The sequence below is a fragment of the Pistacia vera genome, unplaced genomic scaffold (genome assembly GCF_008641045.1).
Source record: "Pistacia vera cultivar Batoury unplaced genomic scaffold, PisVer_v2 Contig501, whole genome shotgun sequence".
NCBI classification, from domain to species: Eukaryota; Viridiplantae; Streptophyta; class Magnoliopsida; order Sapindales; family Anacardiaceae; genus Pistacia; species Pistacia vera.
In genome coordinates this window covers 480,712-552,040 of record NW_022196337.1, presented here as the reverse complement: position 1 = coordinate 552,040, position 71,329 = coordinate 480,712, and the positions used below count along the sequence as shown (strand labels likewise).

The 71,329-nt window shown below is 36.2% G+C and overlaps 5 protein-coding genes across 11 annotated transcripts in view; 4 read left to right on the top strand and 1 right to left on the bottom strand.

The window, feature by feature from the left end:
• Positions 1-18,116: 18,116 nt before the first annotated feature.
• Positions 18,117-49,666, top strand: LOC116105619 (E3 ubiquitin-protein ligase HOS1). 2 transcript variants are annotated; one of them, XM_031392028.1, is made up of 11 exons: positions 18,117-18,314; positions 19,257-19,647; positions 19,981-20,115; positions 20,231-20,406; positions 20,916-21,323; positions 21,441-21,599; positions 22,630-23,044; positions 46,883-46,965; positions 47,550-47,687; positions 48,183-48,904; positions 49,132-49,666. In XM_031392028.1, the coding sequence occupies exons 1-11, from the start codon at positions 18,207-18,209 to the stop codon at positions 49,304-49,306; spliced, it is 2,910 nt and encodes a 969-aa protein (XP_031247888.1). In that variant the 5' UTR covers positions 18,117-18,206; the 3' UTR covers positions 49,307-49,666. The 2 variants fall into 2 exon arrangements, with proteins under 2 accessions (XP_031247888.1, XP_031247889.1); XM_031392029.1 differs by lacking the exons at positions 18,117-18,314; positions 19,257-19,647; positions 19,981-20,115; ... (2 more) ...; positions 21,441-21,599; positions 22,630-23,044 and adding exons at positions 42,026-42,152; positions 43,095-43,485; positions 43,819-43,953; ... (1 more) ...; positions 44,754-45,161; positions 45,279-45,437 and having other exon boundaries at positions 46,468-46,965.
• Positions 49,667-54,824: 5,158 nt separating this feature from the next.
• On the top strand, positions 54,825-58,435 carry LOC116105632 (2-oxoglutarate-Fe(II) type oxidoreductase hxnY). 6 transcript variants are annotated; one of them, XM_031392042.1, is made up of 11 exons: positions 54,825-54,919; positions 55,013-55,205; positions 55,329-55,403; positions 55,631-55,682; positions 56,157-56,278; positions 56,436-56,536; positions 56,629-56,690; positions 57,085-57,141; positions 57,314-57,359; positions 58,106-58,226; positions 58,346-58,427. In XM_031392042.1, exons 1-10 carry the CDS (start codon positions 54,842-54,844, stop codon positions 58,187-58,189), a joined length of 870 nt encoding a protein of 289 aa, XP_031247902.1. In that variant the 5' UTR covers positions 54,825-54,841; the 3' UTR covers positions 58,190-58,226; positions 58,346-58,427. The 6 variants fall into 6 exon arrangements, 4 of the variants coding, with proteins under 4 accessions (XP_031247902.1, XP_031247903.1, XP_031247904.1 ...); XR_004124099.1 differs by lacking the exon at positions 58,346-58,427 and having other exon boundaries at positions 56,632-56,661; positions 58,106-58,185; XR_004124098.1 differs by lacking the exon at positions 58,346-58,427 and having other exon boundaries at positions 56,629-56,661; positions 58,106-58,185.
• A 1,794-nt stretch (positions 58,436-60,229) lies between these two features.
• LOC116105631 (transcription factor KUA1) lies at positions 60,230-62,894 on the top strand. The gene is made up of 3 exons (XM_031392041.1): positions 60,230-60,644; positions 61,390-61,598; positions 62,151-62,894. The coding sequence occupies exons 1-3, from the start codon at positions 60,365-60,367 to the stop codon at positions 62,658-62,660; spliced, it is 999 nt and encodes a 332-aa protein (XP_031247901.1). The 5' UTR covers positions 60,230-60,364; the 3' UTR covers positions 62,661-62,894.
• A 710-nt stretch (positions 62,895-63,604) lies between these two features.
• Positions 63,605-67,491, top strand: LOC116105634 (O-fucosyltransferase 30). The gene is made up of 2 exons (XM_031392046.1): positions 63,605-64,282; positions 65,821-67,491. The coding sequence occupies exons 1-2, from the start codon at positions 63,828-63,830 to the stop codon at positions 66,881-66,883; spliced, it is 1,518 nt and encodes a 505-aa protein (XP_031247906.1). The 5' UTR covers positions 63,605-63,827; the 3' UTR covers positions 66,884-67,491.
• Positions 67,492-70,417: 2,926 nt separating this feature from the next.
• The window catches only part of LOC116105617 (protein WVD2-like 6), a 7,805-nt gene continuing 6,893 nt past the window's right edge, over positions 70,418-71,329 (bottom strand). The window contains exon 2 of the mRNA XM_031392027.1: positions 70,418-71,328. Coding sequence (XP_031247887.1) covers positions 70,880-71,328 — 449 coding nt within the window. The 3' untranslated portion in view covers positions 70,418-70,879. The remainder of the gene's footprint in view (position 71,329) is intronic.

Genomic DNA, 71,329 nt, shown 5'->3' with positions numbered 1-71,329 from the left:
TCGATCAATATGTCTGGAACTTGTCATCATGAACTTGCTTTCGTATGACTAATAATAGACTATGGCCAGAGATTCTGATTTCTGACATTTATTGATGTTCATCTAGGAACTCGAATCCAGATGGAGTCAGCGGTACTCCTGATCCTATATTTTTGAGCCAATGGATCCCTTCCTGACCATCGTTCGTTTCCGCGTATGAATAATGCATGACCAAATAGGGTTTATCATACAAAACATGAATAGTCTCATACTTATACACCTGTATAAGCCATACGCATCTATATCGGATCCGATCACAATGTCTCAGGTCTAAGGACTACATCGTGCACTGATATAACCAAACGATAAATCATTAACTGCATGCTTTTCCAAGTGATTTGTCGTTATTCGGTCACATTCGAAAAACGGTTCACCAACCACTAATCCAAACTAAAGCCCTAGTGACATGACTATCATCGTCATCCGTACTTATATTAACTCATAATATCTTTCGGAAGCATCCAGTATGCCTGATATGCAATATAGTTGCCCAAATTATTGCTTCCGTAGGGAACCTTTTGATAAATTCATTTATCAATTAAATGAATCATCTGGAAAATTCATATAGATATTTTATTTTAAATGCATGACTGAATAAAGGAAACAAATTATATTTATGAATTGAAAAACTCTTTCTTAAATTATTTATGATATATTGATACAAGACAAAATGCTCTGAAACCGACAACATGAATGGTTTCTAGGGCATACACTAACTTGCACTAACACAACATCCTATTCTTGAATGCCTTAAGGGAGATGGAGATTGATGAGTCCAATATCAACTGGTGGTCTACCATCCTCATTGGATTTAATGGCAAGTAGAAATACACCATCGCAGAGATAGTTTTACCAGTCTACGCTAGAGTAGTCAACCTTAACACGATATTCATGGTCCTTGATAGTACTTCTTCCTAAAATGTCATCCTTGGGCAACTGTGGATCCATAACATGAGGACTGTCCCATATACCTTCCATCAGGTTGTCAGGTTCCCTACCAAGTAAGGAGTTAAAGAGATAACAAGTAAGCAAAGAACGTCTCGTGACTACTACCAGAGTACTTTGAAGGCAAAGGCCACCACTTTGTAGCAATTACAATAAGAAGAACAATCAAAGTAGATCCGGACCAACCAACTATGGAAGAGCTAGATGAGGTACAAATTCATTCAGACCAACCAACTATGAAAAAGCTCGCAAAGCCTAGATTAGGGTTCGGTTAAGACCAGACATCTTGGAAAAAACTCATCAACCTCCTTAAGTACCATCACGACTTACGTAGTCGTAGGCAAACATGGCAGGGATCGACCCCGAGGTCATGGTCCATCGACTCCAAGTGGACCTCTAATGCACTTTCATTGACAAAGGGGCTGCTTGCCTTTTAAGCTTGGGAATTTGAAGTGCCTCCTTTAATTTTGGTTTAGGCACTATTCCTACAAATACAGTCAAGTTTTAGCACAAAGAATATAAAGTCAGCTAATCCACCATGAGAAATAAAGACTTACGTGGACTTGAGGAAGTTTGAGAAGTAAAGGCTTCTAAGCTCGCTTGCTCGCTGAATAGTTTGTACTTTATTAGATTCTCAGTCGTAATGAGCTCCCTCTCATTGCAAAACTATGAAGGAAGCTTACAAACTCCTCCACTCGAGATCGCTCCACTAACAAGAATGGTTTCAACGAGTGGTTAATTGCATAGAAAGCAAAGAGTTAGGAACCAAAGTTAGAAAACAAGAGAAAATGAAGATGAGAAGGGACCTACCTACTCGCTTCTTTAAACGAGCAAACATCTTTGCATTTGAAGAAGAAATACTTGGACTCTGAGTCCCCGACAATAATGGGAGTGTCAACTATCCCCCAAAAGTCTTCGTTGTGCACTTAGAAAGGTAATACGTGAGTTTATCCTTACTTTGCTTCAAGAAGTAAACGAGCTTGCCCAAATCGCACTCTTGAAACACGATATACATCCTGATCACGCATCGATATGAGTACGAGCTTAGCTAGAATGGAGTTATCCTGAAATAGTTGAGCATCTGGCGAATGAACAGATGCAAAGGAATGGTCACTTCACACTTAAGGATAGCCTCCAAGATCACAGCCTGCCTAGGTAGAGGCTACGGAGCCAAATATTTCTGCAAATTGCTTAAAGGCGTAGAGATCATGTATTGATTTATGATGCGATTCAACTCTGCTCGAGTGATTATAGTATAATTGAAGGAACCTTGCTCAGGAGGACCGACACCTCATACAAAAGGATTCTTAGAGATCAGGGACATGCTCACTTCATTCTCTTGGCCTATATCTTCATTACTAGGAGACTCTCTCAATAAAGCTTCAGCAGTCTACAATGGAGGAATTGAGTAAACAGACTCTTAAAGATACGCCTTCTGTGTACTTGCGTACCCCATTAGAAGAATTTCTATCCTTAGACATCTAAAAACAACGAAAACAGGTATCAAAGATAGCCCAAGGGTTGCACTCTTCAACTATGAATAAAATGCCCTAGTTACTTGCTTTCAACCGCACTTGCCTTTGACTTCAAACGGTGGAAACCTAACTCTACAGGCCATCTAATAGCTAGTTCGAAAGGACCTAAACTAATTTTATCCTAAGAATGACCTAGAAGTTCTACAAACAACAATGAGAGATATAAGCAATAGCAAAAATGAAAGCAGTAAGTCGCAAAAGGAAAGAAATAATACCTTGAATAAGATTGTCAAAAGGTCACCAAGAAAATTGTGAAGGAGTCGAGAAAAGTTGAGAAACCAAGAAATGTTTGCTACTTTTGGAAGTGAAAAAGAAAAATAAGGCAAATGATAATTCAGTTTCAACTTATAGCAGAATTATTCCAAGTAGGAATCAACCCCAGTCGTTCAAACACTTCCACGTGGCATAAATCAAAGGAGAGTATGTAACCGTCAAAAAAGAAATGTGGGCAATTGCACTCGTCAGTGTCAACATTTAATATGCCAAAAATGAATGTCATTTCAACACGCATGTATTAAATATGCAAAAAGACAAGCAGTTGGGGAGAGAAAATCATTCTTGCATGACAAGTTTCCAGAAGCAAATCGCAACACTATGCCTTTATCCAACATTCTGTTACTCATGCTTGCTATACATTAGTTTGCATCACTATCATCACATGAGATTGGAATTATTGCTCACCTTAGAAGGTTTCAGTTCCTAATCGCAACCTATGGTGCGATTGTGTCCCAGGCAGAATGCTTAAGCGTTCAAAGTCCAATTTCTAACTCCACCTTGCATACTTGACACGACGTGCATCCAGACACCACGCTCGATAAAACCTAATGAGCCTAGTTGTCCAAAATTCAAAGCTCGCCAAGTTGCTCGCTTCCATACTCCATTCAAGAGAACTTCTAACATTTGGAAAAAGACGAGGATTGATGATCCAAGTTTTGTGTTTCATCCTCATAACATAACTTAGCCCGCACTAAATTCATATACCAAGTCAAGGCACACAACCTCAGTCGGTTTGACGTATTTGTCTTCCTCGAGCCTACTTGAGGCAAGAAATTTCTCTCCCATTCGATACCAATGTCGAATAATTATTCATGACGACGGTGTAACATTTCAAACAATGTTCCATTCGACCTTTCAACTTTTAGACATCGACTTGTTCAGTTCGTATTCACATTCGACTCAATCTACTCTCTAAGCCAAGAACCCTTAACTTAGAGAATAGGAGACAAACTGTACAGGCAAAAAATCGTATTGGACTTCTAACAAACCAATAACATTTTACTCCACTTAGGAGACTATCAATATACAATCCAACGCCTCGGCCCAACTCTAGTTGGTCCAATATAATATTTACAGCTTTGTGTCATGACCTAACTCTGGTTGATCGCTTTACAGACCTTATCATGTAGAATATCTACTTTACGAGTTAGTCCAATCAATATGCTAGTTCACTCTACGAGTTGATTGCTTCGCAAGCTAGTTACTCTACGGGTCATGCCACTTTACGATCTAGGCCACTTTACGAGTCAGGTTGTAGACAATAAAATCTACCTGAAAATATCACAGGGATGTTGAGCCGCTAACAATCACAAATTCCTATAAAGAGACACAAAAACGAACATGAAATGCTTAGAGACACTGTTGTGGTGTTTGTCGTAGACATTCTTATACTCAAGTCAGTAAGTTTGTGACAAAAAACTGAGCAAAAGTAAGGGTAAAGATGAATAAAGTGTTTCGGGGCTAGGTAAAATATTTTCAATATAGAGAAGTAAAAACTCGATTCTATAGGATAAGACAACTAAAGGTGGGGAATTGTATTAGGCTTGCGCTAGAATGCTTGGATTCTAGACTAACGGCTGAATGAGCATAGATGGATCATCCATATGAATCGAGAAAGAAGTCCTTCTGTTTTTATAGCAATCCATGAAGGTTTCAATCTCAATAAAACTAGGAGTTTTATGGCTTATCTGTTTAGGAATTCTAGTTTATCTGAAGCCAGAATGCTTGAGGAAGAAAGTTATTGTAAGACTCAAAAACCACCAAGATCTATGAGAATCCTAATAGGACTTGGAGTTCGTGGACGTTAGAGTTTGCTCGTAGCATATGAGAATAGTGCTTACTCTCCTGAAAGCTTAGTAAGGAAATTCACCCTTTGCCATGTATTGCAATTTCTCTTTTGATCTTAGTTACCGCCCCGTGGGTCCTTCAAAGCAGGCTATCTCCAATAAATCCGATCCGATGATCCCAAATCACACAAGGTGTGAAGCCTTGACTAATTCTGTAACATTGGGGCGTAGTGGATTTACTATTGGGATAACTTTCAGGGCTAAGACGATTACAAAGGGTTACTACAAAAAGGTAAAGGCGCCTCGGCATCCTGGAACTGGAAGTCAGCCTCAAGAAGAGGAAGGCCTATCAGAGTTAGCTTAAATAGCTAGTCGGCTCGTATGCCCTTGTCTTTCTTGTCTTCCCTTCTGCAATGTAAAGAGTAGTCAACCGCCTAAGGAATAGTTTGAGACTACAACAACATCTAAAGGTTGACTTTGTTAACGCTACTCAGGACCGAGGCGAGTGGAATTCAGTAGAGGCTCGAAGAGGGGCTTACTAAGCGAAGGGCCGAAGGCAGCTTTGCTCATGAGTTAGCGATCAAGTGGAAAAAGACCTGTCGACTTCTTGTCGATACTACGCTGCAGGATCTGATCCCTACCTAATTCGTATTAATATAGTTAACCCTATGCTTCGGGCACTCCGAATCATCATGATCACCCAGTCCAAACCACTGGCACATCAACAGGGCTGGTGGCTTATCGGGACAGTCTTTCTAAAATGTCCCCATCGTTTGCATTGCAAGCACTGAACGATCGGACGACCCTACTCTTTTGGACTTTTTAAGTATGTGAGATCATCTAAGACTAGGAGTCTTAGGTTGCTAGAATCTTTGCAAAATTAGGAATCTACAACGAGCTAGTATTCGCATGGAACTTAAAACTCTTAAGGTGTCAAGATCCTTTGTTGAGTTTGAAGTTAGAAGAGCTTGGGACCTTTGGCCAGGTTGCCTTACATCTTAGCCCAACTCATCAAAAAGATCTAGCTCGCTGGGCGACCTAGATTGTAAAGTGGCTTCATAAAGTAGCACAACTCGTGGAGCATCGACAAGCTCATAGAAGGGACTGACTTCGAGATTCAATCAACTTGTGAAGAGAACTTTCTTAGAAAAGACTATATTGCAAGACCAACTAGATTTGGGTCGCAATTGTTTCAAATGAGCAATCGACGTTGAACCAAGGCTCTAGGCTGTAATGGTGATGTGGGCTAATCAGAGTTAGGTCTAGAACTAGCAAAACGGGTGGGTCGGCCGAGTATGGGTCAGGACCAAATGGGTATGGGTCTAAAATATTGGACCTGGACCCTACTCTATGTGGGTATGGTTGGACCCACAGATACCCGTTACCGTCCATTTTAAAAATACCTAAATTTCTCTCTTCTTCTCTTTTGCCGTAATTTCTCTCTTTTTCTTCTTTTCTCTCATTCTCTTTCCATTTTCCTTAATCTAGTCAGCACATGCCATTTTGTTTGGTTTGATTTGAATTTTTGTTGGCTATTTAAGTTTGTGTGGGTGAACTAAGATGGGATTAGGACGGAATAGTGGCCATGAATTACTTTTAACGACACTGCACTATGGCCTTAATGGCTAACAAAATCTTGGCGACTCATGGTCTGGTGGCTTGCCTCATTCAGTCTTCGTGGCTGCTACGTAGAGGTATGAAAAGATAACAAAAATTTGGTAATTAAGGAAAATAATAATAAAATTTATTTTGTGTGGAGACTCGTGAAAGAAGTAATGGGGAAAAAATATGAGTGGATGATAATAAGAAAGATAGCAAAAGTTTGGATGGAGCTGTGGAGGAAAAAGATCGCAAGTGAAAAGTAAATTATTTTGTGCGGCTACTCGTTTTCTATTCTTCTTCACAGTGGGTCTTAGTCCAAGTTTCTTAACAAAAGCTTCAATCTTTGACTCTTTGTCTCATAAACTACCATTGTTTATTTTGTTTAACTCTCTCTTTTCCTTTACATTCTTCATAAAACTCCAAAGCTTCTAACTTATTTTATTGTTTTAAACCTTTTGTTAACTGAAACATTTAATTGAGTTGAGAGATCACCATGCATATTACCATGATATTCGTCATGGTGAGTAAGAATAGAAAGAACATAAAGAAAAGAAAGAAAGAGTAGAAAGAATAGGAAGAATTAGAAAGAAAAGAAAAAGAACAGAAAGAATGAAGAAGAGTAAGGTTAGAGTAAGGAAAGAACCAAGAATAAGTTGCGGGGTTAAGTAGTAGAGGATTTACTTACTGAGCCTTTTTGTGCTCACCCCGTTGTTTTTCCATGTTTTGCAGGAAATAGGTAAGCGGTGGTCGGATGGACGTCATGGAGCAGAGAGAAAAGGCACCATTGTCCCTTGTGTATAAGTTTTGTGTAGACTACTTTTGTATATGTAAGGAAATATTGTGTTTATAAATAAAAGAAAAATTTTGGGCCCGACCATATTTCATATACTATGTATGTATGTGTTTGAGTATATTAGTAAGTAAAAGAAGGTGTTACAAGGTCATAGTTCAATAAGACCATAACATTTCTAGTAGCTCGTCTGCTCATGCTCCTTGCACTTTCTTGAGTCATTTCTTTAAAGTACTAATGATTATTTTATTCGAGGACTCAACTTGTCCATGGGCTTGGGAATAACACGGGGTGGAGAAACTTAGCTTTATTCCCTATCTTTGCAAAAATCTTGGAAGTTAAAACTGATGAACTGATATTCATTGTCAGTAACAATCTTACTTGGTATTCCAAACCGACAAATTACATTTTTCTAGATTAATTTCTTACTTCACGATTGTGAACTTAGGAGAAAACTTCAACCTCGATTCACTTTGTGAAGTAGTTAGTTACTGCAAGCATATAAACTCGCTATCCAAGAGCCGTTGGTAGCTTTCCCACAATATCCATCCTCCATTTCATAAAGGACCATGAAGTGAGGATGAAGTTTAGACGTTCTGGCGGATGATGGGATACTTGAGCAAATCTCTTACTACAATCACATTGTCTAGTGAAGTTCGTTGAGTCAGTTCACATAGTAGGTCAATAGTAACCTATTGTGAGAGCTCGATTGGCAAGGCTACGTTCTCCAATGTGGTTGCCACATTCTCTTTCATACAGCTCGGTAAGGACATATTTGGCTTCCTATAGGGTGATGCACTTCATATATGGGTTGAAAAAGGAATTTTCCAATAGTTGGTCGTCAAATATTGTAAAGTGGGTTACTTTAGCTTTGATTTTTCATGCTTCATTTCTGTCAGCTGGGAGCTTGTTGTCTACCAGGTAGAAAATTATTGAAGTCATCCATGAATTACTTGTGGTGGTGGTAGATACCTTACACGTTGGTAGGGGTGGGTAAAAGTTTAGGGTAGAACCGGAACTGACGGTTACTCGGGCGTCAGTTTCGATTCCTACCCGCAACCAGTCATAACATGGTCAATTTCGGTTCTTAAAAATTGGAATTAACATTGTGTGGTTCTGATCCTGGTTCCGATTTCGATTCTAATTTCGATTTTGGTTTTGGTTCTGTTTCCAAATCAAAGGAACGGAAAACGAGAACCAGGATTAAATTGAGATAACATTAAAATAATGATGGTTTTTTTTTTTTTTTGATATTTTGCAAGTCCTATAAATATATAAGAAAATTTAGGATTTGGGGAAAAATTTTCGACAATCTCCAGTAATCCAGTGTGCCTATTGATCTCTGATCTCTCTCAGTTCAAATCGTCGAACTTGAATATTCGAGGCTGCCAATTCAAATCGTTAAAAGCCATCTCACTGTCTCAACTCTCACGTTCACAAGATTGTTTTCATTATCTCCGATTAGGTATTTTCAAAATCCCCAATTTCTGTTATTTAGGGTTTTCAATTTGAATTTCTATCTGCATCTTTACTTTTAGAAACAGGTCCTTCCTTGCTTGATTTTGAGGTACTGCATATGTTTTCAATCATCCCAAGTAATATTTGTTTTAGTTTTAATTATCGTCATCATCATTATTTTTTTTGCAGTTGCTAATTAAGTTTAACTTCTATAAGTCAAAATTGTTTGTGTTGTGAAGTCAAACAACAATTTTTTTATTAATGTATAATGGAGGAAGCTTGAGTTTATTTTCTTAATTTCTCATTTTGATTTATATGAAATCATGTTTTGTTTTCATCAAATCATTGGTGTTTGTTTAGCCATTCATTGGAAGTTCCAAACATTTATGTGATTGATAAAGAACTCTTGGAGAAAAAAGCATCGAGTTAAATGGTTTGGTCATTGTGAGATCACTGTAAGCAAGGTTCAATTTTATGACACAAACAGACTATATTCATAGTATGAAAAAAGGTTAGAGAAAGAAGGATGTTAAGTCTTTCAGAGACAGCCAAAAAGGAAGAATGACAATCAAGCCATGAAGAAACATTATAAAGTAACAATAAATATCCGAGTTCACCTTCTTAGTGTTGTTTCTTATTGAGACGTGAATTGGGATTGTAGATAACAAGAAATCCATTAAGTTGTGTATCTTAATTTCTTCTTCTTCTTTCTATTTTTTTTATTTTTTATTTTAGAAAATAGCACTTAAAACTAACAAGAGAATAAAATATAATAAAGCTAACTAATTTCTATCTGTATCTTTTACATCCTTCACATTGAACATAAATTACTATATTTTCATGACATGACTAATTAACGATTATGGGTTGACTTGACTAATTAAATTGATTAAAGATTATGGGTAGAACAATACATATTTTCATTGTATGCTGATTGCTTAAATGTTTGCAGGAACAATGTCATCAATTAGAGAAAACATTGACATTGACATTGAGGATATGCCTAATATTGGAGAGTCGATATCAAATAGAAACATGCATGGATGGGCTAAGCAATTCGGTGTGTGGGAACATTTTGAGAAGATTATTAATGAGAGAACCAACAAAGTAGAATAGACAAAGTTTTTTCTATTTTGAGAAGTTGTTGATGTACAGTGTGACTAATGGAACTTCCTCTATGCACAAGCATTCATCAAGTTGTAAGAAATACCCTCACAATGTAGATAAAAGCTAGGAAATTCTCTCATCTTTTTGAAGCACAAAGAAAGAAGATAACAAGGAATGTAGTACGGTTACCACTTGGAGATTTAGTCAATAGGTCTATAGCCAATTGCTTGCTGAGATGATAATTGTTGATGAATAACAGTTTACAAAGGTGGAGCGGCCAGGTTTTGGGAAATATGTAAGTTCATTGCAACCTTTATGGAAGCATATTTCTCGTTATACAGTGGCTAGGGATTGTTTGAAGATTACAATTGTCAGAAGATCTCATTGAAAAAACAGTTGAGCTCTCTGAAGTCTAGGATTGCTCTAACAATTGATATATGGACTTCCATTTAGAATTTTAGCTATTTATGCCTCATTGCTCACTTTATTGATGAGAACTGGGAGTTACATAAGAGGATTCTGAGTTTTGCGACCATTAGTTGTCACAGGGGTAAGGAGATAGGGAAATGGTAGAGAAATGCATTCTTGAATAGGGTATTGAAGATCATGTGTCCACTTTAACGGTGGATAATGCTAGTGCTAATGATGTGGCAATCAATTACTTGAAGGATAGATTGGTAAATACAAATGCCTTAGTTATGGATGGTCAGTATTTTCATATGAGATGCATTGCTCATATTATCAATTTGGTTTTGAAGGATGGTTTTAGTGAGGTAAATGATATATCAGCCATATCTGTAGTTCGGTTAAGTATGTGAGGAGTTCTCCTGGTAGAGCCCTAGCATTTGAAAGATGTGTGAAAGTAGGAAAGAATAACTTATAAAGGTGGTTTGAGTCTGGATGTGGCCACTAGATGGAACTCCATTTATCTCATGTTATATGCTGCAGTAAAATTCAGTAAAGCTTTTAAGAGGTTGGAAGATGAGGACCCCCACTTTTCTACTGATTTGTCACATGAAACTCTTTCAGCTAATGATTGGGAAAAAACAATTGTGTTTGCCAAATTCTTGGAAACGTTTTACAAAGCTACTAAAAGGATGTCTGGGACGAAATATGTGACTTCTAACAATTATTTTGATGAGATAGTTTCCATTGTCTTTTCTTTGAATGATTGGGAGAATGACCCTAATCCTTGTCTTCATAGCATGTCTGAGAAAATGAGAGAGAAGTTTGACAAGTATTATGGGAGTCTTGACAAAGCCAATGTGATAGTTCTGATTGTAACAGTATTAGATCCTCGGTATAAGATGAAATATGTGAGCTGGTGCTATAAAAAGATTTATGCCAATGACTCGGGAAAAGTTGAAATGATGACTACAATCTTGAGAGATGTGTTAGAACGACTTTTGGATTTTATGACTGACTTGTCTCAAGTGTAGAAAAGGTCAAGCTTCCAATTCCTTTCCACCAATGAGGACTAATCAATCTTCAGATGGTGTTGTTGGTTCTAATGCTACTATTAAGTATCACCCCATCAAGGATGCATATTTGGAGGAGATGGAGGAAGTGGTACTTGATGTTAACAAATCAGAGTTATAGCTGTACCCTGAGAAGAAATGTGAAGCCTTGAAGTGTGAGTTGAGTTCTTGGATTGGTGGAAAGTAAATAAAGGAAAGTATAAGGTTCTCTCGCATATGTCAAGAGATGTCTTTGCAATTCTGATGTCTACAGTTGCTTCTAAGTCAGCTTTCAGTATATCGAGTCGTGTACTTGATCAATTTTGGAGTTCTTTATCTTCGGGTGTTGTAGAAATGTTAATTTGTGCACAAGATTGGTTAAGTTGTGCACCCACACCTACTCCTTCTGAAGATTACTTGGTGGATGCAGAGACTTATGATATAGGTAACTTATTAATATCAATGTCTTATATTTTCATTTAGTTAATGTAGTTTTATTCAATTTTTTAACATACTAAATTACTAATTGAGTAATTGAATTTTTTTTTTTTTGTAGTACTGAAAGCAATTGATGAAGAAACTATTACCACTGCAAAATTTTGGGATAAAACTTGATATGTTATTATGTTGTTGTACTTGTGTTATTTAAAATGTTATATAATTTTAGTTTTGGAGTATGAAACTTGATATGCTATTAACTTAATTATGTTATGTTATTGTGTTATTTAATGTGTTATGTAATTTTAATTTGGGGAGGATGAAACTTGATAGTTTATATGTTATTATGTTGTTGTGCTTGTGTTATTTAAAGTTTTAAAGTGTTATGTAATTTTAATTTTGGGAGGTTGAAATGGATATTGGAATAGTTGTAATTTTTGTAAAGTCTGCAGGGTGTATTTGTCATTTTAGAAAATTGTTAGGGGTGTAATGTGATTTTATAAAGGTTTATTTGTCATTTTCAATATGGGGTAATTGATATTTGTCTGGGTACCTTGAACTGCAACCTGTAATAGGTTCCGGTTCTAGGTTTTTAGGAACCGAAACCAACACCGACAATTTTGATGCCGATTCCAAATCAAAGAACTGGCTGATTTCGGTTCCGGTTTCTATTCCTTCAAAAAAGGGTGGGTACCCGGACTTGTTGACCCCTAGATGCTGGGTCATTCCAAACTTTTGGCCACTGGAGGTAGACAAGTGGAATGGTTTGCAAGGTCATGGTTGGATGGATGACCCAAGACTGGCTAAAGCATCAACATGGTTGTTCTCCGTTCGTGGGATTTGTGTGATCGTGAATTCCTCGAAGGTGGATTAGAGTTCTTTCACATGAGAGAGGTTAGTTGCCATTTTGGAGTCTCGAGCTTGATAACTGCCTTGGAGCTAGTTAATGATGAGATGGGAGTCTAAGCGAATGTCTATCTTACGTGCGTCAAGTTCCTTGGCAAGTGAGAGGCCAAAGATTAGTGTTTCTTATTCGACCTTGTTGTTGGTTGCTTTGAAACCATAATGGATAGCTTGCTAAATCAGGTTATCTTTTGGTGAGGTGAGTATGAATCCTACTATAATTCTTTTTCGGCTTGGATGTGGACGTTAGGTGTGTAGTCGACAAGAAAGTTCGCTCACGCCTAGGACTTGATGGCAGTTTGTGATTGTAAGTGATATCAATCTCGCTAAGCTTTACAGTCCATTGAGTTAGTCAGCCAGATAGCTCCGGTTTATGTAATACTCTCTTTAGCAAAAAGGTTGTGAGAACGGTAATCGGATGACATCGGAAGTATGCTAGAGCTTGCGTGCTACGGTGACTAAGATTAGTGCAATCTTTTCAAGCGAGTTGTAACGCGTTTTTGTGTTGAGCAGTGACTTGCTAACATAATAAATTGAAAGATGTTTCCCTTCCTTTTTACGAATGAGCACAATTGAGGTTGCAGCCTCGGAAAAGGTAAGGTAGATAAAGAGTCGCTCCCTGTCTTTAAGTTTGGAAATGAGGGGGGCAACGTGAGGTACTTCTTAAATTGATATAATGCCTCTTCGCAAACCAGAGTCCCTTCGAACATTTTTTATTTTCTGAGAGCAACGAAAAAGGCATAGCATTTATCTGACGATTCAGAGATGAATCGGTTCTAAGTGGCTACCCTTCCGGCAAGTCGTTGGATGTCTTTGATATAGGTAGGTGATGGAATGTTCATTATTGAGTTGATTTGGTCAGGATTTGCTTCGATACCTTGCTGTGTGACTACATAGCCTAAGAATTTTCCCAAGGAAAGTCCAAACAAATACTTGGCTAGATCAAGCTTCATGTTGTACTTTCTTAAGACGTCAAAAGTTTGTTAAACATGCTTGAGGTGTTGTTCTGCGACGAGTGATTTAACCAACATGTCGTCAATATAAACTTCCACGGTGTCCCCCACATCTGGTGAACATTATATAAACGAGGCGTTGGTAGGTCGCACCAGCATTCTTCAGTGCGAAGGGTATGACTTTGTAGCAAAAGATGCCCCTTTTTGTGATGAATGTTGTTTTCTCTTGGTTGCATGATGTATCAAGATTTTATTGTACCTTGAGAATGTATCCATAAAACTGAGGAACTTGTGGCTGGCGGTTGCCTCTACTAGCATGTCGATGTGAGGCAATGGAAATGAATCATTTGGATATGCCTTGTTGAGGTCTGTAAAATCAATGTAAACTCGCTACTTTCCATTTTTCTTTCTTACCACAACGACATTGGCGAGTTAGTCAGGATAATGAACAAAAAAAAAAAAAAAAATGATAATTTAAAGGAGCATTCATTATCGGGCCACCACTTGAATAAAAAATAATTTATTTTATTTTTCTAATAAAAAATTTCTCTCTCGTAAATAAAAATATTTTTGTTTCAAATTAAGATTTTTTTATACAAAATTATAAACAGATACTAACAATTGATATATTTAAGATTTTGATACGAACAAAATAAATGATAATTTAAAGGAGCATTTTTTGTTGTGGAAATGATAAATTTCATGTTTTTCATTCTTTTCTTTATTTTTCAGATAAAAATACTGAATGTGTTTTTATTTTTCGCGTTTTCAAATACCATTTTCAAACAAATATATCAAACACATTTACTTTTAGCTTTTTCTAATCATTTTGAATATTTATTAAAAAAAAAAAAAAAAAAGGAAAATGAAAACACAATATCTATCATAAATGCGCTAATATGGATTCTGGCATTTGGGTAACCTCTTAGTGTGTTTGGTTGGAACCATATGGGATTACTGAGATAATGTCATCTTATATTACTTGATTATCACTTTTGGTTGTTAAGTAATATAAGATTCCGGTAATCTTCCGATACCAATAAGGGTTGGATCAGGGGTATATAAAATAACGAGGGCAATCTTCATTTATTTTGCAAGATTCTTGTGTTTGGTTTGCTAGTAATAAAATTTTACGATAATCTTTTATTGTAAATAGTGTTTACTGTTGGTAATGTAGAGGGTAATCTTATTACCTTGTTAGGGGTGTTATTAAAATATTACCGGGGTAATCTGATTTTTCTATCCATTTTGCCCTTAATTAAAAACCATTTTGGACACAATTACCCTCAAATGTCTACCAAATAACAATTACTCAACCCCCTACATTTGAGAAATTACCTAAAACACCCCGCCACAAAAAAAGTTTAAAAGTTAACAAAATACCCCCAGCCACCTAAGACCACTGCCGGCCGTGACTCACCACCACCAGCCGTCAGTGTCAGTCGCTGTAATGGTGCACAACTGGCGGGATTTGGCTAGTCATGTGTTGGTGAGGCCTTTTTCGGCCATGGATCTGTTGGAAATGGCTAGACCTGACGTTTCTATGACCGTTTCACGGTCAAAGATGTGGCCATGAAACGCCCACAGATCTGGGTGTGAAATGGCCATAGATTTGGGTGTGAAATGGCATGGCCAAAGATCTGACCTTTTAACAGCCAGATTTGTGGCCATTTCACGACCAAAGATACGACATCTTTGGCCATGAAATGGCCATAGATCTGGTCGTTTTCCTTCCATGGATTTGTGATCCATGGCCATTTCAGGCTTTGTTGGCGCACAGTCAGCCAGATACGGTCAGTCGTGCGCCATTTCGTTGACTGTCGGCGGTGGTGGCTAGATGGCTACCGACAGTGGCTTGGGGTGGGTGGGGGTGATTTTTCTATAAATTAAAGTTTTACATAACTGGGGTGTTTTAGCAAAATTTTAAATGTAGGGGGTTAAAAGTGGTTCAAAAAATAATAACAAAAAATACTATTATGTTAATATTTAAAGGGAGGGCAATTGAGTAATCTATATAACATATCCACCCATTTATCCTTCCAACCAAACATATTATTCACCAATTTATTCGACCAACAAAACACATTTTCTAAACATTCTCAGTAATCTTCAATGTGATATTTCTTTCCGTTAATATAATATACCGCTATAATAAAACATTATATGATCCAAACGCCCACATAGTAGTTACTGTTGGTAATATAAGAGGTAATCTGATTACCTCTATTTTCTTAGGTATTTCAAGATTACTTGGTAATCTTATTTTTGTTACAATTTTACCCTTTATTAATAAAATTTTAGGACAATGCCCTTATTTCAAAATCAATTTACAAAAATATCAATTGACTATTTTATCCTTACCTATAAAGTTTTTAGGACATAAATACCCCTGAAATTTAAAAAAATTACCCAAGGGTGCCACCGCCAGCTGCCGACAACCACCGTCAGCGGTCGGCGATGATAACAGAATGGCACACGACCGACCATATCTAGCTGGTCGTGCGCCAGATCTATGGCCGAAAACAACCAGATATTTGGCCGTGAAATGACGACAGTTTCATGGCCAAATATCTGGCCTTTCACGGCCAGGTCTCCACTTTCACAGCCAGCAGTGGCTTAGGGTGGGTGGGGGTGTTTTTGTTACATTTTCATTTTTTTTTTTTTTTGCTGGGGTGTTTTAGCTAAATCTGAAATGTAGAGGGTTAAAAAAACCATTCAAAAAATAATAATAAAAATAATATTATATTAATATTTTAAAAAGAGGGCAATTTAGTGAATTATACAACATACCTATCAATTTATTTTTCTCAACCAAACATATTAATATAACATACCCATCAATTTATTCCATCCAACTAAATGCATTTCCCTAAACATTGAGGGGGCGTTTGGTTCAGGGAATGTTGGATTACTGGGAATATTGGATTACTGGAAATATAGATTACTGAGAATCTTTAGGAAAATGTGTTTGGTTAATTGGTGGGTATGTTATATTAATATGCTTAGTTGGGAGGAATAAATTGGTGGGTATATTATTTAAATTACTGAATTGTCCTCTAATTAAATATTATTATTATTATATTATTTTTTAATATTATTATTATTATTATTATTTGGATTGCTGTAACCCCCTTACATTTAAAAACTTAGCAAAAACAACCCCATAATAAAAGTTTGGAAAATTAACAAAACACCTCCCCACCAACCGAGCCACTGTCGGTCGCTGACAACCACCACAGGCCGTCGACACGAATATCGATGCATGACGACCATTTTCAACTTTTCGTGCGCCGTTCCGTCGACGGTGGTGGTTACCGACGGCAGGTGGCTGGGGGTGGTGGCTTGGGTGGGTTGTAATTTGTTTTGAATTCAAAGGTAATTTTGTCCAAAAAATTAATTAATTGGGGGTGAAAAGTAAAAGTCATATTCATATAAATAAATTTAAAAATAATGGCATTATTGTCTTAAAATTTTATTAATAAGAGATAGAATTGTAACAAAAAAAGATAACCCTGGTAATTTTAGAATACCTAAGAAAATAGAGGTAATCAGATTACCTCAAATATTACCAATAATAACTACTATTGGTATTTGAAGATTACCAGTATCTTATATTACTTGACAAGTAAATATGGTAATCAAGTAATATAAGATGACTTAACCTCAGTAATCTCAAATACCGCCTAACCAAACGCCCTTTCATAGTAATCTTGAATTTCTAATAATCTTCAAGGGGGCGTTTGGTTGGGGGTTAAGTGGGATTACTGGGGTAATGTCATCTTATATTACTTGATTACTATGTTTGGTTGTCAAGTAATATAAGATACCGGTAATCTTCAAATACCAATAGTAGTTGCTATTGGTAATATTTGAGGTAATCTGATTACCTCCATTTTCTTAGGTATTATGAGATTACCAAGATTATCTTTTTTTTGTTACAATTTTATCCCTTATTAATAAAAGTTTTGGACAATAATACCCCTACTTTAAAACAAATTTACATTAATATCCTATTTCAATTTTACCCTTGTTTAATTAAAATTTTGGACAATAATGCCCTTATATTTAAAATTATTTACAGATCACCACTGCCACCCAACCACCACCACCACCACTGCCACCCAGCCACCATCGCCGACAGTGGGCCAACCACCACGGACCACTACCGGAAAATCGCCAGAGTCCCTAAAAAAGAAGAAAATTATGTGGGAGGCTTCGCTATGGCCGTTTCCGGCCATATTGATGGCCGAAAGCGGCCATATTAGGCCAGATTTGGCGGCTAACGACTAGATCCCTGGTCGTTTTTCCGACGGTGGTTCGCGGTGGCGGCAAGAGGTGGGGGTGATTTCGTTATAAATTAAAGTTTTATATAAGCGGGGGTGTTTTAGCTAAATCTGAAATATTGGGGGTTAAAAGAAATTATTCAAAAATTAATAATAAAAATAATATTATATTAATATTTAAAAGGAGGACAATTTAGTAATTTAAATAACATACCCACTAATTTATTTCCCATAACCAAACATATTAATATAACATACCCACCAACTAACCAAACATATTTTCTTAAAGATTCCCAGTAATCTTCTAAGGTAATCTATCTTTCCAGTAATCCAACATTGCTAGTAATCTAACATTTCTGAACCAAACGCCCCCAAGAGTAATACAACATTCCTTAAACCAAACACACTATTACAATCATGGGTGGTATACACTGGGGCTGGGTAAAACCATCTGCCCGACCCGACCGGAAAACGACAGTCGGATCAAATGATTGATCTCAAAATTCCAATTTGAATTCTCAGGATCGCCCTCTTAAAGTTCGTTTGTTTCAAGCCCTAAATACAACACTCCCTCTAGTAACTTAACATCACCATTTGCTTCTTTAGTAACGAATATTCAACGAAGCTCCACATATGGATAAAACTGAAATCAACGGTCCCAATTCACGGTTCATCTCCGCCGACTGCGGCAGCACCGTTAGATCGCCCCCGCAACATAACTACAGTAGCCGCGCCGTTCAGGTACACAGCACACGCTTCTCCGTACAAGCAGTAAATGTACATAATATGCTTATGCTCATTTGTACGTAAAACCCTAGATGTTATTTTAGGGTTTTAGGTTTCAATTAAATTTTCGTAAGGGTTATAGAGCAGGGAAGGCGTTATGTCGATAGATGTTTAGTTCTTAAGGTTTACGTTGGTTATATTATTTGCTTAGTGCCTTCAAAGTGTTATGTTGAATTGTGATGAGAATGTGGAAACTGGAAATGTGGTAGAAAAGATTTTGGCATTTTTTAAGCTGTCTACTGTAGGGGTTTAGAATCTGAGAAGTATGTAAAAGATGTTTGTTTTCTTGTACTTACACTGTGAAGAGAGCTTGTACAAGTAAGATATCGTGTTTTAATTGTTTTTTAGGTTAGAGTGGAGGAATATAGAAATGAGAATATGTTTATGGTTTTCGATTGAAGTAAATATGTGTTTTATGAGTTATTTTGATTTGGGTTGATTATAATGTAACCAGTGACGGTATTGCATAAGTAAGGGGTTTTATTGTACATGGTATTCTAACTTCATCTTTTTGTTGTCTCCTGTTTTATTGCATTTAGGATAATGTGTTTAAATCAACAGTGTTGTATTAGGTGGCAATCCAATCATAGAATTGGAAATAGTTGGAAATGGTGGTTGCCTTATTCAGAAACATTAGACATTGACATCCTGCTAATCCAGAGATTTGGTTACATAGTTCCAAGCACGGTGTTAGTTCAAAAATTGAAGCTGTGAATGCTTCTTGTTGTCGTGTTTCTGTTTTGTTATTATTTTTGAATGATGAGAATAAAATTGTGTAAAAGTTGTCTTGGACGTTAAAGATAAAAATGCCTTTACTATATAATGTGCTATTCAGCTTCTGCTAACAATGATTAGTTTTATCAGGAGTTTATATTTTCCTATTAATTTCAATTTCAGGAAACTTTGGAACACTTGGCATCTATTGATCTCAGTGAGTTGTGCAATGAAGCCAAAATTGAGCGTTGTCGGGCAACTAGAGACTTGAGAAGCTGTGGGCGTTATGTACAGTGTGTGTTGAACTCATGTGGACATGCCTCTTTATGTGCAGAGTGTAGTCAACGGTGTGATTTTTGCCCAATTTGTAGAATACCCATACCTAAGGATGGAAATAGACTTCGGCTTCGCCTTTATTATGAGTGCATAGAGGCTAGTCTGATATCCAAAAGATGTGATGAAAGGTTCCAAGATATAGAGGATGGGGAGAATCAACTAACTGCTGATATTCAACGGCTTTATTCTTTGTTCGACATTGCCTTGGAGAATAACTTGACTTCTTTGATTTGCCATTGTATCCTATTGTTGCATTGGTGTCCCTCCCTTTTTTTATGTCTTTTAATTTTTGGGCATGCAAATTGAGTTTCTTATCTTCATGACTTCTCATAGATACCACTGTCTTTCCCTATATTAAAAATTCTTAAAATTGTGGACTACTTTTCTATCTTATTCTCTAGAAGAAAAATTTCAGTGAACTCTGAAGACTGCGGTAACAGGGATAAAAACAGCTTGATATTTGTATTATATGTCACAGTGTGAAGATGGCACAAATATATGTCACTGTTATCTGTTTAAAGGTTGTTTCCTTTTGTTGGAAATGCGTGTTTTCCTTAAATAAAGTTGACAGATGTTAGCGATGTTTGTATGGATGAAGCTGCTGTGTCTAGTGATCCTGTCATTGCCTTCTTGTTGGATGAAGTGGTCATCAAGGATTGGTGCCAGCGGGCATTCAAGAATATCATAGCAGAACTAGAGTGGATATGTATCCTTATCAATCTTTTTAATTTTTTTATCCAGCACATGTTGATCACTATTTGTGCTTCTGGATATTGTCTGCAGTCTATTGACATTGTTTGTTTCCTAATCTTTCTCATTAGATAATTTGGGAGTAGAAGAGATGAAAACTAGGCTAAGTACACTTCTAAAGTTTTCAGTGCAGCTGGCTGGCATATCTAGTGTGATTGAAGTTTTGTCATCATCGTTTAAGGATGATCTTTCTGCACAGGTTCATGACTTGCACCAACTTCAAGAGAGCATATTAAAGACAAAACAGGTTTGGTTACTACAAAATTATGGTTTTAATGGTGTGGATATATCAATGTTTGATTGTTTAAGGATGATCTTTCTGCACAGGTTTTGTTTGCCCTGGTTCTTTTTTTTTTTTTTTTTACATATTATTTCTGAAATTATTTCATCACATATTCGTTGACCTTTTTTATGAATAACAAATTATATCTCCATATAGTTTCGGACTTCTGATTAGGTATTGCTTTTTCTTGTAAAAGTTCTTAGAGACCATGATCTTGAAAAGCATGATTGATAGTAAATAGGATTTAAATAGAGAAATCAGCTCTTGCCGCATCTCATGCCATAGTTGTGCTTCTGTGATATTTCACTGTGTACCTAGCATCTCCTTATATAAATATATTGTTTTTATTGAATATATGAAGTTGTAAGTGTGCATTTTTTAGTAAGCAGTCAAGTGGGTTATGAACTGTTATCAACATTTGGTCAACTATAAAACTAAGAATAGTTCTGTCTAAATATTGTTTCTTGTTTCAGCATTTGGAGATTATGATGTGGTGTGTAAAGCATCAATTTCTGGAGGATTTGACATCTCGTTATGTTAATTTCGCATCATGGCGTTCTTCAGTCCGTCAAAGGAAATCAGCTGCAACTAAGCGTGCATGGTTTGATGTGGTAAATTACTCTGCAGAGTCCACTGGACAGGATGGTTCTCTGTTCATTGAAGATGCACTAGCTAATCTTGAGATAGAGCAGAAGTATAATCAGGGAAGGGGAGAGGAATTAGAACTTGCATCTTTGCACAAGGATGAAGGAGGCTTGTCCTTCTTTAAGTCCAGGATAGAGGGATTGTCAGGTTGCTACCCGTTTGAAAATCTTCGAGCAGCTGTTGATATACTATTTTTACATGGTAGTTCTGATTTGGTTGTTGCAAAGCAGGCAATTGTATCCTTTCTCCATTTTAAGTTACTTTTTGCATACTGGATGATATCGTTGGTTGTAGATATTTTTAACCAGGGAATATTCTTTTATTTTTTCCTTTGTTTCTTAACTGAGGCTCAGTTTCTCTATTACCTGTTTGATCGGCATTGGACAATGCCTGATGAAAACTGGAGACATATTGTGGATGATTTTGCAGCCACCTTTAGCATAACCCGGCACTCATTACTGGAATCCCTTACTTTCTATCTTCTGGATGACCACACAGATGAGGCTTTGCAGGTAACTTCTGGACATGAAAGATTTGCCTGCATTTGAATGCAAATTTTAATTCCTTTTGAAGGCACATTATTTGAAAAGCTTCATATTTTTCATATGTTTGGTTTCATTGTTTTATTAGTCTGATAATTTTGAAGGCTGCTAAATAGAACTGTGAAAACAATAATGAATTTGTATTAGGAATCGATTTTCTATGCACTTCCATGCCGGTCTAGAGAAGAGATTGTTGCAGCATAATTGTTGGAATTATAAAGTATAAGTATGAGCTTCAAAAATGGTCTTCATTAACATAAGTTTAACATGTCATGGTTTCTATTGTTTGTTCAAGCTCGAAATGGTCTTCATTATCAAAAATGGTCTTCATTACTAGGTTTTGCGTTCTACCTCTACATGTAGAGCTCTTTTTATCTGTCCAAAGTAAATGATCTAGTTTCATTGTTTAGTTAGTCTGCTAATTCAGAAGGCTACTAAATAAAACTTTGTAAACAATAAAAGATATTTTATTAGGAAGCAATTTTCTGATGCACTTCAATGCTTATCTAGAGAAGAGAGTCTCAAAGCATAATTCTTGGAATTGTACAGTAGTTGTATGAGCTCCAAAGGTGGTCTTCATTTACATTAGCTTAGCATGTTTATAGTTTCTATTGCTTGTTCAAGCTCAAAATAATTCATTCTAGGTTTTGTATTAGACCTCTACATGTAGAGCTCTTTTGATCGTTCTACAGATAAATGATCTAGGAATAAAACTAATAGAAGCTCCATCAGGAAAAAAAATTCTATTTCTGTTTTTGAAAGCATTTAAGTTAATTCATTGAAGAATTATTATTGTGAGGTAGATTGAATTCTTATGGAGATTTTAAGTGCATGTTGTTATAGTTAGGATGTTTTCTTTTTTCTTCAATAATTTGTATGGTAAAAAGAAGTGTTCTAGGATGAAAGTGAAGGGTTTTTTTTGTTCCTTGCAGAAATATTTGTTATGTTTTGTATACCCATTTTATAATCTAATCATCTTTGACCTAATTATATTGCTCAGGAAGCTTGTCACCTTCTTCCAGAGATCTCTGGCCCAACAACTCATCCGAAGATTGCTCGAGTTCTCTTAGAAAGGGAAAACCCGGAGACTGCTCTTATGGTTTTGCGTTGGTCAGGTCGTGATGGTGGATCAGAGCTGGTTTCACTCAGTGAAGCTGGGACTGCTGTTCGGGTGAGAGTAGAGTGTGCACTTTTGACTGAAGCTTTTACATATCAGAGGATGCTTTGCAGCAAAGTCAGGGAAAAGCAGTTGAAGTATGGACCAAGTGGGGGCTCTTCTGATTATCTAAAAGGTGACTTCAAGACTTGGGAGCAGTGGGTGGAAATATTGGTCACTGAAATTTGTTGTCTTTGCATTCGGAGGAACTTGGTGGATCGGATGATCGAGTTACCTTGGAATTCCAATGAGGAGAAACATCTACATAAANTTTAGGGTTCAAGAAATTGATTTAGGGTGCAAATTTGCAGGTGTTCGATCGGAAAAAATCGCATCTCCCTTTCGTTCAAGAAATCGCTTTTTGAACTAATGAATTTTGATTAAGCGAGGTGAATAGTTAGTGGGGCTTGTTTTGCGAAATTTCAAATTTTAAAAACTTTCATTATTTATAATTCGACCCACATATGTTTTAATCTTTTCATTTTAACCCATTTTACGTGTTTAATTAATCCTAACTATGCCACGTCATCTTCTCTAAATAAAAAAAATTGATGAACAGTTTCAAGGCCATTTTCTTAAATCCAAACTTGGGATGACCGGGTAGCTAAATTTTCACCTAGTATCCGATAGACTCCAAAATTCTTCTCCTGCCTAGGTCAATATGAGTGAGACACAAGCTACCAGGTATGATGGATGGACTGATCAGAACACCTTTGGTGAGAGCGGGGTCAAGGGAATCAGGAAGAGGGACTTCTACTTCTTTGAATGCAGTTAGGGAATTCTTTCTTAGCCATCCTGTCTTCCCTTCTTTATTTTTATTTAGCAACCCACATGCAATCTCCTCCATTCTTGTGGGTCATAAGAGAAAATCAAAATGAAGAGGAAGATGGAAAAGACCCATCGGATATCTTCAACTATGGTGAAACAACCAATAGCCTACCCTCCATTCAGTTCTCCGTTTGCTCCATTTCTCCTGCAACAGAACTAACGCTTTTCGATAAAGCTTGGACTTGACCAACTGAGACAAGAGAAGCAACGACACATGTCCCTAAAGACTTCTCTGAGGCTGATATAAGCAAAGGAGAGGTAGCTTCCAGGATTAGGAAGATGAAACTTTACAGCCCCAGAGAAGAGGAAGAAGAAAGGAGAAAGGGTGTCTCTACGAGACTTGGGCTTCATCCGTATTATCCATGGAACATCAAGAAGAAGCTTACGCTTAGTTTGTTTACATGGTACATTCATATATTCTTTTGTCATTAATACTTTCTTGAAGAAGTTAGTTGAGCACTTATTAAAGATAGATATTCTAGTTATAAATTTTCTTGAATTTATTATACATGTTAAACAGGACTCATGCATAGAGTTGTTGCCAGAAGTCCAGCAGCAACTAGTGAAGAGTGGAAAATTGCATGTGATAGCTGTTACTTCTGGTGAAGAAACTGAAATGCCAGCTCAATCTGATCTTTCTGGGTAGCAAGAACCAAAATCGACTAGTTTGTTGGCCCCTACATCTGATTCTTCTCTTTTGGGGATGAACCATTTTACTCTAGCTAAATCATCGGCCCTAGTTGAAGATATCCGATGGGTCTTTTCCATCTTCCTCTTCATTTTGATTTTCTCTTATGACCCACAAGAATAGAGGAGATTGCACGTGGGTTGCTAAATAAAAATAAAGAAAGGAAAATAGGATGGCTAAGAAAGAATTCTCTAACTGCATTCAAAGAAGTAGAAGTCTCTTTGCCTGATTCCCTTGACCCCATTCTCACCAAAGGTGTTCTGATCAGTCCATCCATCATACCTGGTAGCTTGTGTCTCACTCATATTGACCCAGGCAGGAGAAGAATTTTGGAGTCTATCGGATACTAGCCATGAGTAAGAGTGAGATGAGAGAATGTGCTAAACTAATTGAAGATATTTGAAAGACGAGAGTGAGAGTGAGTAAGAACGAAAAGGACGGGTATCCATTCTTTANCAATTCGATCCTTTCATCATACGTTATCTCGACGAGACGAAGGCATAGAAATAGTGTCAACCTTCGGTTACTCTCGATATTATTTATTCAGTTTCTAGACCAATGACTCGTATGATAAACTGGATAGAGCAACAACTCAATCCCACTGTGGCCACAATTTTAGTGTCATTGCCATTTACTGAACTGCGCCATGAGATAACTTTCTCCCGTACCTAGGAGTGATGAATCCTCTGTCAATCCACCATAGTCTTGATACACTCCTTGATGCAGCCAAGCACCACCGTATTGACAGCTCTAAAAAGAACTGCGTTAGGCTAGTGTCAAACTACACCAATCGGTGCACAAGGCGCTCCGGTGATCTCAAGTTTAAGGATCACATGCACCACCATTCGTTAGAGGATTTGTTCCATAGACACTAGGGTTACCATCCATATGGAATCCTCTGGTGGGTCAGTCCAGTCAACTTGCTGTGGTGTAATCACCTACAGCAAGCACCCATGTGTTGCACCAGGTTGTCACCAAACAACCTTGACAAGTGAGATTAGTCATTGCCTTTCAACAGAGTCGTTCAACACTATGATAGTCTTACCGTATTATCTGTGCCCTTACTTCAGAATAATACTAGGGCTACGGACGTTTCTAGAATAGCCACCATATGTGCTCATAGGGTTCTCACTATCAAGATTTGAAACACTTGATACTCTCATCACGGTTCTACCATTCTAAGGACATATATCAATACATATTGTAATAATAATGATTTACGCGATATAGAATAAGATGCCTTTTATTATTGATTAATGAACATTATTATAAAGAGTCAATTCTACAATAATTGATTGGCTCTAGGGCACCTACTCCAACAGTTGAGAGATCACCAAATCCAATACCTAGTTCTTTAAATCCTTCCATTTTTGCTCATAAACAGTGTGCTGAGACTTGGTTCAAAATTAGAGGAAACAAGTGAGTTTTTAATGTTCATTCATTACTGGTCTAATCTAGATTTTTATTACTTGTTTTGGATTTGTAGGGTTTGAATTAAAGCTTAGTTAGTTACGTTTTGGTTTTTTTTTTTTTTTTAATTTGTACGGGTACTCGTGGGTGTACCCGGTCCACCCATTTACAAAACTATCTGGGTCGGGTATAGGTTCAAAAAAAAGGGCCCAATTTTACGGACCTGTACCCTATATTATTTACTTGGGTATGGACTTGTTTTGCCAAGTCTAGTTGGGTCAAGGCATTGGGCCATATAATGATCATAACATTATTGGGTCATCAGGGGTCCATTATGATTTTTTATCATACAGTTTATCCCCTACTCTCTAAGTTAAAGGGTTCTTAGCTTAGAGAGTAGATTAAGTCGAATGTGAGCTGAATGAGCCAACGTCTAAGAATCACGAGGTCAAGTGGACCATTATTCAAAGCGCAATGTAGCCGTCGTAAGCGTACATTTGGTTTACATATCGAACAGGAAAGAAGGAATCATGGATTCCTTGTTGGTGGGTATCATGAGCAAACTCGAACTTAAATGAGCTTATCAAGGAGATAGAGATCATTTATCTTAACTTAGTACATCCGATGTGAGCTAAGTGTTCACGGTGAAGAGGAACTTAGAAGCTGGTTCGTCACTCCTCGTTTTATTCCAAGTGTTGGAAGATCGTTTAGCACATTCCATTCGCATGGAGTGTGAAAGTGAGTAGGTACTGAGCTATGAGCTCGTGAGTGAATCAATCTTGGCAACATATGCCAAGTTGGGTGCCTAAAGGCATTGAATGAATTGCGTGAGCTACCATGTTGGATGGTGATGAGAATTTGTTTGGGAGTTGTGAAGTTGGAGACGTAGTTGTGTTAAGGTACAAGTAACAAAATTTTAACGACTCTTTTACTCTCTTGAAGAGTTGTCTTTTATGCATTTAATGTTAACGACTAAAATGACATTTTTTTTTGGTGCATTAAATGTTGATGTACTGTGTAGTGGCAGTTACTCATGTTTCCATTCGACAGTTACGCCTTCTCGTTTGATTGGAGTCGCGTGGATTTGTGTGAATGGTCGAGATCAATTCATGTTCACTTTATATTAGAATTTGAAGCGTTGTTTACCATTCTTGGATATTTGTCTTCTTTGTTTGAAACAAACCCTAAGAACTTCATTCTTTCACTATCTTTCTATGACCAGAGCTTAGTTTGACACTTTGGCGACTTTTCAAGCATCTGTTTGCGACGTTCACTATCAAACACTTGAAGAACTCTTAACACTATTCGTTTAAGGTATTTTCTTTCTCTTTCTTGTGTTAGAGTAGGTGCCCTAAAGTCAATCAATTATTGTAGAATTGATTCTTTGTAATAATGTTTATTAATAAATAAAAGACAATTTCTACTATGTCATGTAAATCATAATTGTATGTATTGATATATGTCCTTAGCATGGTAGAACCGTGACGAAGGTATCAAGTGTTTCAAATCTTGATAGTGAGAACCCTATGATCACATAAGGTGGCCATTTTAAAAATGTCTATAGCCTCAGTATTATTCTGACCAATGACAAATAATACAGTAAGGCTATCATAGTGTTGAATGACCCTGTCGAAAGGCAGTGACTGATCTCACTTGTCAAGGTTGTTTACTAACAACCTAGTGCAATGCATGGGTGCTTGTTGTAGGCAAGTTCACTGGACAGACCCGCCAAAGGATTCCATACGGATGGTAACCCCAGTGTTTAAGGAATAAATCTTTTAACGAATGGTAGTGCATATGATCTTTAGACTTGAGATCACCGGAGCGCCTTCTACACCGATTGGTGTAGTTTGACACTAGCCTAACATAGTTCTATTCAGAGCTATCATTATAGTAGTGATTGGCTGCATCAAGGAGTGTATCAAGATTGGTGGATCGACAAAGGATTCATCATTCTCGGGTACGAGAGAAGTTATCTCACAGTACAATTCAGTGAATGGCGATGACACTAAAGTTATGGCTATAGTGGGATTGAGTTTTTGCTCAATCCAATTTATTATTCTGATCATTGGTCCAGTAACTGAATACAAAGATATCGAGGATATCTAAAGTTGACACTATTTTTGTACCTCAACCTCGATGAGATAACAGATGGTGAAAAGATTTGATTGCACAGTAATTATATCGTTGATAGGTAGATATTTCGCTGAATCCGAATATATCGGGTGGCTATGATGCCTTGCTCAATCCAATTTTTTATTCTGATCATTGGTCTAGTAACTGAATATAAAGATATCGAGGATATCTAAAGTTGATACTATTTCTGTACCTCAACCTCGATGAGATAACAGATGATGAAAGAATTTGATTGCATAGTAATCATATCGTTGATAGGTAGATATTTCGCTGAATCCGAATATATCGGGTGGCTATGATGCCTTGCTAGGGGTCAATCTTGGTCTGTGTGTAGTGAGACGATTGATTGGTGTCAATCGTGATACTATTCACCACCGATATGATAAAGAGCCTACGGGTCACACACTTAGAAGACAGTTTAATGATGGTGACTTTTTTGAAAGGGTATATTCGTCTTTTAGATGAATGGGCATATTAGTAATTTTGTTGTGTAATTAAATTTACTGAGGTTGTAGCCTATGCCCAATTTTATTATTGGAGTAATTTAACAAAATTATAAATTTAATTATTAGAGTTAATATTAATATTTAAAGTAAATAATTAAATAGGGTTAATATGCAATTCTACCTAAAGTTTGGGTTCATGCTAAACTTTGGGGGTGGAATGGAAATTTGCTTTGTTATTTAAATAAAGCAAAAATTAGGTTTTATAACCTAACTCATTCCCTGGCCGTGCATTGAAATTGAGAGAAGCATTTTTCTTCTCTTCTCAATTCACATTCTTCAAAACTTGATTCCTTAAAGCGAAGAATTAATTCTAGCAAAATTAATTCTTGGTCATTGTGGTATTGTCTTCGTGTGGACGATGTGAGTTCGATTCCATTCTTGAATCGGTAGCGAAATCGGATTCAGAGACAAAGTGACAGAGCCTCCAATCCCAGGTATAATCAAATCCTTGTATGAATTTTCATTATTTCAATTTAAGCATGTAATAAATATAAATATATATACCCTGATTTCGATTATTGATTACTTTGATTTTGCTAAGATCAGAGTAATCGATAAGCGAATTTTTTTTTTTCCACTGCCATCGTTCGGCGTTTACTTACATCTTGGTTTCTTGTTTTGCTCCTGTTCATCGCTATTATCATGGTTGCATTGTGTTGGTAGGTTGTCTTTTAGGTTTTGTTCTTACTTTAGGACATTGTAGGGTAATGTTTAAGATAGTGTTTAGATAACTGTTTAGGTTTAGGGTTCTAGCATTGGATGCTCAAAGGCAAGTGCGGTTGTAAGTTGTTAGTTAGGGCATTTCACACAACTAGAGGGTGTAACCGTAGAGCTTCGACTGATGCTTGTCTTTGTGGTTTTCAAATGTTTGGAAGTAGAGATAATGCCGAGGAGGTTCGTGACTTTGTTGAGGGTGAAGAAGCGATCTCCACCTCTTTGAATGTAAAAGATACCCAGTCCATGTGTTTAATCGCTCCTTAACGAGCTGTAGAACCTTCTCCTCATGAGCCTTCAAGCAACGAGCGTGTAGATAAAGAGGAGGATGAAGACTCATCCTCTGATACTCCTTCGACGCCTGCTGCGCGAGGAGATGAACCTCCAACTTGTGGGTCGTTTACTCCTACTACGATCACACGAGTGGAGTTTAGGTGTATTAAGATGCGATACGCTATTTGAGTCTATTGTGCAACTTGGAATCGTACTTAGCTCAAAACCCGCCTCTCGATTAAGTGCGATCTCGGAGGCTATTTTGAAATGCGGGTTGTCTATTCCTTTGCACCTATTTATCTGTGAGGTACTAGACTACGTTGGGATTATGCCAATGTAGCTTAGTACAATTCTTATCTCTATGACATTGGAATGCATCTCGCGTTCCAAGAGAGCGAACTTGGTGAGTTGTCAATGCTCGAGCTCATGTATGTCTATTCACTTAAGCAAAATCCGGGCAAGATGACCAACCATCTCTCCTAGCGAACATCTAGGAATACTAGAGGGATAGTTAGGGCTCCTAGTAACATAGAAGATTGAGAGTCTAAATACCTGTTCTTTGAGTACGACGAAGTTTGTGTTTTTAGAGATGCGAGTAGGTTTCCTTAACTTTTCACTTTTTCCTTAGTCTTTACCAAGAGTTGCAATCCTTAACATTTTGTCTTTTCTTTTCCTTTTTCTTCTTTCCCTCTTGATGTAGAGAATTGCCTCTTAAAGTGATGCGCATTAAGAGATCGTTATAGGGTTGAGGAATTCAGTACCTCCTCAAGATTTTCGTAATTGTAGGGATTTGATCTCCATAAAGAACTTGAGGAAGTACAAGTTTTGTTAAGGAGATACTGTTATTCCTTCTACTTCTAGTAGATTAGTTCTCAAACATAGAACTTATATATCTTATCTTTGTTTTATCTTTTGCATAATCCTAGCTTCTTGTACTTGTTTTTTACAAGAATGGCTTCCAATATTAACCTTTTGAATTTCGAGAATAAGAAACAAGCACAACTTGCTTCATTTTTGTCTGCCGGAAGCTTGCCAGTTCACAAACCAGTTAATCGATAATCGAACTAAATTTCGGTTCGGTTAGTAACTGATTCAAGAGGTAATTCAGTTTGGTTCGGATTACCCCTTGAATTAAAAAAGTGGTTTGGTTCAAGATATTGGCTTCGGTTTGGTTACCCAGATTTCCACACCGCTACTTGTCCCATGGTTTGTGTAACTTTGTAGAGGCTCTCCTAGGTCGGGCCAAGTTTACTAGTTTCGGCCTCCTTTGTTTTTTGAAAAACACATCGTAGCACCCAATTGCCAACTTTAAACACTCTGGCTCTAATGTTTCTGTTGTAATGCCTAACAACCTTTTGCTAGTATGATGCCATTTGTAGCACGGCTTGATGTCGTAATTCATTAATAGTGTTAAAGTTGTGGCACAACTTTTGCTGATTTGACTCATCGTCTTGCCACGGTACCTCATTGTTGGGAGTCTGGTTTTGGCTGGAATCACGGCCTCAGAGCTGTATGCTAGCAAGAATGGAGTTTCACTGGTGGAAGTTTAGGCCGTAGTTCAATAAGACCATAACATTTCTAGTAGCTCGTCTGCCCATGCTCCTTTCACTTTCTTGAGTCATTTCTTTAAAGTACTGACAATTATTTCATTCGAGGACTCAACTTGTCCATTGGCTTGGGAATAATGCGGGGTGGAAAAACTTAGCTTTATTCCTTATCTTTGCAAAAATCTTGGAAGTTAAAGCTGATGAACTGATATCCATTGTCTGTAACAATCTTCCTTGGTATTTCGAACCGACAAATTATGTTTTTCTAGATTAAATTTCTTACTTCGCGATTATGGACTTAGGAGAAAACTTCAACCTCGATTCACTTTGTGAAGTAGTTAGTTACCACAAGCATATAAACTCGCTATCCAAGAGCCGTTGATAGCTTTCCCACAATATCCATCCTCTATTTCATAAAAGACCATGAAGTGAGGATGAAGTTTAGACGTTCTGGTGGATGATGGGATACTTGAGCAAATCTCTGACTACTGTCACATTGTCTAGTGAAGTTCGTTGAGTCAGTTCGCATAGTAGGTCAATAGTAACCTATTATGAGAGCTCGATTGGCAAGGCTACGTTCTCTAATGTGGTTGCCACATTCTCCTTCATGCAGCTCGGTGAGGACATATTTGGCTTCCTATAGGGTGATGCACTTCATATATGGGTTGAAAAAGGAATTTTCCAATAGTTAGTCATCAAATGTAAAGTGGGTTGCTTTAGCTTTGATTTTTTGTGCTTCGTTTCTGTCAGCTGGGAGCTCGTTGTCTACCAGGTAGCAAATTATTGAAGTCATCCATGAATTACTTGTGGCGATGATAGATACCTTAGACGCTAGTAGGGGTGGGCAAAATTTTAGGGTAGAACCGAAACCGATGGGTACTCCGGTGTCGGTTTCGATTCCTACCCGCAACCAATCGGTTCTGGTTCCGGTTCCAATTTTGATTCTGATTTCGGTTTTGGTTTTGGTTCTAGTTCTGTTTCCAAATCAAAGGAACCGGAATCAGGAACCAGAATTAAATTGAGATAACATTAAAATAATGATGGTTTTTTTTTTTAATATTTTGCATGTCCTATAAATATATAAGAAAATTTAGGATTTGGGGAAAAAAATTCGACAATCTCCAATAATCCAGTGTGCCTGTCGATCTCTGATCTCTCTCAGTTCAAATCTTCGAACTTGAATATTCGAGGCTGCCAATTCAAATTGTCAAAATCCATCTCACCATCTCAACTCTCACATTTGCAAGATTGTTTTCATTATCTCCAATTAGGTATTTTCAAAATCCCCAATTTCTGTTATTTAGGGTTTTCAATTTGAATTTGAATTTCTATTTGCATCTTTACTTTTAGAAACAGGTCCTCCCTTGCTTTATTTTGAGGTACTGCATATGTTTTCAATCATCCCAAGTAATATTTGTTTTAGTTTTAATTATCGTCATCATCATTATTTTTTTTTTGCAGTTGCTAATTAAGTTTAACTTCTATAAGTCAAAATTGTTTGTGTTGTGAAGTCAAACAACAATTTTTTATTAATGTATAATGGAGGAAGCTTGAGTTTATTTTCTTAATTTCTCATTTTGATTTATATGAAATCATGTTTTGTTTTCATCAGATCATTGGTGTTTATTTAGCCATTCATTGGAAGTTCTAAACATTTATGTGACTGGTAAAGAACTCTTAGAGAAAAAGCATGAGTTAAATGGTTTGGTGATTGTGAGATCACTGTAAGCAAGGTGCAATTTTATGACACAAACATATTATATTCATAGTATGAAAATAGGTAAGAGAAAGAAGGATGTTAAGTCTTTCAGAGACAACCAAAAAGGAAGAATGACAATCAAGTCATGAAGAAACATTATAAAGTAACAATAAATATATGAGTTCACCTTCTTCGGGGGTAAGGGGATTAAAATTGAAGTGTTATTTCTTATTAAGATGTGAATTGGGATTGTAGACAACAAGAAATCCATTAAGTTGTGTATCTTAATTTCTTCTTCTTCTTTTTATTTTTTTATTTTTTATTTTAGGAAATAGCACTTAAAACTAACAAGAGAAGAAAATATAATAAAGCTAACTAATTTCTATCTGTATCTTTTACCATCCTTCAAATTGAACATAAATTACTATATTTTCATGACATGACTAATTAATGATTATGGGTTGACTTGACTAATTAAATTGATTAAAGATTATGGGTAGAGCAATACATATTTTCATTGTATGCTGATTGCTTAAATGTTTGTCGGAACAATGTCATCACTTAGAGAAAACATTGACATTGACATTGAGGATATGCCTAATATTAGAGAGTTGATATCAAATAGAAATATGCATGGGCAGGCTAAGCAATTTGGTGTGTGGGAACATTTTGAGAAGATTATTAATGAGAGAACCAACAAAGTAGAACAGACGAAGTGTTTCTATTATGAGAAGTTGTTGATGTACAGTGTGACTAATGGAACTTCCTCTATGCACAAGCATTCATCAAGGTGTAAGAAATACCCTCACAATGTAGATAAAAGCCAAACAATTCTCTCATCTTTTAGAAACACAAAGAAAGAAGATAACAAGGAATGTAGTACGGTTACCGCTTGGAGATTTAGTCAATAGGTCTCTAGGTAATTGCTTGCTGAGATGATAATTGTTGATGAAGAACCGTTTACAAAGGTGGAGCGGCCAAGTTTTGGGAAATATGTAAGTTCATTGCAACCTTTATGGAGCATATTTCTCGTTATACAGTGGCTAGGGATTGTTTGAAGATTTATAATTGTCAGAAGATTTCATTGAAAAAACAGTTGAGTTCTCTAAAGTCTAGGATTGCTCTAACAACTGATATATGGACTTCCATTTAGAATTGTAGCTATTTATGCCTCATTGCTCACTTTATTGATGAGAACTGGGAGTTACATAAGAGGATTATGAGTTTTGTGACCATTAGTTGTTACAAGGGTAAGGAGATAGGGAAATGGTAGAGAAATACATTCTTGAATGGGGTATTGAAGATCATGTGTCCACTTTAATGGTGGATAATGCTAGTGCTAATGATGTGGCTATCAATTACTTGAAGGATAGATTGGTAGATACAAATGCCTTAATTATGGATGGTCAGTATTTTCATATGAGATGCACTGCTCATATTATCAATTTGGTTGTGAATGATGGTCTTAGTGAGGTAAAGGATAATATCAGCCATATCTGTAGTTCGGTTAAGTATGTGAGGAGTTCTCCTAGTAAAGCCCTAGCATTTGAAAGATGTGTGAAAGAAGGAAAAAATAACTTATAAAGGTCGTTTGTGTCTGGATGTGGCCACTAGATGGAACTCCATTTATCTCATGTCATATGCTGCAATAAAATTCAGTAAAGCTTTTAAGAGGTTGGAAGATGAGGACCCCAACTTTTCTATTGATTTGTCACATGAAACTCCTTCAGCTAATGATTGGGAAAAAGCAATTGTGTTTGCCAAATTCTTGGAAACGTTTTATAAAGCTACTACAAGGATGTCGAGGATGAAATATGTGACTTCTAACAATTATTTTGATAAGATAGTTTCCATTGTCTTTTCTTTGAATGATTGGGAGAACGGCCCTAATCCTTGTCTTCACAGCATGTCTAAGAAAATGAGAGAGAAGTTTGACAAGTATTATGGGAGTCTTGACAAAGCCAATGTGATGGTGCTGAGTGTAACAGCATTAGATCCTTGGTATAAGATGAAATATGTGAGCTGGTGCTATAAAAAGATTTATGCCAATGACTCGGGAAAAGCTGAAATGATGACTACAATCTTGAGAGATGTGTTAGAACGACTTTTGGATTTTATGACTGACTTGCCTCAAGTGTAGAAAAGGTCAAGCTTCTAGTTCCTTTCCACCTATGAGAACTAATCAATCTTCAGATGGTGTTGTTGGTTCTGATGCTACTATTAAGTATCACCCCATCAAGGACGCATATTTGGAGGAGATGGAGGAAGTGGTACTTGATGTTAACAAATTAGAGTTATAGTTGTACCTTGAGGAGAAATGTGAACCCTTGAAGTGTGAGTTGAGTTCTTGGATTGGTGGAAAGTAAATAAAGGAAAGTATAAGGCTCTCTCACATATGGCAAGAGATGTCTTTGCAATTCCGGTGTCTACAGTTGCTTCTGAGTTAGCTTTCAGTATATCGAGTGGTGTACTTGATCAATTTTGGAGTTCTTTATCTTCGGGTGTTGTAGAAGTGTTAATTTGTGTACAACTGCACAACTCAGCACAAGATTGGTTAAGATGTGCACCCACACCTACTCCTTCTGAAGATTACTTGGTGGATGCAGAGACTTATGATTTAGGTAACTTATTAATATCAATGTCTTATATTTTCATTTAGTTAATGTAGGTTTATTCAATTTTTTAACATACTAAATTACTAATTGAGTAATTGACATCCTTTTTTTTTTTTTTTTTTTTTTTTAGTGCTGAAAACAATTGATGAAGAAACTATTACCACTGCAAAATTTGGGGATAAAACTTGATATGTTATTATGTTGTTGTACTTGTGCTATTTAAAATGTTATATAATTTTTATTTTGGAGTATGAAACTTGATATGCTATTAACTTATTATGTTATGTTATTGTGTTATGTAATTTTATTTTGGGGAGGATGAAACTTGATAGTTTATATGTTATTATGTTGCTATGCTTGTGTTATTTAAAGTTTTAAAGTGTTATGTAATTTTAATTTTGGTAGGTCAAAATGGATATTGGAATAGTTGTAATTTTTGTAAAGTCTGCAGAGTGTATTTGTCGTTTTAGAAAATTATTAGGGGTGTAATGTAATTTTATAAGGGTTTATTTGTCATTTTTAATAAGGGGTAATTGATATTTGCCTGGGTACCCTAAACTGCAACCTGTAATAGGTTTCGATTCTAGGTTTTTAGGAATCGAAACCGACATTTCGATTCTGGTTCCAAATCAAAGGAACTGGCCTATTTCAGTTCCGGTTTCTATTCCTTCAAAAAAGGGCAGGTACCCGGACTTGTTGACCTCTAGATGTTGGGTCATTCCAAACTTTTGGCCACTGGAGGTAGACAAGCGGAATGGTTTCAAAGTCACGGTTTGGATGGACGACCCAAGATTGGCTAAAGCATCAACATGGTTGTTCTCCGTCTGTGGGATTTGTGTGATTGTGAATTCCTCGAAGGTGGATTAGAGTTCTTTCACATGAGAGAGGTAAGCTGCCATTTTGGAGTCTCGAGCTTGATAAGTGCCTTGGAGCTAGTTAATGATGAGATGGGAGTCTAAGCGAATGTCTATCTTGCGTGCGCCAAGTTCCTTGGCAAGTGAGAGGCAAAAAATTAGTGCTTCTTATTCGACCTTGTTGTTGGTTGCTTTGAAACCGCAATGGATAGCTTGCTGAATCAGGTCGTCTTTTGGTGAGGTGAGTACGAATCCTACTATAATTCTTTTTTGGCCTGGACGTGGATGTTAAGTGTGTAGTCAGCAAGAAAGTTCGCTCACGCCTAGGACTTGATGGCAGTTTGTGACTGTAAGTGATATCAATCTCGCTAAGCTTTACAGTCCATTGAGTTGGTCAGCTAGATAGCTCGGGTTTATGTAATACTCTCTTTAGCAAAAAGGTTGTGAGAACGGTAATCGGATGACATCGGAAGTATGCTAGAGCTTGCGTGCTACGGTGACTAAGATTAGTGCAATCTTTTCAAGCGAGTTGTAACGCATTTTTGTGTCGAGCAGTGACTTGCTAACATAATAAGTTGAAAGATGTTTCCCTTCCTTTTTACGAATGAGCACAATTGAGGTTGCAGCCTCGGAAAAGGTAAGGTAGATAAAGAGTCGCTCCCTGTCTTTAAGTTTGGAAATGAGGGGGGCAACGTGAGGTACTTCTTAAATTGATATAATGCCTCTTTGCAAACCAGAGTCCATTCGAACTTTTTTTATTTTCTGATAGCAACGAAAAAGGCATAGCATTTATCTGACGATTCAGAGATGAATCGGTTCTAAGTGGCTACCCTTCCGGCAAGTCGTTGGACGTCTTTGATATAGGTAGGTGATGGAATGTTCATTATCGAGTTGATTTGGTCAGGATTTGCTTCAATACCTTGCTGTGTGACTACATAGCCTAAGAATTTTCCCAAGGAAACTCCAAACAAACACTTGGCTAGATTAAGCTTCATGTTGTACTTTCTTAAGACGTCAAAAGTTTGTTAAACATGCTTGAGGTGTTGTTCTGTGACTAGTGATTTAACCAACATGTCGTCAATATAAACTTCCACGGTGTCCCCCACATCTCGATGAACATTATATTAACGAGGTGTTGATAGGTCACACCAGCGTTCTTCAGTGCGAAGGGTATGACTTTGTAGCAAAAGATGCCCCTTTTTGTGATGAATGTTGTTTTCTCTTGGTCGTAGGATATATCAAGATTTTATTATACCTTGAGAACGCATCCATAAAACTGAGGAACTTGTGGCCGGTGGTTGCCTCTACTCGCATGTCGATGTGAAGCAATGGAAATGAATCATTTGGACATGTCTTGTTGAGGTCTGTAAAATCAATGTAAACTCGCAACTTTCCATTTTTCTTTCTTACCACAACGACATTGGTGAGTTAGTCAGGATAATGAACAAAAAAAAAAAAAAAAATGATAATTTAAAGGAGCATTAATTATAGGGCCACCACTTGAATAAAAAATAATTTATTTTATTTTTCTAATAAAAAATTTCTCTCTCGTAAATAAAAATATTTTTGTTTCAAATTAAGATTTTTTTATACAAAATTATAAACAGATACTAACAATTGATATATTTAAGATTTTGATACGAACAAAATAAATGATAATTTAAAGGAGCATTTTTTGTTGTGGAAATGATAAATTTCATGTTTTTCATTCTTTTCTTTATTTTTCAGATAAAAATACTGAATGCGTTTTTATTTTTTGCGTTTTCAAATACCATTTTCAAACAAATATATCAAACACATTTACTTTTAGCTTTTTCTAATCATTTTGAATATTTAAAAAAAAAAAAAAGGAAAATGAAAACACAATATCTATCATAAATGGGCTAATCTGGAATCTAGCATTTGGGTAACCTCTTAGTGTGTTTGGTTGGGGGTTACATGGGATTACTGAGGTAATGTCATCTTTTATTACTTGATTACCACGTTTGGTTGTCAAGTAATATAAGATTCTGGTAATCTTCTAATACCAATAGGGGTCGTTTGGATCAGGGGTATATAAGATAATGAAGATAATTTTCATTTGTTTTGCAAGATTCCTGTGTTTGGTTTGCTAATAATAAAATATTACGATAATCTTTTATTGCAAATAGTGTTTACTATTGGTAATGTAGAAGGTAATCTTATTACCTTGTTAAGGGTGTTATTAAAATTTTACCGGGGTAATCTGATTTTTCTATCCATTTTGCCCTTAATTAAAAACCATTTTGGACACAATTGCCCTCAAATATCTACCAAATAACAATTACCCAGCCCCCTATATTTGAGAAATTAGCTAAAACACCCCCGTCATAAAAAAGTTTAAAAGTTAACAAAATACTCCCAGCCACCTAAGACCACCGCCGGCCGTGACTCACCACCGCCAGCCGTTGGTGTCAGGCATTGTAATGGTGCACGACCGGCAGGATCTAGTCGGTCTTGCATTGTTGAGGCCTTTTTTGGCCATGGATCACATGTTGGAATAGGTGCCCTAGACCCAATCAATTATTGTGGAATTGACTCTTTGTAATAATGTTCATTAATCAATAATCTAGGCATTTTATACTATATCACGTAAATCATTATTATTACAATATGTATTGATATATGTCCTTAGAATGGTAGAACCGTGACAAGGGTATCAAGTGTTTCAAATCTTGATAGTGAGAACCCTATGAGCACATATGATGGCCATTCTAGAAACGTCCATAGCCCCAGTATTATTCTGAAGTAAGGGCACAAATAATACGGTAAGGCTATCATAGTGTTGAACGACCCTGTCGAAAGGCAGTGACTGATCTCACTTGTCAAGGTTGTTTGGTGACAACCTGGTGCAACACATGGGTGCTTGTTGTAGGCGATTACACCGCAGCAAGTTCACTGGACTGACCCACCAGAGGATTCCATATGGATGGTAACCCCAGTGTCTATGGAACAAATCCTCTAACGAATGGTGGTGCATGTGATCCTTAGACTTGAGATCACCGGAGCGCCTTGTGCACCGATTGGTGTAGTTTGACACTAGCCTAACGCAGTTCTTTTCAGAGCTGTCAATACGGTGGTGATTGGCTGCATCAAGGAGTGTATCAAGACTATGGTGGATTGACAGAGGATTTATCACTCCCGGGTACGGGAGAAAGTTATCTCACGGCGCAATTCAGTATATGGCAATGACACTAAAACTGTGGCCACAGTGGGATTGAGTTGTTGCTCTATCCAGTTTATAATACGGGTCATTGGTCCAGAAACTGAATAAATAATATCGAGAGTAACCGAAGGTTGACACTATTTCTATGCCTTCGTCTCGTCGAGATAACGTATGATGAAAGGATCGAATTGCACGGTAACCATATCGTTGACAGGTAGCTACTTTGCTGAATCCGAATCTATCGGGTGGCCATGATGCCTTGCTAGGGGCCAATCTTGGTCTGTGTATTAGTGAGACGATTAATTGGTGTTAATCGCAATACTATACACTGCCGATATGATGAGGAGCCTAAGGGTCACACACATAGAAGACAATTTAAGATGCAAGAAGAAAGAAGGGCGTTTTCGTCTTTTAAGGCGAAAGGGTATTTTGGTAATTTCACAGTGCAATTAAATTTGCTGAGGTCGTAGCCTTTATTTAATTTGTTAGAAAAATTAAATAAGTGAAATTACGTTTAAATGTGTGTTCGCACATATTTAAATATATTATCATTATTGTTAAATGTTAATATATATTTAAATATATATATTAATTGATTTTAATTGAGATAATGATGGAAATTAAAATAAATCAAATTGGGAGTGTTTGGCAACATGGGGCGTTTGGGTTGGAGCCCAAGCCTATTCCGTATGGGATTAGGGCAAATTGTTTTTAAATATAAAAGGAAAAGTGTGTGATTTTTTAATTAAGGGTTTTTTCTTTTTTGAAAAACAAAAACACAGCAGCCCAAATTTTGCCTCTCCCACGGCAGTAACACCAAGAGCCTAAAAATCAATTCAATTGATTTTTGTTTTTCTTCTTAATCTTGAAGCCAAAGAGGATCTAGCAAATCCCTCTTTGGTTCTTTTGACATTGTCTTCGTGTGGACTACGCAGGTTCGATCCTACACTTGGATCGGTAGCAAAACATTCGTCGACAAATTTGGAGGAGCCTCCAACGTGCATTTGTGTCTCTTAACTCATGTTTAATATTTCTGCAGATTCTTATTATGATAAAATTGTAAAATTATACCCTTGATCTTGGCTCATGTAAACGATCCTGTTATATTATTTTTTTTCGTTTCCGCTACGTATACGGGACCGTTTACTAACATCACAGATCCATGGTTAGAAATGGCTGGACCTGGCGTTTCTATGACCGTTTCACGGTCAAAGATGTGGCCGTGAACTGGCCACAGATCTGGCCGTGAAATGGCCACAGATCTAGTTGTGAAATGGCATGGCCAAAGATCTAGCCTTTTCACAGCCAAAGATGCCACATCTTTGGTTGTGAAATGGCCATAGATCTGGCCGTTTTCCTACCATGGATTTGTTATCCATGGCCATTTCAGGCTTTGTTGGTGCACGGCCGACCATATACGGTCAGTCATGCACCATTCCATCGACTGCCGGCGGTGGTGGCTAGTTACCGGCAGTGGCTTGTGGTGGGTGGGAGTGATTTTACTACAAATTAAAGTTTTATATGGCTTGGGTGTTTTAGCAAAATTTTAAATGTAGGGGGTTAAAAGAAATGATTCAAAAAATAATAACAAAAAATATTATTATGTTAATATTTAAAGGGAGGGCAATTGAGTAATCTACATAACATATCCACCCATTTATCCTCCCAACCAAATATATTATTCACCAATTTATTTGAACCAACCAAACACATTTTCTAAACATTCTCAGCAATCTTTAAGGTGATCTTTCTTTTCGTTAATTTAATATACCCCTATAATAAAATATTATATGATTCAAACGCCCTCATAATAGTTACTATTGGTAATATAGGAGGTAATCTGATTACCTCCATTTTCTTAAGTATTTTAAGATTACTTGGTAATCTTATTTTTGTTATAATTTTACCTTTTATTAATAAAATTTTAGGACAATGCCCTTATTTTACGAACAATTTACAAAAATACCAATTGACTATTTTATCCTTATATATAAAGCTTTTAGAACATAAATACCCCTGAAATTTAAAAAAATTACCCAAGGGTGGTGGCTGGATCTAGCTACCACCACCAGCTGTTGACAACCACTATTGGCGGTTGGCGACGACCATATCTGGTCGGTCGTGAGCCAGATCTATGGCCGAAAACAACCAGATATTTGGCCATGAAATGACGGCAGTTTCATGGCCAAATATCTGGCCTTTCAACGACCAGGTCTCCACCTTCACCGTCGGCAGTGGCTTAGGGCGGGTGGGGATGTTTTTATTAAGTTTTAATTTTTTTTTTTGTTGGGGTGTTTTAGCTAAATCAGAAATGTAGGGGGTTAAAAAACTATTCAAAAAATAATAATTAAAATAATATTATATTAATATTAAAAAAAAAAAGCAATTTAGTGAATTATATAACATACTCATTAATTTATTATTTTCTAACCAAACATATTCACTAATTTATTCCAACCAACTAAATATATTTCCGTAAACATTCACAGTAATCTTGAATTCCTAGTAATCTTTAAGAGTAATATAATATTCAAGACATTCATAGTAATCTTGAATTCCTAGTAATATTTAAAAGTAATATAATATTCCTTGCAGCAAACGGGCCCTTACAGTCATGGGTGGTATACCCGACCCGACCGGAAAACGACAGTCGGATCAAATGATTAATCTCAAAATTCCAATTTGAATTCTCAGGATCGCCCTCTTAAAATTCGTTTGTTTCAAGCCCTAAATACAACACTCCCTCTAGTAACTTAACATCACCATTTGCTTCTTTAGCAACGAATATTCAACGAAGCTCCACATATGGATAAAACTGAAATCAACGGTCCCAATTCACGGTTCATCTCCGCCGACTGCGGCAGCACCGTTAGATCGCCCTCGCAACATAACTACAGTAGCCGCGCCGTTCAGGTACACAGCACACACTTCTCCGTACAAGCAGTAAATGTACATAATATGCTTATGCTCATTTGTACGTAAAACCCTAGATGTTATTTTAGGGTTTTAGGTTTCAATTAAATTTTCGTAAGGGTTATAGAGCAGGGAAGGCGTTATGTCGATAGATGTTTAGTTCTTAAGGTTTACGTTGGTTATATTATTTGCTTAGTGCCTTCAAAGTGTTATGTTGAATTGTGATGAGAATGTGGAAACTGGAAATGTGGTAGAAAAGATTTTGGCATTTTTTAAGCTGTCTACTGTAGGGGTTTAGAATCTGAGAAGTATGTAAAAGATGTTTGTTTTCTTGTACTTACACTGTGAAGAGAGCTTGTACAAGTAAGATATCGTGTTTTAATTGTTTTTTAGGTTAGAGTGGAGGAATATAGAAATGAGAATATGTTTATGGTTTTCGATTGAAGTAAATATGTGTTTTATGAGTTATTTTGATTTGGGTTGATTATAATGTAACCAGTGACGGTATTGCATAAGTAAGGGGTTTTATTGTACATGGTATTCTAACTTCATCTTTTTGTTGTCTCCTGTTTTATTGCATTTAGGATAATGTGTTTAAATCAACAGTGTTGTATTAGGTGGCAATCCAATCATAGAATTGGAAATAGTTGGAAATGGTGGTTGCCTTATTCAGAAACATTAGACATTGACATCCTGCTAATCCAGAGATTTGGTTACATAGTTCCAAGCACGGTGTTAGTTCAAAAATTGAAGCTGTGAATGCTTCTTGTTGTCGTGTTTCTGTTTTGTTATTATTTTTGAATGATGAGAATAAAATTGTGTAAAAGTTGTCTTGGACGTTAAAGATAAAAATGCCTTTACTATATAATGTGCTATTCAGCTTCTGCTAACAATGATTAGTTTTATCAGGAGTTTATATTTTCCTATTAATTTCAATTTCAGGAAACTTTGGAACACTTGGCATCTATTGATCTCAGTGAGTTGTGCAATGAAGCCAAAATTGAGCGTTGTCGGGCAACTAGAGACTTGAGAAGCTGTGGGCGTTATGTACAGTGTGTGTTGAACTCATGTGGACATGCCTCTTTATGTGCAGAGTGTAGTCAACGGTGTGATTTTTGCCCAATTTGTAGAATACCCATACCTAAGGATGGAAATAGACTTCGGCTTCGCCTTTATTATGAGTGCATAGAGGCTAGTCTGATATCCAAAAGATGTGATGAAAGGTTCCAAGATATAGAGGATGGGGAGAATCAACTAACTGCTGATATTCAACGGCTTTATTCTTTGTTCGACATTGCCTTGGAGAATAACTTGACTTCTTTGATTTGCCATTGTATCCTATTGTTGCATTGGTGTCCCTCCCTTTTTTTATGTCTTTTAATTTTTGGGCATGCAAATTGAGTTTCTTATCTTCATGACTTCTCATAGATACCACTGTCTTTCCCTATATTAAAAATTCTTAAAATTGTGGACTACTTTTCTATCTTATTCTCTAGAAGAAAAATTTCAGTGAACTCTGAAGACTGCGGTAACAGGGATAAAAACAGCTTGATATTTGTATTATATGTCACAGTGTGAAGATGGCACAAATATATGTCACTGTTATCTGTTTAAAGGTTGTTTCCTTTTGTTGGAAATGCGTGTTTTCCTTAAATAAAGTTGACAGATGTTAGCGATGTTTGTATGGATGAAGCTGCTGTGTCTAGTGATCCTGTCATTGCCTTCTTGTTGGATGAAGTGGTCATCAAGGATTGGTGCCAGCGGGCATTCAAGAATATCATAGCAGAACTAGAGTGGATATGTATCCTTATCAATCTTTTTAATTTTTTTATCCAGCACATGTTGATCACTATTTGTGCTTCTGGATATTGTCTGCAGTCTATTGACATTGTTTGTTTCCTAATCTTTCTCATTAGATAATTTGGGAGTAGAAGAGATGAAAACTAGGCTAAGTACACTTCTAAAGTTTTCAGTGCAGCTGGCTGGCATATCTAGTGTGATTGAAGTTTTGTCATCATCGTTTAAGGATGATCTTTCTGCACAGGTTCATGACTTGCACCAACTTCAAGAGAGCATATTAAAGACAAAACAGGTTTGGTTACTACAAAATTATGGTTTTAATGGTGTGGATATATCAATGTTTGATTGTTTAAGGATGATCTTTCTGCACAGGTTTTGTTTGCCCTGGTTCTTTTTTTTTTTTTTTTTACATATTATTTCTGAAATTATTTCATCACATATTCGTTGACCTTTTTTATGAATAACAAATTATATCTCCATATAGTTTCGGACTTCTGATTAGGTATTGCTTTTTCTTGTAAAAGTTCTTAGAGACCATGATCTTGAAAAGCATGATTGATAGTAAATAGGATTTAAATAGAGAAATCAGCTCTTGCCGCATCTCATGCCATAGTTGTGCTTCTGTGATATTTCACTGTGTACCTAGCATCTCCTTATATAAATATATTGTTTTTATTGAATATATGAAGTTGTAAGTGTGCATTTTTTAGTAAGCAGTCAAGTGGGTTATGAACTGTTATCAACATTTGGTCAACTATAAAACTAAGAATAGTTCTGTCTAAATATTGTTTCTTGTTTCAGCATTTGGAGATTATGATGTGGTGTGTAAAGCATCAATTTCTGGAGGATTTGACATCTCGTTATGTTAATTTCGCATCATGGCGTTCTTCAGTCCGTCAAAGGAAATCAGCTGCAACTAAGCGTGCATGGTTTGATGTGGTAAATTACTCTGCAGAGTCCACTGGACAGGATGGTTCTCTGTTCATTGAAGATGCACTAGCTAATCTTGAGATAGAGCAGAAGTATAATCAGGGAAGGGGAGAGGAATTAGAACTTGCATCTTTGCACAAGGATGAAGGAGGCTTGTCCTTCTTTAAGTCCAGGATAGAGGGATTGTCAGGTTGCTACCCGTTTGAAAATCTTCGAGCAGCTGTTGATATACTATTTTTACATGGTAGTTCTGATTTGGTTGTTGCAAAGCAGGCAATTGTATCCTTTCTCCATTTTAAGTTACTTTTTGCATACTGGATGATATCGTTGGTTGTAGATATTTTTAACCAGGGAATATTCTTTTATTTTTTCCTTTGTTTCTTAACTGAGGCTCAGTTTCTCTATTACCTGTTTGATCGGCATTGGACAATGCCTGATGAAAACTGGAGACATATTGTGGATGATTTTGCAGCCACCTTTAGCATAACCCGGCACTCATTACTGGAATCCCTTACTTTCTATCTTCTGGATGACCACACAGATGAGGCTTTGCAGGTAACTTCTGGACATGAAAGATTTGCCTGCATTTGAATGCAAATTTTAATTCCTTTTGAAGGCACATTATTTGAAAAGCTTCATATTTTTCATATGTTTGGTTTCATTGTTTTATTAGTCTGATAATTTTGAAGGCTGCTAAATAGAACTGTGAAAACAATAATGAATTTGTATTAGGAATCGATTTTCTATGCACTTCCATGCCGGTCTAGAGAAGAGATTGTTGCAGCATAATTGTTGGAATTATAAAGTATAAGTATGAGCTTCAAAAATGGTCTTCATTAACATAAGTTTAACATGTCATGGTTTCTATTGTTTGTTCAAGCTCGAAATGGTCTTCATTATCAAAAATGGTCTTCATTACTAGGTTTTGCGTTCTACCTCTACATGTAGAGCTCTTTTTATCTGTCCAAAGTAAATGATCTAGTTTCATTGTTTAGTTAGTCTGCTAATTCAGAAGGCTACTAAATAAAACTTTGTAAAGTTATTTTCTATAAAATAATCCTTCGTTAAAAGACTAGCACTTCAATGCTTATCTAGAGAAGAGAGTCTCAAAGCATAATTCTTGGAATTGTACAGTAGTTGTATAAGCTCCAAAGATGGTCTTCATTTACATTAGCTTAGCATGTTCATAGTTTCTATTGCTTGTTCAAGCTCAAAATAATTCATTCTAGGTTTTGTATTAGACCTCTACATGTAGAGCTCTTTTGATCGTTCTACAGATAAATGATCTAGGAATAAAACTAATAGAAGCTCCATCAGGAAAAAAAATTCTATTTCTGTTTTTGAAAGCATTTAAGTTAATTCATTGAAGAATTATTATTGTGAGTTAGATTGAATTCTTATGGAGATTTTAAGTGCATGTTGTTATAGTTAGGATATTTTCTTTTTTCTTCAATAATTTGTATGGTAAAAAGAAGTGTTCTAGGATGAAAGTGAAGGGTTTTTTTAGTTCCTTGCAGAAATATTTGTTATGTTTTGTATACCCATTTTATAATCTAATCATCTTTGACCTAATTATATTGCTCAGGAAGCTTGTCACCTTCTTCCAGAGATCTCTGGCCCAACAACTCATCCAAAGATTGCTCGAGTTCTCTTAGAAAGGGAAAACCCGGAGACTGCTCTTATGGTTTTGCGTTGGTCAGGTCGTGATGGTGGATCAGAGCTGGTTTCACTCAGTGAAGCTGGGACTGCTGTTCGGGTGAGAGTAGAGTGTGCACTTTTGACTGAAGCTTTTACATATCAGAGGATGCTTTGCAGCAAAGTCAGGGAAAAGCAGTTGAAGTATGGACCAAGTGGGGGCTCTTCTGATTATCTAAAAGGTGACTTCAAGACTTGGGAGCAGTGGGTGGAAATATTGGTCACTGAAATTTGTTGTCTTTGCATTCGGAGGAACTTGGTGGATCGCATGATCGAGTTACCTTGGAATTCCAATGAGGAGAAACATCTACATAAATGCCTATTAGATTCTGCTGCTGATGACCCTTCAACAACTATTGGTAGTCTTCTTGTTGTCTTCTTTATTCAGGTAACTTCCGTTTCTATTTTAATCCATTTAATGTGAACTTGAGTACTGCTTTTGGGTGTGGGTAGGCATCCAAGTATCTGATTTGTCTGTTAATCAAAGATTTTCCACCATTTGAAGGGTCTGGTGGTCATACCCATATTTCATGGACACAGGTGGTACAGTGATAGATCTGTGCGGCACATATTTTAAGTTAATCTTGATTCTAATTGGATTAAAATATTTGTAAGGGGATGCTACTGCTAATGAAAACTCGTCCTCCTTATCTGAGATGCACTATAGGAGCTTGTACCCCTATGGCTTAGATGCCAACCCTAGCTAAGTGATGCCAATGCCTGAATGCTGTAGCGATACTCTGTGTGTGTGTGTCTCAACTCCCTCTTTCTTGTAGCATTATCTGTCATGTTCATATGCTAGGGAGTTATTAGGATACTCTGCATTCAGATTCTGTTTAGCTTCCAGAACCACGGGAGACAATTTGTTAGAAGAAATTGTTCTTTCTGTTAGGCATTATATGTTCTTTTTGTTAAAAGAAATGTTTATGGTTGGCTGAGGGCTTATGAACTTGTATTTCTTTACCCTTTCAGCGTTATCGATATGCGGAAGCATACCAAGTCAATCTTAAGCTTCAGAGTGTCGAGCAAGACTTCCTTTCAAGGAATCCTGTCAGTGAAGAAATTTTATCTAGAATGCAATCACAAAGTCATTGGAGAACAAAATTTGTTGTAAGTGGTTTAAATATTTATAGCTAATAAGGTCCCCTGCAAGTAATTGAACTCTGAAGGGGTGCAGTCAAATCATCTTCCTGCATGGCTTATGGTGGAGGGGCTTATTGATTTTGATTTTGACTTGCTTAATTCTTGCTTCACATGATTAAAGGTTTTTCACTGTAATATCTAAAGCAGAGGTCAAAAGTGGCCTAGCTTTATACAAATTCAGTTAACTCTTTCCTGAGTACACACTATGTGCAACCCTACTTAACTCTTTGAAGCTAAGTTTGAGGTAGGAAGAATTAATTGGCCTACGAAAGAAAGTACCGATTTATTGAAAAAGCTTTTTTTTCAAAATTTATTTCTGATTGCAACTTAGTTTGTTTACATGGCACATTCATATATTCTTTTGTCATTAATACTTTCTTGAAGAAGAAGTTAGTTGAGCACTTATTAAAAATAGATATTCTAGTTATAAATTTTCTTGAATTTATTATACATGTTAAACAGGATTCATGCATAGAGTTGTTGCCAGAAGTCCAGCAGCAACTAGTGAAGAGTGGAAAATTGCCCGTGATTGCTGTTACTTCTGGTGAAGAAACTGAAATGCCAGCTCAATCTGATCTTTCTGAGTTGCAAGAACCAAAATCGACTAGTTTGTTGGCCCCTACATCTGATTCTTCTCTTTTGGGAATGAACCATTTTACTCCAGCTAAATCATCGGCTGTTGAAATGCCCATTGGACTAGGTGGGTCTATCTACAATCCTCACTTTGAAGTTGGCAACTATAGTACATCAATTCTTCGGGAAAGGTTATTTACGAATGCAGGGGGAGCAAAGTATGAAGTTGGTGCCAGCAAAGATTTCAAATTTGATAAAATATCAACTCCTGGAAAACGTCGGCCTAGTCTTATGGATGCAACACCATTTAGAGATATAAACAATTCATCTACAGCTCTTCTAAATAGACACCGGCAAGATAAACTTTCGGATCAAGTCTCATCAGAACCTGAACAAAATGGGTTTGCAAGCCAATTCCAGAACACGATTCCTCGACATTCCCATAGAATGACAACTAATCCAGTTTCTACACCTAGCAGTAATCGTGGCTTGCTGAAAGATCATTCACAAGACCTGCGCTCTAATTTGTCTAGTAAAAGAGTTCATTCTGATAGAGATGATAGATCATGGAATTTTGTTTCTTCGGAGGAACCAATGGATGCCTCTTGGAGGTAAGAATTTAAGTTATTTTTCAGTTTTCTCTCCTCATTTAATTCTCTTTGCATGCTAGCTTTCTTGAGCAATTGACTGTGGAGTGTGCTGTTTTAGAATTTTTTTTCGCTTTTCTTCTTAAGAGTTTCATCTTTTTCTTTTACTCATTTCTTTTAGTTCATGCAACTTGCAAAAATATTTACGGCAACTCTATTTATTTGGGGTGGGGGTGTTGTAATTTTTTCAGCTATGGAAAGAAGTCTCCTGGTGTGGAAGACAGGTATGCAAATGCAAATGGTGGGCCAAGATGGAGGTCTGATGAAACTAGTGATGAGGAAGAGGAGCCAAGTCCGGAGAGATCTATGGGAGTAGCTTCTACTCCATCGAGAGGAATTAGAAGAAGCAGATTTGCTAGGAGATGAAGATTGAATTTGGCCATCTTAAACTTAATTTCAAAGAAACACGGCAGAACTGATTGGAAAGCTGCAAATTATAAGAGTATGTAGGGCAGCGAAGCCATGACTTAGGGATAAAAGAGTTGCACAGGTAAAAGCTATACAGTTCCATGGAGAAGCAGCTTTCCATGTATACACTTACTGTGGTTATCGTCCACGTGGTGTTGAGATTGAGTACAGAGATTGAGGTTTGACAGGTCATTATCTTTTTTACAATGGGTTGATCAACCGTGTTTTTGTAATTCAGAGGAAATGATTCATGCCGGTGTTGGCCACATATTTGTATCATTTTAAAGTAAGCTAATGCTCAAGGCATTATTTTGTTGAGATGTAGGTCGATATATTTTGGGTTGGTATTGATTGGCAAAAGATAACATGAAGATCTAACCAACAAAAGTTAAAAATCAGCAAATGGCACCCTTGGATAAACCTGGCTTAAGGGTAGCATTTGCTTCAATGAACGAACGAGTTTGGCAGTTAAAATTGTATTTTATTTTATCTAGAAAATTTTGCGAGTATTATTCAGTTCACTTTTCAATTATATCCCTTTGAATTGCGATGAAATTTATGCAAGTGCAGCCCATAGGCCATAAGGCCTTAACAGATCTGTTTTCATTTGGGCTTGGGATATTGTCTTACTTTGGGCCTGCACTTGACAACTGACAAGAGCAATAAAAGTGATCTACAGGGAGAGATGGTACAGGCGACAAAACATCGGATGTGGTACCGTATTAAATTTGGAGAATATGATTGGATTTAAATTTATATACCACTATTACGGGTTAATGACGTTACACACCCTGAAAGTATCTATAAACTTATAAAGACAGTTTGTCCCAGAAAGTTCAGTAATTGTAACTCCTATTAAGCACCATGTGATCTCGTGGTCAAAGAGCAAAAGAAGGTTTTATGAGTTTCTGAGTTCGAGTTTTCCCAATCACTAATAAGGATGATTATTAAGACTCTTACCAGTTTGCAGTTCCAAGGCATTAGGGATTAATTGAAGTGTTTTTAAGTTAATCCGAACACTTTCGATGATAAAATAATAATAATAATAACTTCCACTACTTCCGTCTAATTTTAACAAATGCAAATGTTTTTATAAATCCCACCTACTTCTATAAATACAATTATATTTATATTTTTAATATTTTCATGCTTCTTGTTTTGAATGTAATGTTTAGAAATGAATACATATATTTCTATTTTTAAGATTCTAGGAATAATAATTAGGAAATTTGAATACATCAAATTAAATTATAAATTTTGGAGAAGTGTAAAAGAAAAAAAAAAAGGAAAATTAACAAAGCAACTTACAATTATTAAACATAAATTTCATTTCTATTATACTTACATGATCTTGATCAAACTCTTTTGATCGCATAAATTTCAACTTGATTGTTTGAAAATAGAATGAGGGTTTATGAAATTATGGTTTATGATTAAAAGAGGAAATTAATTTTTAAATACATATAACTCTTTTTTTTTTGGGTAATTTTAATAAAGGATAAAATTGTAATTAAAAATTCAATAATAATTGAGGGCAAAAGAGATGAAATATGAGGGGCTAATACATCACTCTTGATTAAATTATTACTTACGGGATTAAAACTGAAAACTTCTAATCTCATGTCTATCTCCATTTTGTTATAATGAAATATATAAAAATAATATAAAATAAAATTTTAATTCCATTATATTGGAAAAAAAAAAAAAAAAACCAAAACTAAATAAAAAGTCAATCAATCACATTTTCAGTGTTTTATTCTAGAATAATGCTATGGACACCGAATATGCTACGGACACTGAAATTTTACATCGAATTTTTGTACTGAAGGACATAACAACTAGTCAAACGCGAGTTTTTCATGAATAAACGGTCGTCTAATATTTATGAACGTCCGTCTATATTTAATAGACTTTCGTTCATATTATATAGATAAATTTAAAAAAAAAATAATAGACGTCTGTCCATATTATATGGACCGGTGTCTATCTTCAATTGTTTATATTCATTAAATTTTTGTCATTTAACTTTTGTCAATGTTTTATGTAATTGATCAAGTTTTATTGAATTTTTGTCCATATTCAAAGCAATTGGATGGATGCCCAATTAAATAAATTAATGCATTAAATAACTTTTGTCAACTTTTGGACAACAATAATGATACAAACACCGATATTTTTACACCAAAATCTTGTATCGACCTACGTGTCCCGTGATTCACACCAGACTCGTTTCACGTTATTAAATTTTTTTTCTCGTAAACGATTACTTTTCTCCACCTCCTACAACCTCCTCAAATCCACCTGACCCCTCCACCCCTTCTACTCCATCACCTCCTGCATAGCCACCTGTCTTACCGCCAACTCCTCAAAATACATCTCCACCCCCATTGACATCTACACCTTCTCCCCCTCCTCCTCAACATTCCATTTCATCTACTCTCCACCTGTTTCTAATCCACCAACCAATTCATCTTGACCACCGCCTGTATCTAATCCACCAAGGGGTTCACCTCCACCAACGAATTCCCCTCTACCACCACCAATGGCCAATCCACCAACAAGTCCTCCTCCACCATCAAATTCATCTCCATCACCAACATTTGATCCACCAAAAGCTTCACCTCCACCACAAACGCCAACACCAACTAATCCCAATCCTCTTCCCCCCAACACCCCCCCCCCCCCCCCCCCCCCCNAAATACAATTATATTTATATTTTTAATATTTTCATGCTTCTTGTTTTGAATGTAATGTTTAGAAATGAATACATATATTTCTATTTTTAAGATTCTAGGAATAATAATTAGGAAATTTGAATACATCAAATTAAATTATAAATTTTGGAGAAGTGTAAAAGAAAAAAAAAAAGGAAAATTAACAAAGCAACTTACAATTATTAAACATAAATTTCATCTCTATTATACTTACATGATCTTGATCAAACTCTTTCGATTGCATAAATTTCAACTTGACTGTTTGAAAATAGAATGACGGTTTATTAAATTATGGTTTATGATTAAAAGAGGAAATTAGTTTTTAGATACGTAAAACTCTGTCTTTTTAGGTAATTTTAATAAAGGATAAAATTATAATTAAAAATTCAATAATAATTGAGGTCAAAAGAGATGAAATATGAGGGGCTAATACATCACTCTTGATTAAATTATTACTTACAGGATTAAAACTGTAAACTTCTAATCTCATATCTATCTCCATTTTGTTACAATGAAATAAAAATAATATAAAAAAAAATTAATTCCATTATATTGAAGAAAAAAAAAAAAAACTCAAAACCAGATAAAAAGTCAATCAATCACATTTTCTGTATTTTATTCTATTATCAATTAATATATATGTTTTATTATTCACAAATAAAATCTTAGTGATTCTTAAAAAGGAAAATTTGAGAAATATTAGAAATTAAATAACAATAATACCATATGTACAAAAAGATTTACACATATTTCTTGTACAAAGTGATGTGACAGGAGATGAATGAAAGAATAAATATGATTAGTTTGACTTTTTATATTCACTCATCTATTCATGATAAAGTTTGAGATATGATCTATTTATATGAGGAACAGAGACCTCCAAGAACAAGAGATAGAAAGACTAATTGACAAATTTCTTTATTGATTCTCACAATCTATATTTAGGCTATTATATAACCTTACACTTAACTCTATTGACTCTCAAAAGGACTCTAATTATAAAAGGGATAATAATAATCCTAATTCTATCCTTATAAGATAATAATATAATTATAAAAGATAATTATAAAAGACTTAACATAATCATAAAAGATAATAATAAAATACTTAACACACTTATCCTAATTCTAAAATAATCATAACAATTCATCTCCTGTCACGTCACTCTGTATAAAATTTTTTTATACTTCTAACATTACCTATTAAATAATTCACATCAATTTGATTAATATATAATTTTATTTTAATTATGATTTTTAAGATTTTTATCTTTACATATTATTATATTATATAATAATAATAAAGACCAAACGACATGCACCTACCTATAGTTTGTCATAAAGACAATTTGATACCCAAAATGTTTGAAAATAAAAACAATCACTTTTCGTTAGAATTTGTTAGTGAATTCCGTTAGAAGAAGGACAGTATGATAATTTTGCCTTCAGCCGAAAAAGAGACCACTTTCCTCTCTTTTCTTATTTCTTTTTCTTTTCTTCAAATATTTTTCTTTACTGTCGTGCTGCCTCCAAATTCATCTCCCACTGCTGTGCCACCTCCACCACCATCTAACACCAGTTCACCCCCATCATCACAGCCATCTTCTCCACCTCCTACAACCTCCTCACCCTCTGAGCCCAATGAAAATCCACTTGACCCCTCCACCCCTTCTACTCCATCACCTCCTACACAGCCACCTCTCTCACCACCACCTCCTCAAAATACATCTCCACCCCCATTGACATCTACACCTTCTCCCCTTCTTCCTCAACAATCCATTTCACCTACATCTCCACCTGTTTCTAATCCACCAACCAGTTCATCTCGAGCACCACCACCGCTAGTATCTAATCCACCAAGGAGTTCACCTCAACCACCACCAGTGGCCAATCCACCAACAAGTCCTCCTCCACCATCAAATTCATCTCCATCACCAACATTTGATCCACCACAAACACCAACTACCCCAAAAAAAAAAAAAAAAAAAAGGGTATTGATGAGGAACAAGAATAGAATAAAACCTTGGTCCTTAGTGGGTGTAGTTGGAGTTGTTGTATAAGATATTTTCTCCAAGCTTCTTTAGCTAAATCAGACATGGTTGGTTAAAGGGGCGTGGAGTGTGATCAACCTTCATAAAAAAAAAAACTCAAAGACCCTTTACTCTCTCTCCAACACTTTGGAAAAGCGAAATTTTTAGAGAGAAAGAAGGAAGATTGGAAAGAGAGAGTCAGAGATGGAGTTTCATTAGAAGGTGGTAAGTGGCAGAGACGTAGACATTGAGGCATTGTTTATTATAATGCAGCGAAAAAGAAAGAAGAAAAGAGAGGAAATTGGCCTCTTTTTTGGTTGAATGGAAAATTATTACACTATCCTTCTTCAGGCGGAATTTACTAACAAATTCTAATGGAAAGTAGATCTTTATCATTTTCAAACCTTTTAAATATCAAATTGTCTTTATAATAAACTACGGGTAGGTGCATGTCGTTCGGTCTAATGATAAATTTTATTTGACTATGTTTGTTCATCTATCATTAAAAGAAATAAAAAGACGCGGGCATGATGATCAAAGAAAAGTGCTCCCATTCAATCCTCGCTTTGAAAAATGAGCTGGAGGATAGGGACCAAAAACAAATGGGGTGGCCTCCCCGCCATCGCCATCCCTGGTAGGACCCATACATACCCAAAATAATGTCTAAGTGTCTAATACTTAATACCGTTCATAGTTGTAGACAAGAAAGTTGTACAATGGACAGAACACTGTAAAAGAAAGAAGAAAGGAATGGGGGAAGCTCTGAAACTCCCTATCATAGACCTCTCTTCACCGGACCGCTTCTCCACTGCCGATTCAATCCGTCAGGTTTCTTTTTTCTCTCTTAGTAGTTCCGTTTTGAGTTAACTGCTTTTGAATTTGATGAAAGTGATAATTGGCGTCATTTATTTCATATTTTAGGCATGCATAGAATATGGTTTCTTTTATCTGGTGAATCATGGCGTAGAGGAAGAAATACTTGGAAGAATATTTGATGAGAGTAGGAAATTCTTCTCACTTCCCTTGGAACACAAGATGAGTTTGGTTCGCAAGGAACATAGAGGTTATACGCCTCTCTATGCTGAGAATCTTGACCCCTCTTCACCTTCTAAAGGTATTTGTTCATTTTTCAACTTTTGATTTCTTTAGTAACAATGATTAGTTTATTGTATGTGAGTGTTTCGATTGATTCTTTGAAGAGATGAGAATTGATTGTTGTTAATGGAATGGAGAACAGGTGACTCAAAAGAGAGTTTCTACATTGGTCCTTTAGAAGGAACTCATAGTAACTTGAATCAGTGGCCCTCCGAAGGTATTTTTATTTTATGTATAATATGCTGAATACTTCATTGGTTTTCAGGGTTTTCTTGTCCATGTTCATCATGCTAGCATTGGAGTGATATTTGACACGCATCAATTTTCCTCATTCATGCTTTGACTTGCAACTTATCATCTTTCAAGCTTCACATAGATATCTTGAGATTAAAAAAAATTGATTAAGCACTATGTTGGATGATGTTTTGGCTTAGGAAATTCCAGAAGTTCTGCCGTCTTGGAGATCCACGATGGACCTTTTCTATAAAAAAGTCCTGTGAGTTTGATCCCTCCTTATTGTTGAATTGCTTGTTGGCTATGTGTTTGTATGTTTTACATTAGTGAAATTGAAAATTGACAAGTGTTGCTTTGGTTATTATGAGATGTTACTTTTGTTCTGTTCTCGTATATTTATCTACTGATTATGATTTTGAATTCACAACTCGAAGTTTAATTGTTGATAAAGTGTTTTAATATGGATTGGTTTTATTTTTTGTATATTGCATAGCATTTATCCAGTTGACCGAATATGTTATTTAAGGAGGCAACTCAAAAATGCCTTGATTTTAGGTTGGGAACCAACCTACAGAGACACCTCTAGGACAATGAAATTCTGGTTGGTCAGCAAAATATTGGTGGATCATGTGTTCTTTTGCATCCTTGTTGTTATTTTTAGTTTGTTTGACTGTTTAGATTTTGAAGAATGGCAAATCAGTACAACTCTTACATGGTCCTAGATTTGCTGCATCAGGTATGCTGGAAGTAGATTAATCCATTTAATTGCTCTAGCTTTGAAATTGGATGAAGATTTCTTTGAGAAAGTGGGAGCATCGGATATTCCTACCGCATTTTTACGCCTGATACACTATCCAGGTATGAGACAATTTTGTTTCTTTAAATTTGGTAACCTGTAATATTATTCGAGGACCCAGGAAGATCTAGCTGAGAATATCGTTGAGGCTATGGCTTTCAAGCAATTATTTATGGATTTATACGTTGTTGATAATGTGCCACTTATTTCTTCTTTCAGGTGAATTAGATTCGTCTGGTGAAGAAATATACGGTGCTTCTGCTCATTCAGATTATGGAATGATAACTCTTCTAGCAACTGATGGCGTTCCAGGACTGCAGGCATGGTTTTCTTAAACAAATTCAATCATCACTTATTATAGCTTCAAATTGCCAAATGCTTTGGCCCATCTGAGTTGAGTTTCATATGCCAGCAGGTCTGCAGGGAGAAATTCAAAGAACCAAGGGTATGGGAGGACGTGCCAAGTATCAAGGGGTGATTAATGATGACATTTCTTTTAATGTAGATGGAAATTTAACTGGCGTAATGATATTTAAGTTCTATTAGCTATTTTGAATACATTAATAAATAAAATCTTCCTGATAAACTCTGGTCACTCATACTGAGAAATGAGGAAATTGAATGTTACAGTGAGTATTAAACTTCTTGTGGTAATCCAATCAGGTTAAATCATTAATGGAGTTTGCTAGGATATTTTTTTTTGTTGGTATTGCCTAGTTATTAGCTTGCTTTTTTTTATGCTGTGATATTAATGTTGTTTCTTCTTGATTTGTCACTGATACAGTATATATTTATGTAAATATGGTCATTATTGAATGGTATAGTACTTTGTCATTTCAACATCTGAACTTGTTATTTGAATTTGTAGGGCGTTCATTGTTAATATTGGGGACATGATGGAGAGATGGACTAACTGTTTATTTCGGTAATTTATCATTCTGCCTAATCAGCCAATTTGTTATTTTACCCGGTTCATAACATGTTTTCTGGGATCAAATAGTATAATGCTCTTATTAAAAAAAAGAAAAAAAAATACTAATAATCAATGGCTTCTTGGGTGGTAGCTGGTTTTAATCCTAATCTGTGCCTAATTGTAGGTCAACGCTTCACAGAGTGATGCCAACAGGACAAGAACGCTACTCTGTAATCATTTACTCCTTTTTTTTTTTTTTTTTCCTACTATGTCATCTTTTATGCCATTGTGCTTTTAGTAGTTTGTTGTCATAGATTATAAAGGATCTTAAGCTGCAAACATTTGATTTATCAGGGGTTAACACCTTTATAGGAGATCTGTTCCTCCTTTAGTAGATTGATCTGGGAGAACATCAAAATTACCAATAGCCATTGAAGAGTTCTTAGCAGTTATATCTAATTGAGTACTTACATGACAATTGCTGTCTGAGCAGGTTATGGTATGTGTCAGGAAAATGATATTTGCATTTTTGGACATTCCAAGTTCAGCTAGTTTTGGTCATCACTTACTGCAGTCTATAATGAAAATATAATTTTTTTTTTTTTTTTGTTTACTATAGAAGTAAAAAATATCAAATAACATGCTTCAAATTCAAACAAGTAGTTTCATTGCATCTCTAAGTATGAAATCCATCTTATTGAGTGTGCTTGTTAATGAGTTTAGCAACCCACAGCAACTTGGTCAACCTGTATTTGAAGACGAGAAATTTCTGCTGTGAGAAAAAAAATACTTGGCCAGTTAATTTAAAATGTGTTTCTTCAAAATGCGATATAATATAATTAGTGTTTTAGGACACATTAGAAAATTTCATTTTCATTGGATGTTCTAAAGTACACTTGGTTTGTGTCTCAGCTCCGTCTGAAGGAGTTACAATATTTTGCTATAATAGGTGGTTTTTGTAATTTTAACATTGTAGGCGGCATTCTTCTTGGATCCCAACAATAGCTGTGTAGTGGAATGCTTGGAAAGTTGTTGCAGTGAATCCTGCCCCCCAAGGTAGAGAATATTCTGAATTCCTTTGATTGCAATTTGTCATGGTGATTGTTGGAAGTTGATTCTTTGAATTATGTTGAATCGGTCATGGTGATAGTTTTTGTCAAATTTGTGTGGCATTTAACCATTTATATAATTTAGTAGTGTTGTGTTGTGTTTGCAGATTTCCCCCAATTCGCAGTGGGGACTACCTTAAAAAGCGGTTCAGGCTTACATATGGATCATAACATCTGCTTTCAGCCTGTAGTCGTATACAAAGATAATCTCCATCTTTTATCTTCATCATTTCTCTCCCTCTCTCTTTCTCGTTTTTTCGTTTTTTTTTTTTTTTTTTCTTTGTAAGGATAGACTTATTCTATATCTAAAATTGAAGAAAGCACTTCTACTGCCCTACACCAAAACACGGCTTGGTATTATCAGCAGAGTGAGATATTTTAATGTACCACGTGGATTTCTTTAATTGGGGCTTTAGATCTGTTCAAATTCCAAACGGAAGACGGAAGGTAGGAGAGCATTCATTGAATTCACCGGCCATTGATTGGGCAGATAGCTTAGATGTTTGAATTTTGATTGATGGTCAAAGTGAAAGACGTGTCGTGTATAACGTGAACACGAAATCCTCACCATGTCCGCTTCCGTGTTAGAGCGCGTTAACCAAGACGTCCTTGATTGCTACTCTGATTAAATCTCAACCGCACATCTGTCATTACCTCTCTCTTCTCCATCTTTTACTGCTTTATCCACATGCCATTCCATAAACGCCACGTTCTAGTCTTTCTCCTTTATCTTTTTGTATTTTAATTCCTTAATCCTTTTCGAGCGATTGTGATGTGATCCAGCCCCATAACTCCTCCCTTATTATTGCATTAAATAGGAATAAACTTTGAAATTAAAATTTAAAATAGTTATCTCAATTAGATTCTCCAATTCATGTTAACGTATGCTTTAATTTGGATGTCTCTAAGTGTGTGAGACCCACCAATGGAAAAATGTGTGTGATTTTGGATAAGGTGGATAAAGTTTTATAATCTGCAGTCGTACCATAGCATAAGATATCATCCTATATGCCATTATACGCTAGAATATGCCTTCTACTCTTACCTTTTGATTTGCTTACGCCCCCAATAACACACCATCACCGTCCACGTGTCCTCCTCCCCCTCTTATTTTATATTATCTTAGATCATAATTAATTAAGATATCACGGTGCAACCATTTCCATCTTTTTATTATTACCATTTTTTTTCAACCTCTTTTAAATAAGTACAAGACAAAATGGACTGAATGAGATGGGGACAACTCGGAATGTCGGATTAAATACGGTTAATGTTATTTTTATTATATTATGAAATGATATATATTATAATTATATAAATTTTTAATTATTTTTTATTTTTAATATTATAATAAAATTTATGTGATTGTGACATAGTATAATAAAAATAATATAAAAGAGTAATATAAATATAACATTATTCTTAAATATCATATGCTGTTTATGTATTTCAAATCATGCCTACCATATTACCAAAGTTGATGAGTAGCCGGATAATCTATTAAAATATTTTAGCTTCAATTAAAATTTTAATAAAAAGGTATAAGGTTAATGATCTAATTCTATCTTTATTTTACGTAAATTCATATCTTTTGGATTATCTACATTAAATGGTCCATAATTTGGCCTTATCTGACAAGTGAGATTAATACTGTACATTATTCTTTATTTATTATTATTATGTAAATTTATTTTAAATTAAAAGAAAAAAACTTTTCTTCGGTCTTCCACTTGAAAAGTGGGGCTACTCAGCGCTACCGCTAACCATAGTTAAAACTTAAAAGCGAAAGCACAGGTCAATCCCAAAAGATACGCATCACCGTTGGTCAGTCAACACGTGTTTGACAAAAGAAGATCATCGACCAAACACAGAACAAAACGAAGTTTTAACTCTACACTGCGAAACACCCAATCATAACTCTTTATCCAAATAAACCTAACCTAACACTACAGTGATTATATAGATATTGTCCTTCTTTACCTTACTTCTCTTTCTCCCATCTGCGGGAAAATAAAACCTAATCTACGTAACAATTCGGACCCCCCGATCCGGATCCGAACTACTACAATTAACCTCATTTTTTCAATCCAAATCTATCTGTTCCCATTTGCTCAACCCGAATCGAAATGACGCGCCGGTGCTCGCATTGCAGCCACAATGGCCACAACTCTCGGACATGCCCCAACCGTGGCGTCAAGCTCTTCGGAGTCAGACTGACCGATGGTTCGATCCGAAAGAGTGCTAGTATGGGCAATCTCAGCCACTACACCGGCTCCAATTTAAGTCATAACAACATTAACGGGTCAAACCCGGATGCTTCACCCGGTGAGACGCCGGATCATGCAGACGGGTACGCCTCCGAGGATTTCGTTCCCGGGTCGTCATCCAGTCGTGAACGGAAGAAAGGTTTCAGATTTTTCTAGTTTTGGACTGGCTTAAATTCGCGTTTGGTTATTTGAATTTTCTTTTGAGCTTCTGAGTTTTTTTTTTTTGAAGTTGTATATGAATTTTAATGTGTTTGGCTTTATTAGTAATATTTGATTTACGCATATAGAGAGAATCTTTAGAGTTTGGTTAAATAAGCCTTAGTTAGCTTGCAACTTTTGTTAGGATAATTCCGTTACTACTGGTGTGTTAAATTGCTAGAATAAATTGGTGGCATGGAATTTGGTAGTAGAATTGAATAAGGGATTATCGTTTGCAGAAAATTAGGGACTAGGATAAGCATCTTTGATTCCACTCAAATTCTTGAGCTCTAATTAGTTTCTACCAAACATTGAAGGGAAGTCCAAACGAATAAGTCTCAGAACTTGTGCAAATGTTGTTTTGATTTCCCTAATTCTGTGGAGAGTTAATATTCCAAGTGAATTGATGCCTTAAGTTTTTAGCCTGGGAGTTATTGTCTGTTCATCACACATATGTTTATGTAAAGCTATTCTCTGCTCTGATTTGGTTTCTTTTATAAAGGAATCTAAATATGAATCTGATTTTTGGTATGCAAAATCTTTCAAGTTGTGGAATGATGCTGTAAATTCTACTTAAGTACATGCTTATCACTTAGACCTCATGAGGATCCAATAATCTAAGATTATGTACTTGTACTGTGTGTGTCGTCTTTGTCTTACAATTGGCGTATGAAATTGTTGTATAGGAGTTCCATGGACGGAAGAGGAGCATAGGATGTTTCTTCTAGGTCTACAGAAGCTTGGCAAAGGTGATTGGCGTGGAATTGCGCGTAATTATGTTGTATCAAGAACACCTACACAAGTTGCTAGTCATGCTCAAAAATATTTTATCCGGCAAAGCAATGTTTCCAGGAGAAAAAGACGTTCCAGCCTGTTTGATATTGTTGCTGATGAAGTTAGTAGTCTTCTCTCTCTTTCTATGCATCATTGAATATTAGACATGCATGCTTTTCTGTCTTTCTATGCTTCATTTGAATATTAGACATGCATGGTTGTGTGCCTTGCACAGACACGGACACAAACATGTAAAAATGACTGCATAATGCCAGTTCCAGCTATGGGTATCATAGTGAGACTGTTCTATGCTTTACTGCAAGAGTTGCTTTTGGTTGTTTTTTTTTTTACATTGATCTGCTGCACGCATGAAGGAATACATAGCCTTACTATTCTTCTTTTTTTTTTTTTTTTTTTTTTAAAAAGTTGTTTTACATTAGCAATTATCCTGCTTTGCTAATTTTGGGATATTGTTGAAGTGGGTGCTTTTGCTCCTCTCATCTCCAAATGTATGTGTATTTGGTATTTGCTGTACCTTTCCATATGGGAGATTACTTCCCCTTTAGTTCTTAATGCATGCAATTTTTTATTTTATTTTCTGTGGTTATTCTCTTAAATTATTCCTCTTATGGAAGTTTGATAAATATTGTTGGCATTTGTTTCTTATATGCAGTCAGTGGACAGTGCGATCTTATCACAGGACTTATTCTCTGCCAACCATCCCCAGGCTGAAACACAAAGCAATAACCCACTACCGGCTGTTCCTGCTTTAGATGAAGAATGTGACTCAATGGATTCTACCAACTCCAATGATGGAGAGTCTGCTCCTTCAAAGCCAGAAAGCTCATCACAGTCTTCTTTTCCTGTTATATATCCTGCATATGTCTCACCGTTCTTTCCATTTTCTTTTCCTTTTTGGCCGGGGTACAATACAGAACCAACTAGGCAGGAAACACATGAAGTGCTCAAGCCAACAGCAGTACATTCAAAGAGCCCTATAAATGTTGATGAACTGGTTGGCATGTCAAAACTAAGTTTGGGAGAATCTATTGGTCAGACTGGTCCGTCTTCCCTTTCATTGAAACTTGTTGAAGGATCGTCTAGACAATCAGCTTTCCATGCTAAACCAGCCTCTGGCAATTCTGGCATGAATTCAAGTAGCAGTCCTATCCATGCAGTTTAAGGGCAGCTTTGCTGAGGTTGATAGTCTAGTTTAGCTCCATGCTGGTGAGCTCTACAGATGAATGTTAATACAAGACTAATAATGTGTTGTCGGATTTTGGTTGAGTCGTATATTTCTTTATGGAATTACCTAAATAAGATTGTTCTTGTAGTTTCAATAACTTATTTCATAGCTTGTAAGTTGTAGCATCTGCTTAGAAATTATTCGAAATTTTACAATTTGTGTTTTCTTAAACTTACCGTTTTCTTCTCAGTTTGCTACTCATAGATGATTTTAGTAGGCAGCCATATTTACTGATCAATACTCTCTGCCTCTGGTAAAGTCGTCTTATGGGTTAAAGATTTGATTATTGCATTTTTTTTCTTTAGATTTTCGATGATTCAGCGCCTCCTATGGATTTAATATAACTTCTTGGTAGACATTATCGAATTGTAGTTAAGGATGGAGATTAGATTCCTGTACACGCAAAACTCGAATGATTATTCAGTTCACTTAAGAGTGATTTGTCATGTTTCTAGTTAACATCACTAACAGCACCATGGTATATTAGGACCAAAAATCAAAATACCCCAAATAATAATTAACCAAATGTTGAATTTTGTCATAAGTTCTTCATGTAGATCTCAGCTGCAAAGACATTTTAATTTTTATGAAGCCATCACTCTTTGTTCCAAATAAGTCAGTCTATTTCATCTGTTCTAGGTTCCACTGGAAAATTCTGTTTACGGCCCCTTTTTGTCCGGCACGGGAAATTACATTCATACCCTTTTCACCACATTAAATAACAGGATATTAAGAGCTTCTGATAATAGAGGTGTCCATAAAAAAGTGGATTCTAATGCTTGAGTTAACTACAGTATCTATCAGTATCCCATGGCAGAGGTTTAAAAACAGAAAATGTTTCTATATACATCAATGCACTAATAATTTAGGCTGCTGTAAATATTTTATATTTCCTCTCAAATGATTTATTCTTTCAATATCTGTTTTGTGATGGGAAGTTTTTCCTTTTTACAATGAAATGCCGCTAATCTAGCGGTTATGGCAACCCAATGTTCTTTTCAAGCCCAGAAAGAACATATACATTTAAGCCGAATGATTATGAATGTCCTAACCAAACAAATGTTACTTACAAATCCCATAAACAGCAACAACTAAAACAGAAACATGAAAAACATTTTCACCCTCCCCAGATCCCCTAAACCTTGGAATACCAGAAGAAAACCCCAACACAGATCACCCTTCTTCTTCCTCTCAATCTTCCTCTTCTCAATTATCCTCTTCTTCATTGCCTACACTCACATCCCCAAATCCCTCCTCTCCCTATCATCCACACCAAATGCTCTAATTCCCAAATTCCCACCATGCCGAACCGCCAAAATCCTAACCCCGCATCAAAGATTCCTCTTTTATGCTCCACACAGTGGCTTCAGCAATCAACTTCAAGAATTCAAGAATGCAATTCTAATGGCGGGTATTTTGAACCGGACCTTGATTGTCCCTCCGATTCTCGACCACCATGCTGTTGCTCTTGGTAGCTGCCCTAAATTTAGGGTATCCAGTCCTACTGAGATTCGAATGTCAGTCTGGAATCACACCATCGAGCTCCTTCGAAGTGGAAGGTAACTGTTTTTTTTTTTGGGCCGCCGGGGGAGGGGAGAAGGAAGAGATTGGATCTGGTTTATTTTTCTTCTGGCTATGTGCTTGATTTCTTGAGCTTAGACTTATATTTCATCTCGGTTTCTTTTATTTTTGCTAACTAAATGTGGGTTATAATTAGTCCTTTAGTTGTAGAGGAACTTGTTGGAGAGAGAAGGAAAATTGGATTCTTGTTTTGAAGTTGTTTCGTTTCATTTTGTAAATGGATGCTCAGATTAACTGGATCATTGTCAAAGGGTATATCAGGCACAATTGACTGGAATTTTTCTTCTTCACTCTCTTTGCTTGAAATTGTTTACTTCAAAATTTTCTTCAGATGCCTTATGGTTTTGAGTGAGAACTCAAGAATAAGATTAGTGGAAGCTAATTAGATTTTCGGTTTTCTTTGTCATTCCTTATTTCATTGTTCTACTGAATGGTTTTGATAGCCATTGAACGGATTGTTGATTTTTATGCTCTTGCCTTGAACTGTACTCTTTGCTCTTATTGTAGGTATGTCTCCATAGCTGACGTTGTTGATATTTCATCTTTGGTGTTGTCTTCCTTGGTTCAAGTCATAGACTTTAGAGTTTTTGCATCTTCATGGTGTGGGGTGGACACTAATTTGTTTTGCTTGAATGAGTTGAATGCATACACCTCTTTATTTGATAGCCTAAAGCAATGTGGATATGCATTATCTGGGCTGACCAGTATAGATAAGTGTTTATATGCCATAGATGATGATTGTAGAACCACAGTTTGGACATACCAAAATGGTTCTGAGGATGGCGTATTAGATTTTTTCCAACCTGATGAGCAACTCAAGATGAAAAAGAAAATTTCATATGTTAGGAGACGTCGAGATGTATTCAAGGCCCTTGGACCTGGTTCTGAAGCTCAATTGGCCACTGTTCTTGCATTTGGGAGCCTGTTTACAGCTCCATACCGAGGCTCTGAGCTCTATCTTGATATCAGTAGAGCCACAAGTGATCAAAGGATACAGTCCTTAATTAAGAAGATTGAATTTATTCCTTTTGCCCCTGAAATTTTAACTGCGGGAAAGAAGTATGCTCTGGGGACAATAAAGGTTCCGTTTCTTTGCGCACAGCTCAGACTCTTAGACGGGCAGTTCAAGAACCGCTGGAAGGCTACTTTTTTGGGCTTAAAGCAAAAATTAGACTCTTTAAGGCNATTGGATTCTTGTTTTGAAGTTGTTTCGTTTCATTTTGTAAATGGATGCTCAGATTAACTGGATCATTGTCAAAGGGTATATCAGGCACAATTGACTGGAATTTTTCTTCTTCACTCTCTTTGCTTGAAATTGTTTACTTCAAAATTTTCTTCAGATGCCTTATGGTTTTGAGTGAGAACTCAAGAATAAGATTAGTGGAAGCTAATTAGATTTTCGGTTTTCTTTGTCATTCCTCATTTCATTGTTCTACTGAATGGTTTTGATAGCCATTGAACGGATTGTTGATTTTTATGCTTTTGCCTTGAACTGTACTCTTTGCTCTTATTGTAGGTATGTCTCCATAGCTGACGTTGTTGATATTTCATCTTTGGTGTTGTCTTCCTTGGTTCAAGTCATAGACTTTAGAGTTTTTGCATCTTCATGGTGTGGGGTGGACACTAATTTGTTTTGCTTGAATGAGTTGAATGCATACACCTCTTTATTTGATAGCCTAAAGCAATGTGGATATGCATTATCTGGGCTGACCAGTATAGATAAGTGTTTATATGCCATAGATGATGATTGTAGAACCACAGTTTGGACATACCAAAATGGTTCTGAGGATGGCGTATTAGATTTTTTCCAACCTGATGAGCAACTCAAGATGAAAAAGAAAATTTCATATGTTAGGAGACGTCGAGATGTATTTAAGGCCCTTGGACCTGGTTCTGAAGCTGAATTGGCCACTGTTCTTGCATTTGGGAGCCTGTTCACAGCTCCATACCGAGGCTCTGAGCTCTATCTTGATATAAGTAGAGCCACAAGTGATCAAAGGATACAGTCCTTAATTAAGAAGATTGAATTTATTCCTTTTGCCCCTGAAATATTAACTGCGGGAAAGAAGTATGCTCTTAGGACAATAAAGGTTCCGTTTCTTTGCGCACAGCTCAGACTCTTAGACGGGCAGTTCAAGAACCGCTGGAAGGCTACTTTTTTGGGCTTAAAGCAAAAATTAGACTCTTTAAGGCAGAAGGGTCCTCAGCCAATTCATATGTTTGTGATGACTGATCTTCCAGAAGGTAATTGGACTGGAACTTACCTAGGGGATCTGGCAAAAGATAAGGACTCTTTTAAGCTGTATTTTCTTAGGGAGGAAGATGACTTGGTTAAACAAACAGCAAAGAAACTTGCGACTGCAGGAAATAGCTTGATGTATGGATCTTTTTCAAAGAAGGTTCATGAAGTAACCGCAACAAAGAAGCATTGCCCTCAGAGGTTCTCTGATGTGCTTTTATTCATAGAGGAAACTGTGTGCAGTTGTGCTTCACTTGGTTTTGTTGGGACTGCTGGGTCAACCATTGCAGAGAGTGTAGAGCTGATGAGAAAATTTGATGCATGTCTGAGGGGAATTTGACCTTGTAAAAGAATCTTAGCCATAGAGCTGGTGGATTTTAGATATTGAGGATGGACTTCATGAGGTCAGTGAAATTTCAAAGATTCAATGGTTTATGAATCCTAAATGGGCTCTTCCTTACACTGTATGACACTTTAACATACATGTGCCTTCGGTTTATCGCATCTTGCTGCAAAAGCATGATGGCTATGCATCTGCAATTTTGATTTCTCCTCGCTTCCAATGTTCCACCTAATGAGCCATAGAGTTTTGTTAATTGAACATATGATGTGCCATTAAAGGCAAAGAAAAGGACTTCTCCCACATTATCATTTAATTTGGGTTGAGATGAAGAGAACATTTCTTGTTCAACAGAAAATGGGATCCTTTTAATCAGATTGGGAGGTAATTTTGTTATCATTTAAACATCAACTTGATTCTTTTGCACCTGTAAATTATGTTTGTTGATTGTGTAATGTGTGCACTAATGGACTCGCTGTTTTGATGGCCTATTTCTCAGATATGTATGTGGGATTACATCAATTTCCCCTTCAAAACAAAGTAAAGTTGGTTGCTGTAATTGTTCATGTGTTTTTCTTTTTCTTTTTAAATGTGATTAAGATAAAAGTCTGAACTTTTGAATTTTCTTTTATTAGAACATGATTGTCTTGTTATATGCATCAAGTTAAAAGACAAATAAGAGAAAGCACTTTCATGGCTTAAAAGTCTTTTCCAATAATTCCATTTTCTCTTTCCCCAAAAAAACAGAAATTAGAATCCTGCCTAGAACACCAGAATATCGTACCATGAAGGAAGATAGACATGCGAGAAAAGCATATTGGCCAGTGATCGTGATATCCTGATTCTTGATTGGACGTAATACCAAAGGCTTGTGCCCCTCCATCCCTGCGATAGATAGAAAGGTAGGGTAGAGTTTATGGTTTTTTCATGTTATCAAAGAGTTTAACAATGATTTTTAGTGTTGTGAGAGAGTTGAATAATGAAAATAGATGGCGAGTGCCATATCAAATTGATATAGTCATGTAGGAACAAGGTTCATGTCTATTGCATATCATGAAGTAGTGTGTAAATATTTGGTATGCCATCGTCCCTAAAACCTGCATCTCAATGTTTGGGATATCATAACAATAATATATAATTATGTACTAAATAATATTTATTTTAGTTTTTAACTGTTAAATGCAATTTGAGTTGATGGAAAATTTTGGTTTGTGGTGAAAACATGATTTCAATAACCATGACACTTCAAAATTCTTAAGTTGATTCGGCGAAGTTTTGTAGTGAAAAAGAAAAAAGTGAGATCCTCGTAGGTCATAATTACGAGCTCATTATTTCTGGATGGGTGTACAATAGGGCTGTGCAAAAAAATCCGATATCCGATCCTAATCCGCTCCGCTCTGGAAAATTCGGATCGGATACGGATTGGAATTTAGCAAAATCCGAATATTCGGATCGGATACCGGATCGGGATTATTAAAAAATCGGATATCCGTATCCGATCCGGATTTTGCCAAACTACGTTGTTTTAAGTTTTCAAAATTAAATTCACCCTAAGTCCCTAACACTCTAACAGTCTGTCTAAGTGTCTATACTCCAAGTCTCCAACGAAAAATACAATAGTCTCACTCTGACTCTCTGTCTCAGACTCGAACACGAACCCTAAACACTCAGTATCTCTCTCGCTCGACTCGAACATGAACATGTAGTCTCGCACTCTCGCTCACGCACAGTCGTCATCGTCAGTCGCACAACCTCTCAGTCTCTCACAGAGTCACAGTTTCACTCTCTCAGACCAGATCTCATCTGTCGTCTCAATCTCTCACTGTCTCTCTCGCTCAAAGCCTGAAACACGCACAGCCTTAAGCCTTTCACTCTCTCAGACCAGAATCAGTGAATCACCAGATCTCATCTCAATCTCACTCTGTCTCTCTCGCTCAACTCTCTGACTCTCTCGGTCTCTCTCGCTCGAATACGCACAGACAGAGACACAGTCAGTCAGCCACTCTCTCGGTGTCTCACTCTCTCTCGCTCGAACACTCTCAACTCTGTCAGTGTCTCACTCTCTCTCCCTCGAACACTCTCAGATCTCAGTCTCCCTGCCGATTGAAGCCCCAAATCGATTGTTGTCACAGCCTAGGGCGACTGCTGCCACACTGTAATAGTCTGGTGTTAAAATTTAAGAGAACTCTTGAAATTTTGTGAGAGGATATCCTAAAGTTGGGCCCTCGTAACATGTCAAGAGGTTTCCAAGATCAACATAAAATTGATAAATTTTTATAACCTAATTGTTGTTCACCCCACTTTTAAATTTATTTTTTGTTTTGACAAATTTAACTTTAATTTAAATTATAATTTTCAAAATACACTCATGTTCTATCTTATGTTTTTGTTTTAATTTTTAACATTTACTCTTACATAAACCTTAAATCTAAATTTTCATAATTATTGAAACTTTTTGATTTTATTTTTAAATATTTGTTTGTTTGATGAAAATATAGTACTACAACTATGGGAAACATAATAGGATGAATCTGAACCTAAAAAAGAGAAAATAAATTGAAATTAGGAAATTCTCGGAAAAAGATAAAAAGAAAAATCTAATTAGGTTCTATTTGGAAAAAAAGGGTATAAAATAAAAAACTAATAAAGTTTGAAATTGAGAAAAATAAACTTAATTATGCTTTAAAGATTATTTTTAATATTAAATGAGGTTTTTTTAATTATAGAAGATATGTACTTAGCCACGGGGTGAAGATCAATTAGATGGAGCTTAAATAATTTCCTACCAACTGCTAGAGAAAACCCTCACCACTTCCCCTCAGGTTTTCCAATGGATACCGTTTCGTCACTGTATATTCTATTTGAAAATGTAAACAGTAAAAAATGACCAAAGTAACAGAACTATTTAGTCCTCGTGGTTTTCAAAACGGGAGAAAAAGTTTACTATAAAGACAAATTGGTATCCAAAATGTTTGAAAAAGACAAACATATACCTTCCATCATGTGCCGTTAGAGATTTCTGTTTACTAAAGGATAAAAACAATAGAAAAGACTCAAATACCTTTGAGAGTTTAATATTTTAATATTTTATTAATTTATAACTAATCAACTCATTCAATTATATAAATACCCACATCATTATGTTGAATTACGATTATGCCACCAAGTTATTATGAGTTATGAAATGACCAGTTTGTCCCTATGCATATGTGAAAAATGAGACAACAAATGACCAATTTGTCCCTATTTTGGTAGCAAAATTTCAAAGTGAATATATAAAGAAAGCCGCAGAATAAAATTGCTTCTGCTTGTTTTTTAATTGGGATAGCTCATATTTTACAATTTTACCCACAGGTTAATTTAATCCGAATAGAAAGGACAAAGCCAATTCAAATGGTTGTGTTATCTATAAACCAGCCTCAAGGAGTAAAACATGTAACAAAAAGTCAATAAGGTCAGCTTAACTAAGCAGCCAAGGGCCCCAAGGTTAAATAAGTGGCTTCAATGGAACCCTTGAAAAAGAAAAACACCTCATTACAACAGAAATAGAAAGATGAACATAAAGAAGCAGTTCACAGAAAGGGGAAAAAAATTTTCCACAACACAAAATCAGCCTTAACTGACAATTCCAATTGTTCAAGAGCAACCCCTTTAAACAAACAACACCTATGATAATGCACTAATCGATGACAGACTTACCCAAAATTTTCAAAAAAATCTAAAAAAGCCGGCAACTAAACAACATCAATTAGCATAGCAACTTGGCAAATTATAACACACACTGCTCCAATTAGGAATGCAGAATCCTAGTGACAAGACCAGCAAGCTTCTAAGCAAGCACACAAACAACCAATGCTGGTAACTATGGACAATATGTCATCACAACCCAAATGCAGAATCCTTCACTCTTTTATCATCAAATAGTTGGAGTCTAAAACCTTTCTTATTTACGCAATATCAAGTCAACGACTTTGTATAAGCATCCAATTCCAACCGCTAATGAACTTGACCCTCCAATGCCATGGGTTCTTGTACAAAGGTGGGTTCATCTTGCTCCCCAACTGCTGGTTCCTCCTCTACACTGAGCTGAGTTTCTTCTGAACCAGTTGCAGGAGCTGACTCCTGGATGAGAGAATCAGCTTCCTTTGTTGCAGTCAATGAAGTGGTATTTTCCTCATTTGTTGCTTTTGGTGATATCATCTTTTCTTCCTTGCTGGAATTGTTTAAATTGATCCTTTTAGAAGGCAATTTAGGAAGGGACTTCTGTTGTGGCTTCTTCGATTGTACAGGAGAAATTCCTTTGGCAGAGTTGCTCTGAGATGCTTTCTCATCCAGACTTAGTTGGCCTGGTCGAGTGCTGGGGTTACCATTTCCATCTGGTTCCACGGAAGTCAAGGTCTTCTTTCTACAAAGTTTGGGAGATTTGGCTCTTGTTGTTGGTATATC

Bases quoted from the DNA above. Each gene is read 5' to 3' on its own strand.
- LOC116105632 (XM_031392042.1), top strand. From the start codon at position 54,842: ATGGGGGAAGCTCTGAAACTCCCTATCATAGACCTCTCTTCACCGGAC. The intron at 55,206-55,328 runs GTATTTGTTCAT...AATGGAGAACAG, and splicing joins CCCCTCTTCACCTTCTAAAG to GTGACTCAAAAGAGAGTTTC. The intron at 56,279-56,435 runs GTATGAGACAAT...TTCTTCTTTCAG, and splicing joins ACGCCTGATACACTATCCAG to GTGAATTAGATTCGTCTGGT.
- LOC116105631 (XM_031392041.1), top strand. From the start codon at position 60,365: ATGACGCGCCGGTGCTCGCATTGCAGCCACAATGGCCACAACTCTCGG. The intron at 60,645-61,389 runs GTTTCAGATTTT...ATTGTTGTATAG, and splicing joins CAGTCGTGAACGGAAGAAAG to GAGTTCCATGGACGGAAGAG. The intron at 61,599-62,150 runs GTTAGTAGTCTT...TCTTATATGCAG, and splicing joins TTGATATTGTTGCTGATGAA to TCAGTGGACAGTGCGATCTT.
- LOC116105619 (XM_031392028.1), top strand. From the start codon at position 18,207: ATGGATAAAACTGAAATCAACGGTCCCAATTCACGGTTCATCTCCGCC. The intron at 20,116-20,230 runs GTATCCTTATCA...CTTTCTCATTAG, and splicing joins AGCAGAACTAGAGTGGATAT to ATAATTTGGGAGTAGAAGAG. The intron at 20,407-20,915 runs GTTTGGTTACTA...TTCTTGTTTCAG, and splicing joins GCATATTAAAGACAAAACAG to CATTTGGAGATTATGATGTG.
- LOC116105634 (XM_031392046.1), top strand. From the start codon at position 63,828: ATGAAAAACATTTTCACCCTCCCCAGATCCCCTAAACCTTGGAATACC. The intron at 64,283-65,820 runs GTAACTGTTTTT...CTCTTATTGTAG, and splicing joins GAGCTCCTTCGAAGTGGAAG to GTATGTCTCCATAGCTGACG.